At 38.2% G+C, this 72089-nt stretch overlaps 5 protein-coding genes, 1 long non-coding RNA gene, 1 other non-coding gene and 3 pseudogenes across 8 annotated transcripts in view; 4 read left to right on the top strand and 6 right to left on the bottom strand.

Moving 5' to 3' along the window:
* Nucleotides 1–132, bottom strand: part of LOC148934226 (uncharacterized) — a 600-nt gene extending 468 nt beyond the window's left edge. Inside the window, exon 1 of the mRNA XM_089069698.1 lies at nucleotides 1–132. This exon is cut by the window's left edge and continues 468 nt beyond it. Coding sequence (XP_088925824.1) covers nucleotides 1–132 — 132 coding nt within the window.
* Nucleotides 133–200: 68 nt separating this feature from the next.
* Nucleotides 201–1655, bottom strand: LOC148934227 (uncharacterized; annotated as a pseudogene).
* A 12-nt stretch (nucleotides 1656–1667) lies between these two features.
* LOC148934228 (uncharacterized) lies at nucleotides 1668–2108 on the bottom strand. The gene has a single exon (XM_089062247.1). The coding sequence runs from the start codon at nucleotides 2106–2108 to the stop codon at nucleotides 1668–1670; it is 441 nt and encodes a 146-aa protein (XP_088918373.1).
* A 6093-nt stretch (nucleotides 2109–8201) lies between these two features.
* LOC148934229 (lysine histidine transporter 1-like) lies at nucleotides 8202–10527 on the bottom strand. Its single transcript, XM_089063011.1, has 7 exons — nucleotides 10314–10527; nucleotides 9670–10053; nucleotides 9063–9456; nucleotides 8869–8987; nucleotides 8730–8820; nucleotides 8587–8655; nucleotides 8202–8503 (listed from the first exon to the last, which is right to left on the bottom strand). The coding sequence occupies exons 1-7, from the start codon at nucleotides 10484–10486 to the stop codon at nucleotides 8405–8407; spliced, it is 1329 nt and encodes a 442-aa protein (XP_088919137.1). The 5' UTR covers nucleotides 10487–10527; the 3' UTR covers nucleotides 8202–8404.
* Nucleotides 10528–13446: 2919 nt separating this feature from the next.
* LOC125220875 (limonoid 21-O-acetyltransferse-like) lies at nucleotides 13447–23326 on the bottom strand (annotated as a pseudogene).
* Nucleotides 18678–18813, top strand: LOC125185774 (small nucleolar RNA Z247). The gene has a single exon (XR_007170273.1). It is a non-coding gene; the product is annotated as a small nucleolar RNA Z247 (small nucleolar RNA).
* Nucleotides 23327–38639: 15313 nt separating the features above from the next.
* Nucleotides 38640–39747, top strand: LOC148934230 (transcription factor MYB20-like; annotated as a pseudogene). Its single transcript, XR_016130757.1, has 3 exons — nucleotides 38640–38838; nucleotides 39003–39132; nucleotides 39225–39747. The product of XR_016130757.1 is annotated as a transcription factor MYB20-like (transcript).
* Nucleotides 39748–47446: 7699 nt separating this feature from the next.
* Nucleotides 47447–51049, top strand: LOC148934231 (regulator of G protein signaling 1-like). Its single transcript, XM_089067507.1, has 10 exons — nucleotides 47447–47683; nucleotides 48382–48502; nucleotides 48618–48681; nucleotides 48795–48879; nucleotides 49071–49144; nucleotides 49333–49524; nucleotides 49623–49711; nucleotides 49803–50041; nucleotides 50113–50359; nucleotides 50439–51049. Exons 1-10 carry the CDS (start codon nucleotides 47607–47609, stop codon nucleotides 50643–50645), a joined length of 1395 nt encoding a protein of 464 aa, XP_088923633.1. The 5' UTR covers nucleotides 47447–47606; the 3' UTR covers nucleotides 50646–51049.
* Nucleotides 51050–52183: 1134 nt separating this feature from the next.
* LOC148934232 (photosystem II reaction center proteins PsbY, chloroplastic-like) lies at nucleotides 52184–52880 on the bottom strand. The gene has a single exon (XM_089067511.1). It carries the CDS (start codon nucleotides 52806–52808, stop codon nucleotides 52257–52259), a length of 552 nt encoding a protein of 183 aa, XP_088923637.1. The 5' UTR covers nucleotides 52809–52880; the 3' UTR covers nucleotides 52184–52256.
* Nucleotides 52881–56255: 3375 nt separating this feature from the next.
* Nucleotides 56256–56689, top strand: LOC148934233 (uncharacterized). The gene is made up of 2 exons (XR_016134952.1): nucleotides 56256–56370; nucleotides 56451–56689. It is a non-coding gene; the product is annotated as an uncharacterized LOC148934233 (long non-coding RNA).
* The last annotated feature ends 15400 nt before the right edge of the window (nucleotides 56690–72089 follow it).

Consider the following 72089-nt stretch of genomic DNA (forward strand, 5'->3'; position numbering starts at 1 on the left):
ACCCGAACACTTCAAATTATTCAAAAACTCAACTGAATGTATCTCATCAGAACCATTCGAAGTCGAATCTGAGTTTGAAATACTATCAGAGCTCAAATATACTCTACCTTGAGACTGATCCAACGAAGTCATGTACTGGTTAACCTCATCTACGACGTCCAATGTGGGAGCAAGTATAGCACGATCATGCAAACAATTGCTTAACTCTTCAGGATTCATATAAGAGGGATAAATCTTTGAAACAATGGTTTTCAGATGATAACCAACATTAGACAATATAAGATCAGAAAGGAGATCAATAACCACTTCACCATCATTTGGACCACCAATAACTCCATCACCAATAGAAGCAACCCACGAAGAAAATTCCTTCAATTTTGAAGCTTCATCAGAAGATTCAACACTCAACAGTCGCATGTTTTTCGCCAACCTCAAAACTGTACAACTACTCCACAGATATGAGGTGTTGATGGTAGCATTCACAACATCTTGGCGACTACCCTTAGGAACCACAAGCAATATTTGTCGAAAGTCACCTCTAAAAACTACAGTTTTTCCACCAAATGGTTTTTCCAAACTGCCCTCACCGCTTACACGCATAATATCCCTTAAAGTCCTATCAACGGCTTCTATGCAATGTTTATGAATCATAGGAGCTTCATTCCATATAATAAGCTTAGCACGGATGATAAGTTCAGCAAGTGCACTACCAGGTTCTACCACCAGTTAACAATAAAGAGGCTATGCCACTGGATGCCACATTTAACACAATATCACCTTTCGAACGAATCCCAGCTGACAACGACCTCCACATGAAAGTTTTACCAGTACCTCCATATCCATAAACGAAAAACATTCCTCCTTCAGATGAATGCACAGATGACATTATCGTATCATGAACATGAAGTTGCTCATCAGTGAATTTTGAAAGCAAGTCTAAGTGTTCTCTTGCTAAAGTTTCACGATCATAACACAACTCATCCAAAATCAATCTGTTATCAGATGATTCAAAATACTTAGCTTTTGGATAAGGCATACCATGATAATCACGCAAACTTTTTCCAACATTCAACAACAATTTTTCAATATCCGCCAGGCGCCAATGCAAAATTCTGAATTTCATCATCATTCATCACCAAACCTAGAAAAATCAAAGATAGTGATACAATTAGCTATTATTGAAAAATATTATATTTTACAATAAAAATTTATAAACACAACAATTATAACTTACCGGGTTGATTTCTCAACTTCCGTTGGTTATAGAGAACATCATCAGATAAATGTTTCCAACACTTTTGCCAAACAATTTCTGGTCGCGACACAGATTCAGAAGACAACAAACTCACAAATAACAATCTTAAAGAATGAGCTGAAGACCAAAAAGAAGCCTCTACAATTCCATCGATATACTCTTTATCATCATCCAACAAACCCAAAGCGAAGCAAGCATCTCGAAATGTATCATACTGAACACCATTAATATGTCTAATGGCTTCATAACAGGTAGCTCCCTTGACAACATTCAACAAACATCTCAAATAATATAAATCGCCAGAACCAGGAGCAACATAAAATAACCGCCCAATTGAATAATGCTGTTGCCTAGGTTGCCAACGATTCTTCTTCCACACAAACTTGGTTGGAAATTCCATGTAAGTCAAATCTTATCCTTTAGAATATATCTTATTAGCCTCCATCCAAGCCAAGAACTTGCTTTGAAAAATTGTCTTACTATCCAAAACACTATCCAATGTCTCATCTTCATCAAAAACAATGTGTTGCTCATTTGGAAGATGAAAACTCAATCTTTCAACTGAAGGATCCTTATATTGAATCTCAAAACCAAGAATTCTCCAAGCTGCTTCACAAGCCGATACATATCTACAATCGTAATACATCTGCACTTCATCCAAATTTCGTTGAGTTCCATCAACATTAGGTTGGAAAAAAGTTGTCGTCACCCTATCATAACCTTTATTTATGTACTTAAACAAATACTTGATAGACCGCGATTGATTGCACCACTCAACGTTGACATGACCACCATATTTCATTAGGAGAAAACGATTGTGTGGAACAACATATATTATCCAAGGGAACACCATCCCTCACAACAACGTGACCATTATCTCTACGTCTGTAGGATAACCATTATCATCAAACACTGTGGCAGCAACATATTTCTTTGGAAAATATTTCGAGCAACGTCCATCACGCATGCATGGAGATGATTTTCGTACAACGCCACATGGTCCATGCATCATGAGTTCTTTAACGCTCTCAAAATAGTGAGGATCAATTACTGGATCAAGAAGTTCAGCTGATATAATTTCATCAATGCGTCGAGGAGGAGGTTGTTTATCCTCGTTGCTTAAAAAAAGAAGAATATGTGCATGAGGCAATCCACGCTTCTGAAACTCAACAGTATACACAACTGCACCAAAACATTTACACAAAATATATGTCAAAATATAAAATTTAAAAACTACTACCCCCGTCCCCCAAATTTTGACACAGTTTACCATTTCGGTCCGTCCCTGAAAGTTTGACACACTTCACTTTTTACCATTTTTGGTAGTGGACCCCATATTCCACTAACTCATTCCTACTCACATTTTATTATAAAACTAATACTTTAAAAGTAGGACCCACATCCCACCAACTTTTTCAACATTCTTTCCATTACATTTCTTAAAATCCGTGTCGTGTCAAACCGTGTCAAAATTTGGGGGACAGAGATAGTACCAAATTGAGTACCAAAACTTTCCCTACAACACCACCCACAAGAATTTTCACATCTTTGATCTTTATAGCCGACATTTCATTCCCCCAAAACATAAGATATTCCTACACAATCATACAATTGAAGCTCTATTTTATTATTTCAACCATTTTTTTTCTATAGGCCTTGACTTTATAATTGAAAGACGTCTTTTCTATCACGAAGAACTTCTTTTTCTTTACAATTCTTGTGAAGTATGAATTCTCTACACAATACAAATCACCAATTGTCACTAGTAACTCAAACATCATTACAAATCGATTTTAATTATTAGCAAAAACAAAAGAGAATGCTAAAATGATATATAGTCAAGTGGTTAAGAGCCCAATATACTAAAAAGCATCGAACAATGGTATTTTTTCTGGCAAAACACATTTAAGAGATCATTGTACTAATACATTTTGATTCATTAAGTCCTTTTTAGAAATTTATGCAGATTTTATAATGTTGTTATTTAGAGATTAATATTTTTACAGTTGATTCTGCAACTTATCAAGATTCCTTTTTGAATAAATTCAATAGATAGATATAGAGAGCATAAATGGTCTGAATTTTTTTTTTGGTCATATTTCATCATATTATTTTAGTTATCTGCAGATTTCATTAATGTAGTTATGATAGACATTTATTCATATTTCATAAACGTTGTTATATTATGATTAATATTTTTACAGTTGATTCTAAAACTTATCATCATTACTTCATAATATACCTTTTTCAGGTATGCAACAGTATGATGCCATCTCTCTAAACATGGAAGATTTAATATTTATTTTTTTCAGGTTTAATAATGAAATTGATATCTATAAATATACTGATATAAATATTGTATTCATTTGCAGGTACGAATGGATTTAAAAGGAGGAAGCATATTGAAAGTAGAAATATGTTTCCATTTATCACCCTTGCGATAGAAGACCATAATTTAAAGGCGTTAGTGTAAAGGCTGCACAATAAATGCCACATTGGAAACATACTGTAAATATTCTACGCAGTTTTCTAAATGGCGAGACAAAAATAACGACTGCAAATATTCTGTTCAAGTTTACATAATAAAAAAAATATAAATAAAATGGAAAATCATGAGCAGTTTCCCGCCTAAATGCACCCCAGTGGAATTTCTGTGAATATCATGACAACTGCCACTTTAGATAGTTATAGATAAAGTGGATATTTAAAAAGTGAAATAAGATAGTTAATGGTGGACATATGACAAAAAAATGAGATATTTAATGGCGGACGAAATGAGTAATATTAAAAACATGCATAATTTAACAATTGAAATACCATTGAAAAATGAATAGCACAAATTAATTAATAACCATATTGTAACACCTCAATCCCTCCGACGTACACATTTATAATTTATAAATATTATCTCTGTCTCATTTAGAAAAAAACGTTTCCCAAAATAGAAGCAACATTGTTTCTACTTTTTCGTCTCTCTTACTTTACTCTTTCTTAATTTTCTTACAAAACAACAAATATAATAATACACAATATATAACAAATATCATAAACAATTTCATATCCATATGCATATATTAATTACATCACCATCCACATACTATAATTACAAAAATTTCTAATTCAATCCATATAACCATAAACATTAAATATCACCAACAATTCCATATCTCAATCAACAATTCCATATCTCGATGCATATGTCTCTCTATTGAATTTATTATTCTATGACAAATCAAGTCTGAATGCCCGCGATTCCTCTATGACCCGAAGGTCCCTCTGTAATTGGACTCATTGGTCCCTCTGTATTTGACCCGAAGGCACCTCTGTAATTGGACTCATAGGTCCCTCTATGACCCGAAGGTCCCTCTGTAATTGGACTCATAGGTCCCTCTATGACCCGAAGGTCCCTCTATATTTTTTTTTTCAGATCCAGGACAAGACTGTCACAGATCCTCTTTAATCATATGCTTTGAAAAACTCTGATGTCATATGAAAAACATATCTATTACAACTATCATATATCCATATTATATTTCATCATCAATATCAAATAACGTATAAATGTTCCGATATAAATTATGTAATCCAAAATTCACTCTCAACACCAATATTGAAATCGATCATATAATGCATATAAAATTAATAGTGTGATTTATACCTACCTGATTATGTCGGATAATCTAATCGAGCTCTGATTGTGATCTACAATACTCAATCCAATTAAAATGTTTCTTCGAGTAAAACAATCTCTCCCTGATTTTATTTTGTTCTCCTCTTTTTTTTTTATACTTCTAACTAATCTATCTTCTTATACACTCCTTTTCCGCCTCTCTCTTTTTTTTTCACAAAGTATGGCTATCCATTTCAATAACAAGCCAACCGACGTGTGAAAAGGTTTTATTATCTTTATCTCAAATATTTATATGATTGACACTTAGTTCCAAGATTATAATACGTGTTTGTAGCTCCAATATTTACTATGATGACATTGTATGGAAAAATAATATACTATAGTTTAAAATTATCCTTTCATATATTTCTACTGTAATTTCCTCTCCATTAGTAATATATGCTATTCATTTCTATAGAAAATATACATAAATGTTTGACTTATTTCCAAAACAACTTTTGAGTCCTTTTCCTATATATATACACGTATAATAATAAATGAGGAATATATATATTATAGCTTATTTCTTTAGCTAAAATTTTCATATTTAAATACATGCCTTTATAAATCGTATATTTCATGCACATTTTCTCTTCAAGCACACATATTTAAATTATACATGTAATATTTAAAACTAATTTATAATATAGAGACATATTTTGAGTTAGGAATGTCACACATATACTCACTCCGTCCAATATAAGTACGTGCACCTTCCATTTTTGTTCATCTTATAAAAATATGGGCAAATTTTCATTTAAGAAAAGTTATCTCTAACTCATTACGCATATACATCAATTTATTTACAACTTATATCAGTATGGACCATTATTGTAACTCATTTAACACTAAAAATAATAAAAATCATAAAATTATATTTACAAGCTTCATAGTGAGTACACACAACATGAAGTTGTGCACTCATTGCTCATCATCGGTCATTACCGACATATCATTGGCTTTTAGATTGGAGTATTAATGGATTGTCACACAGTGAAGAGCATCTGAAATTAGTAACATATTTAATTAAATAAAAAATAGAGGATATTTTACACAAGAGGACATAATCAATAAAATAACGAGAGAATTCAGAAAAAATGATTAATTTTGCTGACCTTTCAGAATTTTGGATTAAATTCGCTGATCTTTCAGAATATGTGATAACACATGCGAATTTATCAAAATAAGTGATTTTTGTTTATTTAACTTTTTTCTCTTCTTTTTTCCTATTATTTTCCACCTAGCATTTAGAGGTGCACAAACCAAACCGAACCGGCGGTTGATAGCCGGTTCGTAACCTGGAACTGGAACCGGCGCGACGGTTCGAACTGTGGGACGAGTTGGCGGGTTAGACAGTTCGGTTCAAGTTCACGATTTTCAAAAACCAGAACCACCGGTTCAATGGTTCGAATCGACGGTTCAAATTAAATAAAAAAAACTTATTTATTATTTATAAATATTAATTTTTATACTTAAAAATGAATTTTCACATATAAAAAAAATATAAAAAATACAAGAATTTCATAATAGCCCATATTTATTTGTAGGGCCTCTGAATTCTAAGAACCATTCTTGGTTGTTTCTTTTTTATAGAGACATCTTTGAATATTTTATGTTTCACTTTCGATGTAAGACAAAATATATTTAAATATTATTTTTATAACTACATGTTTTCATTCAGCTTTTTCCAATGTGTGATACAAATAATTATTCAATAATATGATTTGTATATAGAAAAATAATTATTTGTATAATAGTTATCGATAGATTTATCCAATTTGTATATTATCAATCCAATTTGTATAATATTTATTCTCTTAATGCGGATTTTATGTAACTCTATTTTACGTGTTAGGTGGAGAGAATAAAGTAGAAAGAGAGAATAAAGTAGAGATAAAAGCTATTTCCATTTTTAGTATTGGATCATCTTGGTTGAGACAAACCAAAAAGGAAAGTGAGTCATATTCGGTGGGACGGAGGGAGTAGATTTTTGCGGTAGTTCTGGAGTGGAGGCTGTTGAAATTTTATTTGTTTTTTCAGAATTTAAGTCTAAAATTGGGGAGGGTAGTTTGGCCATTTGATAAATGTTGGGAGGAAAATAATAAGGAAAAATAAGCGAAAAAATAGAAAAAACAAGAATCCCTTATTATGAAAAATTCGCATGCCTTGATCTCATATTCTGAAATGTCAGTGAATTATATCCCTAATTCTGAAAGGTCAGCGAAATAAATCACCTTTTCTGAAATATCTCTAAAAATATAGCCCGAAATATTCGTATTTTGATATTGAGCTGGGAGATCAATATTAACTTCGATAATGACACATGTTAATATTTATAATTATTTGAGTTAGGAATAGTAAATTGAAGCTTGTTTCAATCAGTAATTACTTCAACAAGTAAGTCCGAGCTCAAACCCCATTGGTCCCTACCTTAGCTCAATTATTTTATAGCTGAAGTAAAATAAAGAAAATATTTTTACATGAAAGGTTCATTTGCAAGAATACAACAGAAGAAAAATAAGGATGATTTGAAAACTTTTGTGATGAAAAGACAGATTTTTTCGTGACCGTACTATTTTGTAATCTTGAATGGTGGATTTGCAGCCCAAAAGATATTCTCCTACAACTATAAAATGTTTTTCTGAAGAACAATCTGCACTCTTGTTTTTTTCTCTTTCTCTATTTCTTATTACCTTCACTTCGATAAGTTTTGTCTACACAAGAGTCATAAGGTATGATCTAGATTAAATTAGACTTTTGTGCGTGGAATTTCCTGTTTCACCAGATTAAATGTGCGAGGACTTACTTAAGGCTAGAAGATGGAAGAGGCATAATCACAGAAGCAACTCTGGTGAACATAAAGGTGCAATGTAGCTCATCTTACTTCCCGGTCAGTTTTTTCTCGGTGGCTTTAGTTGATGAATGTTTTGTTTTTGGTTTTCTTGTTTTGCTTGAAAGATGCACTTCTTAGTCTTCTCTCGGTTGTCTCTTGTTTAGTTTGCTTATTTTGGTTTTGAGGTGTTTTGTTTTCTTGGCTTTGTTGGTTTTGAACTTGGTATCTTTGCTCAACATTCTTAGAGCGATTTGAGTCTTTTCTCTTTTAGTTTAAAAAAAAAACGAACACATGGAGAATGAGCATTCTAGAACTGCTGTTTCCAAGATCATGTGCAATTTAGTTGGAGATATGAAAGACCTTGATTTGATGAATTTGATTAAGAGATGGTACGATATGCTCTTAGTAGTTCGATTATGATATTGAAAGTCGAAGTCAGAATGTGATTCCATCATTGAATACTATTATTCAACTCAGATGAAAGATAACTTGGGAATCATATGAATAATTTGAAGTCATCAACAAAGATACCTGCCCATAACGACACTAATTTAAAATGATAATTGATGTCGAAGAAACTAATAAAAATAATCATCCCAAGAAATAACAGCTTATTTCCAATTTATTGGATTTTGTGATTCAACTATCATTGGTAGAACTTGTATGTTTTAGCAGATAGAATAATGTTCCTCAACCCTCCAATTGGTGCCAAAATCATCAGTATAACTCCAATAACAATGAATATCTATAAATTCAGACCAATCAATCATTAGTGAGTAAGAAATATAATTTGCAAAAATATTGACTTTGCATTTGATTAAAACTCACCCAATTAAGCCACCAGGAGAAGCCAAACTTTGTGGGCTTTTTCAAAACGAGCCATATGATGCAAGGAAGCTAAAAAGAGAGTATAAATGTCAATCATAATATCTCAATTTTAATTCTCAAGATATATGCATACTTTCACTCACAAAGTATGTTGTTGGGGCCAAAGCAAATCCACCAAAGAATCCAAGCAAACCACCAAAGAAAGGGAATGTCATGCCTATGAACATTAAACACCTCCAAAACAATCATTCATAAAATCTTAGTACTATATATTTTTACTACATTGAAGCCTTACCAACAAAGAGCATACGAGTTGTGAAACGTAACACATCCGAAGGCTTAAACTTCATTTGCTTCACCAAGAAAGTCTCCATCATGTCAAAAACTGGCATGGCATATATCTACACATATAAAACATGCATCAAAATTCTTAAAGAAATATGAATAATAAAAATAAAGTGTGAAGGATGGTGCACCTGATAGCCTCCGACAACATGAATGAAAACAAACATATTGGCGGATGCAATGAGCCACGCAGGCTTCTCGAGGGTCATCAAAATGTTGTCGTCGACTTTGTCTCCAAATATATAGTACCCGAAAAACGCAACCGGGAAGTAACATATGAAGACCACGAAATAGGCTACAACGACCCCCTTCCACATGGGCACCTTGGAGGGCTTTTCGGGCGTGGACGGGATGGTCGCCTGAATCTCCAGCACCACGTTGTGGCCAGCGAAGGCGAACGCCATGTCCCCCAACGCATTGAAGAAGTTAAAAGTATTCTCCGATGTGTTCTTCCCCCTCAAACCGTACGATACGTTCTCCGATGCCCCCTTTGCTAGAGACGCCGTCCATGCGATCGTCGAGTACCTGATATTAAGATCACCATAATGATTTTCACATTTAAGCCAAAATTAGTTGCGTACTAAAAATAGAAAGTTACTCTCAGTTTATCTCATATTTTATTCACATTTTCTTTTTGTCTCCTACTTACCCATTTTATCTATTTCTCTCTCATACTTTACCACTTTTGAATTAAAACTTGTGCAGTCCACACTTAAGACTATTCATGGATTAACTTACACTAGGGACATGACGGCGGCTGCAAGGGAGATGCCGGAGATGGAGTTGAAGTTGGGTAGAAATGAGAGGACGAATTGGACAGAGCCAAACATCATGATGAAGTAGGTGAGCCTGATGTTCTTGCAGTCCGGACAAACGGTGTTGTGGAACTTCTGCAATGATTTGCCACCGGTGACCATGTAGATGATGCAAGTGCTAACTTCCACCACTATTTGTTGAGGCAACACAATGTAGAGCCCAAGTTTCTCGCCGAAGGCCGCTTGCCCTAATTCGTGGTACCGGTCCAACCGTTTGCCCGGAATCATCTCATGCATCTCCACCATTTGCCACAGTGTGTACAGAGTTATGACCCATGACATTACCATGACCAAGCTACCCGGTCCCCTAAATATAAATATTTATATATTAGACATACGCATAACCAATAACCAAGGTCATTTTAGAATTTAGATAACACGAATGCCATTTTAATATTGTTCTTAGTTCATATGAATATGAGGTCATTTTAGGATCCTTTTAGTTCATACAATCTTATGTCTATTGTATGAACTAAAAAAATCTAAAAATAACTTCTGTACGATTTAGTTATACATATATCATGACCCTGAGACTAAAACATAAAGAAAGGAGATACTATAATTTACCATCCCATGTTGGACATTGCATAAGGGAGGCTAAGGACGCCGGCACCGACCATAGCGGTCACGTTGTGGAACGTGGAGTACCACCACTTCGCCGTCCGACTAGATGTGATTGGAAGCCACGCATCGATCTTCTCTTCTTCCGTCATCTCTCTTTCGATTTCAGTAGCCACCATTTTCCCTTCTATACTCACAACCTAGGGTTTACTAAGAGTATCATAATAAGTCCTTTATTATGATCTAATATTATATATACACAACGTGAACAAAAAATAAGGATACATGATTTATTTTGATTGGGTACATAACTATTTTCATGGATTTTATTGCACGTCATTATGTTTTGTATTAACTTCAACTATAGATTAGGATCTTATATCCGTATGTTTTTTATTAACAAGATCCTATTTCACGCATCATCACTACATATATATAAATTCGTCGGAATTTCATCAAACGTCAATTTGACATTGTTATTTTCTTTTCATGCATTAGTTTAGGATCTAACTATAATTTCCTTTTAATATATATATTGGTAGATGAAATGAAATTCGAAATCAGACAAAGTTACAAAACAGATGATCAACATACTAAAATTCGCTGTGCTTTTTGCAATTCGGTCGACGATGTCACACGTGCACATTGTTACAATATAGTTAGTGGCGGAACCAGGATTTGGAATAAGCCGGTGCTTATTTTTTAAAAAAAAAACGTCTAAAATATTCAATTTTATGTATAATATCTGAACAAAAGTTGAAACGGAACTATTTTCTCTGTATGAAACCATATCTCAAAAAACTTTAGGACGCTTTTTTGGCATAATTTTTTTAATATTACTATTCATATAAATTATAAAAATTATTTACTCATTTATCCTATAAAAGTATTAATGAAAATTTTGATTTTAAAGATTGCAACGAACATACATACTACCTCCGTCCCTGAAAGTTTGACACAGTTTACCATTTCGGTCCGTCCTGAAAGTTTGATACACTTCACTTTTTACCATTTTTGTAGTGGACCTCATATTCCACTAACTCATTCCTACTCACATTTTATTATAAAACTAATACTTTAAAAGTAGGACCAACATCCCACCAACTTTTTCAACTCACTTTCCATTACATTTCTTAAACTCGTGCCGGATCAAAGTGTATCAATATTTGAGGGACGAAGGTAGTATAATATTGTAGCACTCATTATCAATTAATACTAAAAACAAAGAAAACAAAATCTAACAATACGTATGACAAATACATAAATTTATTATACTACTATTAAATTTATTATATACAACGCATAAAATTTTAAATTAGGTATTAATATAAATTTATAGGCAAATTAATGGGAAAAAAAAGAATAGATGAAAACATTAGAGTTAGAGAATTAGACTGGCTGGTTACTTTTATAATTCAAACTTTTACATGAGAATTAATGAAAATAGTCTGCAACATTAATTCAAACTAGTATCACCCACGTGCGATGCACGAACGGAATATATTTTCATCGTACGATTTTAAAATACTTATTAATTAATTAAAATAAAAAATAATATAACTATATAAGATTAAAAATAGAAAATTATACTATAAATAACAATTCAATAAATATACTCCAGTATTTAAAATGGAACCAAGACCAACACAATTATTTGGACACGAAGAAGAGAATATAAAGTGTTGATACTTTTGAAAAATATGTTTAAAACAATCGTTCATATCTCTCTACTGAAAAATGTAAATCACAATATATACACGTAGTACTCTAACTATTGTAAGAAATTTTGGGATACAATTCTCGAGTCAAGAATGTTATGATTCTTCCTCTCTAAGAACTGTAAGAAATATTGAGATAAAATTCTCGAACCATATATACACGCGGTACTCTAACTATTACAATCAAAAGAAAAAAAAACAAAAATACATGAAATGGAAATTACAATAAAAATTATAAAATAAACTGAACTATAAGTCATGTTGAGAAAACCCCTCTTTCAGCAAGACAAAGTACATTACGGTTAGTGCTCTCGGATTGACGTATTATCTCCAAAGATGAAATCCTCCTAACGTACATAATATCTCAAACCTGCTAGGCACCGATGATTTGATGGAGCTCCAAAAATTGAGTAAAACAATGTTCCTAAAATGTACAATAAAATGTTGGTGGAGAATACTTTAGTTGGTTTGATTCCTCCACAACTCTATGCCTTTTATAGGCATAAAATTAGTCCATGAGAGATCATGAAATTAAAACAATATAATTATAAATTTAAGACAATAGAAGTTACAAAATTTGACTTTTCTTATTCATTTTTGTTTAATAGCCATGTATTAAAAGTTTAATAGTACGTTTCTTATTATGAATACCCGATATTTCTTACAGTTTAATTGAGACATGATTCAAACTAATTAATTGGATGGCGGTGGTAAATTGCACTAATTCTTTAATCCTAATTAATATTGAATTGGTAATGGTAATAAATATGATAATGATAATGGTAATGACAATTAATATTGAAATAGTAAGAAATATACATGATAATGTATTAAAATGTATGTGACGGTTACAATTTTATTGGTAGAATATAAAAAAAACTTCCACTACATTATTTAATCTAAATTTATTTTAAAAAACGTGAGCTCCAATTCCAATATTATTAAATTGATCCCATAACTTATAAATATATTAGAATGAGGACAAAACTTATAAATATTTCAAAAGAACGCCAAAACTCGGCTTTTATATATGTATAGATAGTATTAATAGCGAAGTGACATATTAAATACTAAATGCTAATGGGCTATAGGTCTATTATTATTTTACTAAAAGCCCAATAACAAACACACTGTTCATCTTCTCTCTAGCAAACGGCAGATTCTACAAATCGGTGCAGCGCCCTAGCGCCCCAAAAATCCGGTGATAACAGTGGTCTGGAACCAGCCAAGCCCCCGCTGGCGCGGTGGCTTGGTCTATGCTGGTTCCGAGTACTACTCCATCCCCTTGTTTATCTTCTAAGGTGCCGTTCGATTGTTATAACTTATAATGTGATTATCCATATACGATTAAGTTATGAGATTAATCTAGTTCAAGAGGGGTGGTTATATATGACTCCATTATATATCATATAATTAGTCATCTAAGCTTCGAATTTCTCCATATCTTGTTTTTTCAAATTAACCAACGCCTCTATTCCACCCTCACTCTTGGTATCCATAAAAAGGACCAAATTCTTGAAAGGGAACCCGTCAAACCCGACCCAAACGGGTTTTCCCCACCCGAAATCAACTTCGTATGACGGAAACCCGCATAGGCTCGTGAAGTGGAATCTCACCAGCTCCCTCTTTGTGTGTTGATCAAACATCTTGCTCATGAACTCCAAATCCTTCTCACCATCCTTCAGCCGAGCCACGTAGCCGCTGTCCACGGCTTCCCGCATCTTCCGCAGGAGCTCCACGCCCTCGTCCCCGGCTTCCAGCCTCGCAGTCCACAACCTGACTGTGTTCCCAAAGTGATGCTCCGAAAGAGGTGGGTCGGCCCGGGTGCGTAGGTTCACGGCCTGGAGCACCGCATATATTTTATTCGGGTCATGTTTCATGCCCGTGGCTGAAATGAACTGGGTCCATATAAATGCCGACAGCGCCTCCACCCGGCTCGGTCGGTGGCCGCCACAGGCAGTCAAGTACCTAAGTACCTGTTGGAAAATGAAACAAAAAACTAATTACCAATTGGTTTTAGAGTTGAATTTCTATCATGTTATCTGAGTGAATCATTGACTGTGAATTAGATTTAACTGATTCAACAGTATATCCAGACTGAAACTAAAAAATAATTCACTCAGCGGTATATATGGGCCAGCTCGATAGAGGGCTACTCCAACCCTATAAAAAATCAAACCTTAAAAGGTTTAAGGGAGGGTGTTGGCAAATGAAACAAAAACTTATTACTACATTCATTTGTCATTTCTTGTCACTAGTTTACTTTTTTTCATTCTTCTCGCCAAACTTGTCACACTTACTTTTTACTACTATTGATAATGGACCCCACGTTTCACTAATTTATTTCACTCACATTTAATTAAAAACTAATAGATATATAATGTAACGCCCCACTTTTCGAATCCTAATTTTTGAGCCATAAATTTTTTTTGCATTAAATGCTTTTAATGTCGTGAAGTATGTGAATTAAATGATGCGTGAATTAATTGTATGATTCTTTGTGACCTAATTGCGATTTGGAGTTGAGATTGATTTGAATAGTCAAATCTGTTGATTATATGACGTGGCTGTTGAATAGTCAATATTGTTGAAAATGTGACGTGGAGGTGGAATAGTCAAAATGGTTGAAATTGTGACTTGACTGTGTGAATAATTGATGCGGGGTGAAATATATATTGTGGTGAATTATTTTCCTAAGGATGAGTGAGATTGAATATGTTCATCCATAATTATTCCACCCATTTTATTGGAATTTTCGACCACTATGATTTATTCGAGAGGAATCCTATTTTCTTAGATTTAATTAATTGCTTGGGATATTTATCCAATTAAATCCAAAACCCGATTATTCTTTATTTCTCCATGAGAAAAATCGATCCCCATGTTATTTCCAAGGAGATTTCGAAAATCTCCTATTTATGGAGAGGATGAATTAATTATTATATTATTTGATCCCTTCTATGAATAAATGCAAATATCCTAGCATATCTTACCATATCTAAGGAGATCTTGTCATATCCTATTTTAATTAGGATTTGAATTTAATTCCTTGTGGGAGAGCAAGAAAAAAACGCCACTTCCTTATTTTATTAGGGGAAATTATTATTTTATTCTGCTCTGTGATATCTCTTGCTCCGTGAAAATCTAAATAAATCCTACGCATAATTTAAAGGCAGATATCGCCTATTCCTATTTGATAGTGGGATTTATTATTTTATTTTACTCCGTGATATTTTATTCTATTATGTGAAATACCAAATTAATTCATATGCTAATTAATTAGCATAGAATTTGAAATCCCCTTATTTCTCCCCGTAATTCACGTCAACTTCCCTCCCCCATATCTTTCCAAATCTTTATTTATTTAATTGTGAGATTATATTCTTCAACTCTATAAATAAGAGAGAAAAACCTAACCCTAGCCACTATCATCACACGCCTCCTCCCTCACTCCCACACGCCACTTTTCTCTCTTCCACTCTTCTTCAACTTGTTTTCTATTTTATTCAAGATCTTTTCGTTCTTTGCAAAGAATTGAAGTTGAAACTCAAGAATTGTTGAAGAATCAAGGCTATTAGTTTGTTCTACCGTTCGTTCTATCAAGAAAAGGTATTTTTATATCGATATTTTCTCATCTAACCGATTAATCGGTGTTCTTGAACCCTCATGCATATATATCGAGTGAAAGGGGGGAAAACAGTTGATGAAAGGGAAGCATGTATGTGTGTGTCTGTCGGCGTGTGTATGTGTGTGTGTGTCGATGTGTGTGTATGATGTGTGTTGTGCGAAGAACACTCATGCGTGACCATGTTGTGATGGTAGATCCGACATTCAAGTGTGAATAAATTGATATTATGAGCATGCCGTGATTGTCAATGTTAATATAAAAACCAATCGGTGGAAAAAGGGAAACGTTTGGGGGCATGCATGATTAGTTCGTTGATTGAGACTGATTCGTGATACATATTATCTAAAGGTGATAACTCGCGCCCGAAGCGTGATAGCAAAGGGAAGAAAGTACTTGATATTTGACCAGTCGAGGTGGGCTTTATTTTCCTAAACTCTCTTATATTGAAAAGCATGATTATGGCGTTATAAGGGTGGTTTAAAATGTTATGTCATGTCTGTAATTGTTTTGATGATGTTTGCCTAATGCCTAGTTTGTGAGTTCGCTCCATTAGGCTATAGGGTTATGTTGTTTGATGCCTAGTTTGTGAGTTCGCTCCATCAGGCTATAGGACTATATAAACGAATTTGGGTCTGAGTAGGGCCGCAAACCCTATACACAGTTGGGATCGGGAGCCGTCCTTTCTAGTCGGCCGGTCTCGTGGGCGAATAGTGTGACCACACTTTCGTCGCACTATGGAAATGTTGTGATTGATGGATTGTTGAGAAAGTGGGGGAGATTGTTTTGACTGGCCAGTCTATGAAATTATTTTGTGATACTCGATGATTCTTTTCTAAATGCAAAACTCGAGTTCACTATGGTATGGATGACATATCTATTAAAATGTTTTCGGCATGAGTCCACTGGGTATTTCAAAATACTCAGCCCTGCATGTGTTTTCCCTATGTGCAGGTTGAGCTGGCGACGAGCGGTTGGTGGTGTTGAGCAATTTAATAAAAATACTATGGTTGTCTTGAAACTCCAAGTGTCGTTGTGTCTTCACACATGACTTCACTCTCCTCTTGGATGCTTCCGCTGAAACATGTTTTATTTAACGTTGACTGATCTTGAAACTATATTAATTTCCGTTTAGAACCTAGAGGCATGATATGATTTGGATTTCATTGAACCCTTATCGTTTTGATCATTTATAGATAGTTGTTATCCGTTGGATTTAACTGCCAAAGCATTGCTCTGACATTTCTCGTTGATTAACCATTCATTAAAGACGTTGGTCAAATCCTTTAATGAAACCCTAGACTTCGTCTTTGTTTGTCATTTAAGCCCTTTTTAGGTCGCGATCGCCCGCATTTATTGAACCCTAGAATGGCGGTCGTGACATATAAACTACCCCATTCGTCAAGATGACCATCTTTCCTTTTTTGTTTGTCTCAATCAAGATGATCATTTTCTATTTTGAAATAAACTCGCACGTTTTTTCCTCATTAAAATATTCAACTATTTTTTTCTCTAGTTATTCCACCTAACATACTCTCTCTCTTCTTTTTCTTTTTTTTTTTGAGTGGGATGAAAGGAGTATTACATTTCTTTACATTTTTAAAAACCCGTGATAATAAATGATGGACAAAGCGAGTATACTAATGATCTCACATCATTGCAAAGAGATGGTAACTAAAATCATTATAGTATAAGTCTTAATTACCACTCTTCTAGTCACCAATTGATTTTAGGATGAAATACTATGAATTTCTATCAGTACCTTTCCTGGAGAGCGGCAATTTTCGACGCGGGGAATGTGAAGATTCTAGTCTCGATTTCTTCTTTCAATATTCCCAACGCAGGGTTGTAGCCGGGGATGTCACGTGGTGGGAAATAGGAGGCCGCGTCGAACACCACCGGCAGCGTGCGACCGCCTCTGGCGGCAGCGGACCAGGCGTTGGCGAACATGAAGGTTGATAGCGCATCGCCGATTTTGTGCAGGAACAGGATTCCAACGGCAACGCCGCCGCACCGGAAATAGGTGACTTGTGCCGCCATGCATAAACTTAGGGCTTTTTGAGGGATTGCGAATTTGGAGGTGTTTTTGGGGTCCGGATTGGTGACGATTTGTGAGAGGTTGCAGTTGGCCTCGGCCTTGACGAAGGGGACGCCGACATCGTTGCAGTCAACGTAGGAGTTGCCGACGAGGCAGCCGGCGAGGGGGTAGAATGTGGAGACTGTTGGACGACTTGCTGTCGTGAAGGAGTTGGAAGACGTGCAATGCAGCAAATGAGTTGGCAGTTAGAAAAGTAATGGATGAAAATTGTGAACAGTTAAAATAGTTATGGATGAAGAGTGTGGCAGCAGTTAGAATAGTCATGGAACACGTTCTTGTTTAGCATAGTATATATATGTATTCATGTAATGTAATTGATCATCTTTTGCAAAATATTGAAATCATCCGTATCTTCTCATATCAGAAACTCTTCTATCATTTCCTAGTATTTATGTTCATACTTTAACATGGCTGAATCCGAGAACTCTGGATTTTCCATGAATGCATCCTCACTCTCCTCTTCAAATTTCTCTACACCCATTCTTCCGCATAATCATCCTATTTCAGTCAAGCTATCTGAATCCAACTTTCTTATCTGGAGACAACATGTCCTTGCTACTGTGAGAGGGTATGGCCTTGAACATTTTCTAACGGGAGATTATGATATTCCTCCCAAAGTTGTCACCTCCGCTCAAACAAGCGTCGAGAAGGAAAATCCAGAATACCTATCTTGGCATCGCCAGGACCAGCTGCTCGCGGCATGGATCCAAGGATCGTTGTCTGAAAGCATCATGATCTCTGTGGTCGGTCTCGATACTAGTCGAGATATTTGGAGAGCTTTGAAGACCAGTTTCTCCAGCCAATCAAAGGCCAAATTAATGCAGTACAAGCTGCAACTACAGACATTGAAGAAAGAAAATTTATGTATGAGGGACTACCTCAACAAAGTTAAAACATGTTGTGATTTACTTGGATCTGCTGGTTGTCGCATCCTTGAAGAGGATCAGATCCTACACATTTTAGTTGGGTTTGGTGCAGAGTATGATCCAGTCATGGTGACCATAACTTCCAGATCTGATGGATGGACTATTCAAGATGTGAGTGCTCTCTTACACAGTTTTGAGTCAAGGCTTGAGTCTGCCAAATCTCAATTGTCTGCTAGCTTCGATGGTTCTCAACCATCGGCTCATATTATGCATTCTGGTGCTCCACGAAGGGATGGAAACCAACACAACAGGAACTCCTATAATCCCTCCAGAGCGGAAGGAAGCAGAGGCAATAGAGGCGGTCGTGGAGGTCAAGGAGGACGCACTGGAAATCGGTTGGTATGTCAAGTTTGCCAAAAGCCTGGACACTCGGCTGATCGTTGCTGGCATCGGTTTGAACAAGGTTATGCTTCCCAACCTTCTCAAAGAGCTGCCCATTCAACTCAACAAGAACATGGATACCAACCACATATTCAGCAGAGTGGATTCCATTCCGATCCATCTGCTCACATGGCGTTTGCTCGTGGAAATCCCAGCTTCGTCGCCTCATCTCACTCTCGTCCTTCCAGCCGTCCTATGCCCTCTGAGTGCAACTATCAAGGCTCTCACTCCACAGCTTGGTACCCGGACTCGGGTGCTACCAATCATGTCTCGAGTGATCTCTCAAACTTGAACTCATGCTCAGAATATTTTGGAAGTACAGGTTTGAACCTTGGTGATGGTTATGGTGTTAAGATTTCTCATGTTGGTCACTCCTTTGTCAAATCCTCACCCTCTACACATTCTAGAACTCTGCTAGTTAATAATCTCTTACATGTTCCTCAAATAAAAAAGAATTTGCTTAGTGTGTCTCAGTTTGCAAAGGATAACAATGTTTTCTTTGAGTTTCATCCTGATTTCTGTTATGTGAAGGATCAAATCACCAAGTCCATCATCCTAAAGGGAACCCTTGATCGTGGTCTCTACCATTTCCTCCTCCATACACCTCATCAGTTCGTTCCAAAGTCTCCTCAAATTCCTCCAAGTTCGCCAAGCTGCAGTAGCTCACCTTCGGCTTCCCCAGCTTCTTTAGAGCATGTTCTGCCAGTTGCTTTTTCCTCTTCTAGTTCTAATACTTTTAGCATATATTTATGGCACAAGAGGCTAGGTCATTCTGCTTTTGACATGACTGAGAAAGCTCTCACCCACTGTAATATCCCATTTCATTCAATGAGAAAAAGTGTGCTGTGTCATCCTTGTTGCATTGCAAAAAGTCATAGACTCCCTTACCCCTCTTCCACTTCCTCTTATAATGTTCCTTTACATCTTATACATAGTGACTTGTGGGGACCATCACCAATTATATCAAACAATGGATATTTTTATTATGTGACATTTGTTGATCACTTCACTCGTTTTACTTGGCTTTATTTGCTGAAATCCAAGGCTGAAGTTAGGGTCATTTTTCAAAACTTCAAAGCGTCTGTGGAAAATCAGTTCAGTCACAAAATAAAGATCCTTCAATCTGATTGGGGAAGAGAATATCAAGGTCTCAGTTCATTTCTTCAATCTTCTGGGATTACCCACCGTGTATCATGCCCTTACACTCCACAGCAAAACGGGCTAGCCAAGAGAAAGCACCGTCATATTATTGAGATGGGTTTGGCATTGCTCGCTCAATCTGGTCTTCCACAACGGCATTGGGATGATGCCTTTCTGACTGCAGCTTTTCTCATCAACAGAATCCCATCCAAAGTCCTTCTCAACATCTCTCCATTTGAAAAGCTTCATAATTGCAAGACAAACTACCATGAGCTACGGGTCTTCTGGTGTCTTTCCTACCCTCATATTCGTCCCTACAATAAGCACAAACTCCAATACCGCTCTGAGGCAGCTACTTTTCTGGGTTATAGTGGTGCACACAAGGGCTACAAGGCTCTACTATCTAGTGGTAAGGTTCTCATCACCAGAGATATTATTTTTTATGAAACCTCATTCCCTCATCTCTCTCATTCTTATCCTTCACATCATACGTCTTCAGATCCCCTACCTCCTGCCCCCACACCTCTATCAGTTGCACCTCTGCCACCTACACTACCATCGCCGCGTCCAATGCTCTCTCATGCTCCATCATCTCCTATCCCCACTCCCCCTACAGATTCACCATCTCCATCTTTATCATCTAGTCCAGTTCCGTCTGGTTCAGCTGCTCACTCTCCTGATACAGCTATTCTTTTTCCTACACAAACTGCTCCTGTATTACCATCATCATCATCATCATCTCCTCCTTCTCCCGAACCATCTTCACCTCTTTCTCCCACTCCAAAACATCAGATGGTCACTCGTTCTCGTGCGGGTATCTTTAAACCTAAGGTTTATCTGGTTTTCCCTTCTGCCACAGGTATTCCTCGCTCCATTTCTGATGCTCTTCTCATTCCCATTTGGAAACGTGCTATGTATGAAGAGTTTTTAGCACTCCTTCGTAATCATACCTGGACACTCACTGTTCTACCTCCTGGCCGCAACCTCATTGGTTGCACTTGGGTTTTCAAAATAAAAAAGGATTTTGATGGATCTATTGCTCGCTACAAGGCGCGCCTTGTTGCTCAAGGCTTTTCCCAACAGCCCGGTTTTGACTTCAACGATACCTTCAGCCCTGTTGTGAAGCCAAATACGGCCAGGGTCATCTCAGCATTGCAGTCTCCTCAGGTTGGGGAATCACTCACCTTGACGTCAACAATGCCTTTCTCCATGGCAATCTTGAAGAGGAGATTTATATGAAGCAACCTCCTGGCTTCCATCAAGGTGCTCCTAACCTTGTTTGCAAGCTCAACAAGGCTTTATACGGCCTCAAGTAAGCTTCGCGATCATGGTTCTCCACTGTCTGTATTGTTCTTTCGTCTCTCGGCTTTTCTCAATCCCAGGCGGACACCTCCTTATTCTTTCGAGTCCAGGAGAAGGCGACCATCTATTTGCTTATATACGTTGATGACATTTTGATTACAGGGAATGATCCATCCTCCATTCGACATGTTATCAACAGTCTTAGCTCTCATTTCTTGCTCAAGGACTTAGGGGAAGTGAGGCATTTCCTTGGTATTGAAGTGACTAAGACAGTGGATGGTCTTCACCTCTCTCAAACTAATTATTTGAAGGAACTTCTTGAGAAACTCCAGATGCAGGGAGCTAAGGGGTGTCCTACTCCCATGCTCTCTAACTCTAAGCTATGCAAGACCGAAGGAAATCCAACAGTTGATGGAGAGATCAGCTTTTGTGTTAATAAATTCAGCCAATTCATGTCATGCCCTCTTGATTCACATTGCAAGGCAGTGAAGAGGATTCTTAGGTATCTTGCTGGTACCCTAGACTATGGTCTCCACATCAAGCGAACTAATAACACTCTGACTGCCTTCTCCGACTCGGATTGGGCAGGTGATCTTGATGATAGAAAATCAATTTCAGGTTATGGAGTATACTATGGTTCGAATTTGATATCTTGGTGCTCAAAGAAACAGTCGGTAGTTTCTCGTTCTAGTACGGAAGCTGAGTATCGAAGTCTAGCCCACACCGCTTCGGATGTGACGTGGGTGAAGTCCCTTCTCACTGAGCTAGGCGTTCAATGTTCTGGAGTACCAGTTGTGTTGGTTGACAATTTGAGTACCATAGCATTGGCTTCTAATCTGGTATTGCACGCTAGGACCAAACATATAGAGATCGATATTCATTTTGTTCGCGATATGGTGCAAAGAAAGGAATTGGATCTTCGTCATGTTCCGACTTATGATCAAATAGCTGATATTTTTACAAAACCTCTCAGTTACCAATTCTTCTCGAAGCTGAGGAACAAGCTCGGAGTTTGTCCTCTGTCTTCTCTCGAATTAAGGGGAAGTGTTGGACGACTTGCTGTCGTGAAGGAGTTGGAAGATCAGACGTGCAATGCAGCAAATGAGTTGGCAGTTAGAAAAGTAATGGATGAAGATTGTGAACAGTTAAAATAGTTATGGATGAAGAGTGTGGCAGCAGTTAGAATAGTCATGGAACACATTCTTGTTTAGCATAGTATATATATGTATTCATGTAATGTAATTGATCATCTTTTGCAAAATATTGAAATCATCCGTATCTTCTCATATCAGAAACTCTTCTATCATTTCCTAGTATTTATGTTCATACTTTAACATGGCTGTAACCAAGGCTTGTTTTAAATCCATGAATTCTTTCAGAGAGGGTTTCCGACAAGGATTTTTTGAGGTGGTTTGATTTTTGGGAGTTGGGGATTTTGGGGTTTTATGAGTAGAAGTAGACGAGTTGTGGGAAAATAGGGGGAGCTAATTTATCAAGAAATGAGAGGTGATATTTTGCAAGAGATTTTCCATCGAGATTACCTTTATTTCAATCCCCATTTCTTGAGAACTTTGATCAGTTTTTTGGTCACTCTCTAATATGAATGTTGATAATCTTATGAAATACATCCCACTTTATGTAAACGAATTTCAATATTATATTAGGACTATTATATATGTAATCTCATAATCATATACACTGACCACTTTGTAAAATATAAGAAACGTATATATATACGCCACGCTAATCATGCCAAATAACTGAATATCATGTCTACATTTTACATTCGTGCTAAGCACGACATATTATATACTCCCTTCATCCGCCATTAGGAGTCCCGGTCAGTGGCAGAACTACGTAGGGCCAAGCCCCTGCGCCAGCGAGGGCTTGTCCAGCACCGGAACCCTACCCCGCCTTATACCTCCGTTCTCCGACCGATCTCATCCCCAATCAAGCCCTGCACTTCGACAGTTTAGATTTCAGGGAAACCGCCGCCGCGCTGATTCTGCGAAATTGAATAATTATTGGAGAAGATGAGACTTAATTGGGCTTATAAGTTTTGGGCCATTTATATAATTGTTGGGCTGATTTTAATTTTTAGCTATAGTAAACTAATGATGCCTCTGACTTAAGCAGGTTCAGATTAGAATTTGATGGGCACGTAAATGTTTATAATTTTATCAAATTAAATAATCTCAAGTGCATCAATAGTGTGCAGTCCGTTTTATATAAGTTTTATATGCCCGAATACCTCCTAATTTACTTTGTACTTGGATTAAGATCACTGGTTTGTAGAATTAGAATTAGTAGTGTAAAATTATTTGTATTATACAAGTAGTAGTTAATAAATTTATTAGCATGTGAAACTTGTGAAGGCATATTTGTAAAATAGAATAGGAGATGAATGACTGAATAATATATTAATTGTATATATTGAGAAAAAAAATTTCAAAAAAATCAGAATTAGATTATTTTAGGTGATTTCAAGATATAGCGATTTATCGAAAACAGTTACTCTCTTCGTCCGCCATTAGAAGTCCATGTCCATTTTTATTATAAATAGTATGTATACCTCATTTTCTACTAACTCATTCCACTCACATTTTATTATAAAACTAATACATAAAAATGAGTCTTACATTCTACTACTACATTTTTTTTCATCCACTTTCTTTTAAATTTCTTAAAACCTGTGTAGATCTCAAATAAGACTCCTAATTGCATATGTAAGGAGTATCATCCAGTGTGTCGTAAAAGTTGCACAGACATTACATGTAAAGTTAAACAATTTAATAATATTATTATTATTTTAAAAATTTTAGCCCCGGCTTATTTAATTTCCTGGTTCCGCCATTGGTCCCAGTCACTTTTGCGCACTCATTTTATAAAGATAATAATAAATAGTTAAAGTGGAGAAATGGTAAAGTAAGAGAGAGAATAATGTTGAGAAGAGTCTTCTTAATATTATTCTTTCTCTTACTTTACCATTTCTCCATTTTAACTATTTATTATATCATTTTTACAAAACGAGTGCAAAATTGACTGGGACTCATAATGACGGACGGAGGCAGTATTGTTTTAAAATGTTTATAATATTATTAGCTTAAATTTTTTTTAAAAAAATTTAGTATTATCTATATGTCATTAATAGACACAACATTAACCGTTTAGTTTTGTACTCTCCGTCCTAGTCTAAGTGAGACGTTTCATTTTTTACCTGTTTTGGAAAAATGATACTCCCTCAGTCCCTGAAAATTTGTCATTTATTTTTATTTTCTTTCGTCCCTAAAAATTTGTCACCTTTCATTTTTACTATTTTTGGTAGTGGACCTTATATTCCATTAACTCATTTTCACTCACATTTTACTATAAAACTAATATATAAAAGTAGGACTTACCGCTACTAACTTTTTCAACCCACTTTCTATTATATTTCTTTTATATGTGTCGAGTCAAATGGTGATAAATTATGAGGAACGGAGAAAATAATAAATAGTTAAAATAGAGATAAAATTAAGTAAGAGAGAGAAATTTTGATATCTAATATTAAAAACTATAAATATCTAATAGTGTAACACCTATGCACGACAATCATCTACAATCCAGATTCTGTATGCATTTATATTTTTGTTTGTAATTTGTATACTTTGATACTATTGATAATAATTTAAGAAAATAGAATAAATATACGGATATAATAATAATTGTAGCATGAAAATAAAATTAAAATATAATAAAATACACAACTACTCGCTATGTCTCATTCATGATGTCCACCTTTTTAGTTCATTCATAATAAAATACGGATATAATAATAATGAGTAAATAATTTTTATAATTTATATGAATAGTAATATTGAAAAAATTATGCCAAAAAAGCGTCCTAAAGTTTTTGAGATATGGTTTCATACAGAGAAAATAGTTCCGTTTCAACTTTTGTTCAGATATTATACATAAAATTGAATATTTTAGATGTTTTTTCTTTTTAAAAAATAAACACCGGCTTATTCCAAATCCTGGTTCCGCCACTTAAACCACTGAACACTTATTCATAGTTGCCAATAACCGCCGTATATTATTCTCTCGTTCCCCCTGCCCATATGCCACATGCATACCAAGCACAAATAGAATAACACAAATAAAAAAACTTGTAACTTTTGACATTCTTACGATTTTCTTGGGTCAGTATCATTTATTCTAAATCAAATCAATGATAATTATCCCAAAAACTTATTGACTAAGAAACCGATTATGCATAGAAATTTATAGTTGGTAGCTGTCAATTATTGGAAGCCGTTATTTATATCCACAATGTTTCTAATCAATTCATGATGAATTATGTTTAAATTTATTATGTAGATTCCAGCAAATAATAGTATCTTAAATTATTCTATGCATGGACTTTAACAAATATAATAAAAAATAGAAATGACTGTCAATATAAAAACTTGTTAATTACTATAAACTACTGTTAACCCACATGCGATGTACGAATGAATATTTTTTTATTGTACGATTTAAAATTTTTAATTGATTAATTAAAATAAGAAATAATATAACTATATAATATTTTAAAATATAAAAATATACTATATAATAACAAATCAATAATTATATACTCCTCAATTCATTTTTACACCTAAAGACATAAAATTAAACACATTCAAAATGGAATCAAGGCAAAAACGATTATTTGGACAACAATGAAGAGAGTATATCAAGTGTTGACATTTTTGAAAAATATGTTTAAACCAATCCTTTATATCTCTCTACTAAAAAAATTTAAATCGCACTTTTAACAAAATAATGAATCGATAACTCATAATAATGAATCGATAATTCAATGCCTTTTATAGGCACAATAATAGGATACGAGAGATCATGGAATTAAAACATTATAAATTATAAAATTAAGACATGAAAGTTATAAAAATTGTTTAATGCACAAAATCCTATTTAAATATCTAAATTCATACGAGTTGCTTATAAATATTCAAATTCATTGGCACGTTTTAATTATTTCACTATTTGGACGTTACTTCTTATAAAATATTCAAATTCATGGTTATGTATTAGTTATTTCACTATTTGGACGTTACTGCTTAGAGAAATAAATTCTCATCATTAGAGAAATAAATTCCTCTCACCATAACCATCCAAATATATATGATTATGATTATAATCAATTATCTAATTTAATAGTTTTTTTTATTGCACTTATATCCTTTGCACAAAATAGTTATTCAAAACAATTCAAAACTCGCCTTTTATATATGTACATGAATTTATTAATTCATCATAAGTGATCAAATATTATTTTTTGTGACACCACTTAATATAATTATAGCGCCAGTGACAATGTAAATATACAAAAATAATAAATTGTGTAAAAATAAAGATAAATATTATGTATGTTTCGAGTTAAGGATATTACAATCCCTCCTTCTCCAAGACTTGTATAAGAAATATTGGAATAAAATTCTTAAACCATATACACACGGTACTTGATCTTGCAAAGACCACAAGGTGCCAAGAGGAGCATCCACATCAATCTGCCAAAGTATGACAAAAATAGGATGAGTACAAGTCCAGCAATTCATAGAAAAATGTTGTAAGATGAAAGGGGTAAGAATCTTGGAAGAAGACAGCTCAAGGCTGACCATAAGGACGATTTGGGACTGCCAAGAATCTCACAAAATGGGAATAGAACCATTCTAGACAAGGTCTCATGACCTCATCACAAGCACAAATAGGGAAACTGTTTTGTTCCTCCATCAAGATCAAGGAGGCAGAGGATCAGCCAAGAAGGCAAACCCCATAACTTGCACCAATTTGGTATAAAAAGCCTTCTAGCAAAGCTCAAAAGGGAACCAAAGTTGTAGCCCCAAAGTAGGAGCCTTTGTCTCCAAGTTTCAAGCACAAACAACCAAAAATAGAGCACTATATAAGCAGCCCCATCTACCTTCTCCTCCCCTCATTTTCGACACCACAAATTCACTCAAAATCAAGGAGTGCAGCAAGGAGTGGAGGAGGAGCAAGGAGGAGTTGTGAGGCAGGACATCGATCGCCATCTGAGAGGAATAATCAAGCTAGGTAATCCCAACAACACCCTTTGCATCATATATACCAACCACAACACTTAGCCAAGAACTTAGAGCTCAATAAGATTTTCACAACAATAGCTTAAGCAAGTAACATTGAGAAATCTTAGCTAGAGCACAAGACTTATGATAAATCAATAGTTAGTGTTGCAAGAAAAGCAATCAAATCAAGGGAAGGACCATTCCAGTAGGCCACACACCAAGACTCCATCTTTGAAACTTCTCAATTGAGCTACTGCCGTAGAAAGGGATTCAAGGTCTAAAACTTTCCTCAACATAGCTACTATAGCTACTGCCCCAAAGAATTTAAATATTTAATAGAACAAGTAAAAGGGGTTGGGGAGAGAATTATATGTGTATAATTGGACTTACTCCCAACATAATTAATTGTTGGGCCACTTTAATTAGTTGCTTTGGGCCTAAGTGATTTAAAATTAAATGGAATGGCATATGGAGTTGAATGAATAGTTGGCCGATTATTATTGTAAGCCTCATGATTTTTATTTGTGATGTATTTGGGCCAAGGAATTAAATTGTTGGACTTAGAATTAATTGGAGATAAATTACGTTGGGAGGGAATTAATTTAATATTCGAGTGGAGCTTGAATAATTAAATTCCCGGATGAAGTATTAAAATTTCCGACGATGGAATATATTAAAGTTGGAGATGCGAAGGGCCGACCGGCGTCGCCCCGCGACGCCAGGGCAGCCTTAAGAAAAATTCGAAGAAAAAGGATTTAAGGAAGGGATTTACCAAGAATCCATATCCTATTAAATAAGTGCCAAAATATTAATTTTAGAGGAAATAGAATTTCTCCAAAGTTAGTAAAGAGAATAAATAAATTCCGCAGAGTTGTGAAGCCAAGGTAGGATTAGGAAAAGTCTTATAAGCCGAGACTAAGATATAGGTGCTATCCAATAGGATGCATGCATTCCTTTTTCAAGAAAAATAGTTCAAGTATTAATTAGCGTGCTACGCTATTTATTTTCAAGGGATAAGTTGCTTAAGAGAGAGTGAGGCCAAAGCGAGTAATTGAGTTGAAACATAATCATATTAGGTGGGCTTTTGTTTAATATCCAGCACTATAGTGTGGGTATAAAGCAAATATTTGTGAAAATTATGAAAAATCATCTTTTCTCAAAATGGAACGGTGATATTTTTCAAGTTGTTTTCATGCCATAAAATGTTTGTTTTGAGGCCTATCTGTTGAGGGTTGAAGCCTACGGGTTCTGGCGACGCCAAACCTAGTTTAACGAATTCGGTTCCCAATAGGACCGCAAATCCTGTATGGAATAATGTGCACAGGTGCTAGGAGCCATTCGAGGTTGGCCGGCATGGTGTCCGTTGAAGGTGGCCACCTTCACGGTACACGTTTCTCAGATTAGGCGAGTGTTTCGAAAGAACTTAGACTGATCACTCGGACTTTTAAGATCACAAAAGAATTTAGTACGCTGGGCCTTTTAAGAAAAATCCCTGTGCAATACTGTAGATGGATGACAACTATATACTGTATGTTTTTGCTTTTCGGCATGTGTCCACCTTGTACTCATGTACTCAGCCCTGCATGTATTTATAAATGTGCAGGTTAAACGTCAAGAGGATGGAGAAATGATCGGAGTCGATGCTACTAAATAATCCAGTGGATCTTTTCACGATTCGTGTCTTCATACACGAAGTCGGTTAGTAAGGACTTATTCCGCTGCTCTTTTGTAAAGTGAGAAATCTTAGAGTCTCACCATCGAACTTTTATTCATTGATATGATGTTTGTGCTATTTCTAAGACCATGTAATGGCATGCTTGACTTCTTTTCAATGATATGACTTGGCCTTTGTGCAAATCCTCAAGTTCTTTCCCTTTTTCTCTCCCCGTTTCTTTAATCCCTCTCATTAGTTGCGGTTTACCCGCTTTCGCTATCCTTAGCAAAATGCGGTCGTAATTTGTCCAACTCATGCTTTTGTGAATTTGTAGATGCTATATAGTATAGCATCCATTCACAAAAGTATGAGTCACAATAATTTACGATATACCCATGATAATGTACATTATCGTACATTATCATGGGTATATCGTACATTACTGACCGACAACTCATGCTTTTGTAAATTTGTAGATGCTATGAGATGTCGGACAGTAATGAGATGTCGGACAGTAATGTACGATATGCCCATGATAATGTACAGTATCGTACATTACTTTCCGACTCATACTTTTGTGAATTTGTAGATGTTATACAGTACAACTTCCATCCATAAAAGTATGAGTCGGACAGTAATGTACGATATACCCGTGATAATGTGTACATTATTCAGTCACCTACGCACATTAATGTGTGAGACTCGTATATTAAAATACTATTTTCATACATTAACATCATGTACTAATAGAACATGATGTACAAATATAACTACATCATGTAGCGAAGTCATGTACAATTGTGGTTTACCATTTTTACCCTTTAATGTACGAAAACGATACAATAATGTACTCCCTCCGTCCCAATAAATATGAAACATTTGGTTTCTGGGACAGGATTTTATGCAAGTGTTGTTTTGTGAGTTAATGAAGAGAGAGTAAAGTAAGAGAGTGGGAAAAGTAGAGAGAGTGGTGTTTCCATTTTAAGAAACGTTTCATTTTTAGTGGGACAACCCAAAAAGGAAAACGTTGCATTTCTAATGGGACAGAGGGAGTACTTCATTAGTTTTAATCATAGCCATCAGATTAATAGATCCAAGGATGGAGATTTGTTTTCTGTTTTACAAATATTTAGTGTAATGATATGAATACATCCTTATATCTTTATATATATAGAGAGAAAGTTGTGATCAATGTCGAATTAATCCTTCTTAAAGACCGAACTAGAGACCAAATTAGGATCCTCTATTTTTTTAAATTTTGTGATTAGGATTAATTTACAATTAATTTAATATTTTATTGAATAAATGGCCAACTTGAACATATGGAACATCATCACTTACCCAACTATTTTCATGCTAGTGATGAGTGTAAAATAACGAGGAAATGCATGCATTTGTTGATGAAATTAGAATATTAAATGAAATTAAAAATTTAAAAAATATATTTTGATTAGCTAGCTGTCGTTGCGGCGCTGCATCGCAGTCGTCAGTCGTGCGAGGTGGAGTAGCGGGCTGAACCCGTTTTTCGTGTTGCAATGCAGTCGGGTTCAGGGCGGTCAAATGTCTTAGCAATATACATATACTGAAGTGAAACTACTCAAACCTATACATTGCAATACCAACTGCATTTTGGTGTGCCACAAGAATTATATACTCACTCTATCCTATTAAAAATAAAACAATTTTCTTTTTAGTTATCTTATTAAAAATGAAATATTTTCTAAAATAAAAATAACATTATCTAAATTTCTTTGTTGCTTACTTTATTTTCTCTTTATTAACGCATAGAATAACACTGCATAAACTTTCGTGCCAAAAATCGAATACTTTATTGGGACGGAAGAAGGAGTACTACATTAATATACTTCCTCCGTCCCAACTTAATTGTCACTCTTGGAGCAGGTACGGATATTAAGAAATGTAAAGAAAAGTTGGTTGGAAAAGTGAGTGGAATGTAAGATCCATTTTTTATATTAGCTTTATAATAAAATGTGAATAGAAAAAGTGTTAGCAGGGCAACCCCTCTAACGTCAAATTCACACTCAAGAAACGCGACCGGGACTTATCGAACGCCCAAGAGGTTTGGGTCGGCGACTATTCCGGTGAAAAAGAGGCTGAACGCGAGAGAGATTCTCGTCGGCAGCGTTAAGAGAGGGCTTCTTGATGCACAATTAAATGGGGCAAATGAAATGATTTTGATTGATAACGGAAAATGATGATAGAGTGGCCCTTTTATACTAAGACCCTAGGGTTGGTTCGACCTATCCTATACGTTCGGAAAAGAACCAACAAAGAAAATCCGGACGGGGCTTATAACTCGCCCGACTCAATTACAAAAAATTGTTCCATAATCAAATAACAAAAGCTAAAAAGAAAATAACAAATTAATCTATCTAGCGAATTACTTAGCCACGTAATTCGCAAACTTCTGTGGCGGCTTGATTTGATCCCTCGGCCTCAACGCTCTCGCCGCCGGATTCTTCCCCTGTAGCTGCGGTGGTTCTGCTGTCGGTGTCGCAGCCACCTCATCCTCCGTGGTCTGGTCCGTTTCCACCTCGACAGTAGGCTCCTCATCAGGTGTAATCGGGGTACTCTTATCAACTCCCCCCTAGTTAGCAACCTCCTTGAACTCAAGGGGGAGGTTTGGGAAATGCCTTTTAATCACATCACATGGTTCCCAGGAAGGCGAGTCCGTCCCATCTGACCAACGCACAAGCACGTGCTCCACCGCCTTGCCGTTGTGCCACATTACCTATGAATCCAGAAAGGCAACTGGGTGCACAACTGGCCGTCCTCCTACAAATTCTTACGGCAAGTCCACGTGTGGAATCGAGCTCTCACCCCACGCTACAAACTCGCGTAGCAGGCTGACGTGAAAAACATTGTGGATTCTGCTCCCATCCGGTAACCTAGGTGCTATGCAATGGGTCCTACGCGCTGCACCACTTCAAACAGGCCATAGAAACGCCGTGCCAACTTGGCAGATAGAGGTTTAGCTACCGAGTGTTGGCGGTACGGCTGGAGCTTCAACCACACCAAGTCTCCTACCTCGAACTCCACGTGACGTCTGTGTTTATTAGCCGAATCCTTCATCCTCTGTTGAGCGCATTCCAGGTTGGCTCTCAGTTCACGAAGCAGTGCCCCGCACTGGTGAATCAGGTCTGCCACCTTCGGGGGAGTGGCGGCCGACGGGGGTGACGCCACCAACAAAGGTGGTTCGCGCCCATAGAGCGCTCGGAAAGGTGATGTACCTAGCGCAGCATGATGGAAGCAGTTCAGGGCGAGTTCAGCCCAAGGAAGAAAATTGCACCACTTGGAAGGACGAACCGCTGTGAATGCTCGCAGGTACTGCTCTAAGCCACGATTGCGGACCTCGGTCTGACCATCGGATTGAGGGTGGTAGGCCGTAGAGAAATTGAGTTTGGTCCCGCTCAGGAGGAGCATTTTCTCCCACGTTGCGTTCAGGAATACCGAATCTCTGTCAGAGACCAATGATTTTGGAAATCCGTGATGTCGGACCACCGTATTAATAAAGAGATGTGCCACCCGTAAGGCATCAAACTTTGTAGGCAACGGGGCGAAATGCGCATATTTTGACAGACGATCCACAACCACCATAATCGTTGTGTATCCTCTTGACGAAGGAAGACCAGTGATGAAGTCCATAAAGACATCTTCCCATACTTGCGAAGGCACGGGTAGAGGCTGCAGCAAACCTGCCGGTCGTTGTGTTGAATATTTAGTAGATTGGCACACCGCACAAGAATCAACGAACTTCTTTACATCTTTGCACATGTTTGGCCAATAGAAACCTGCAGATAGGAGGCGGAATGTCCGCTCGTGTCCGGGGTGGCATGCAATTGGTGTGCAGTGGTGCTCAGTTAGTAGGAGTCCCTTAAGCTTAGAATTGGGGCTGAGAAGGACTCTTCCATTAAAATACACGAGACCGTCGACGCACGAAATATGTGCAGGGGTTGTGCCATTGGCGATCTGCAAAACCAGCGCCTGCAAATCCGGTAACTTAGCAGTTTCGTCCTTTAACCGCTCCAGCACCTTAGGGATTGGCTGAGCGATAGAGGCGAACAACGTTGCATCAGCTGGGGACACCTGTCCTTGCAACACACCCGGGTCAGACTCAACGCAGCGTTCCTCCAGTTCGCCGGCAGCGAGGTTCTCGCCGCTCTCGTCTCTACGCGCCAAGGCATCAGCCCCCTGTTCGTGCTCCCTTTCTTACATTCGATACTGAATTTATACCCCATTAATTTCCGTACATAGAGATGCTGAGAGGTCGGCAGTGATTACCGCCTCGGCCTCTTCACTGGAATCTGACCCTGTAAGCTGGTCCTCGCACTCATCTTCGCCCACATACGACAACATTTTCTGCTTACACACATGGCCCGGTTATCCACTTCTCAGGGCATTGGTAACATAGCCCTTTCCGCGAACGATCCGCCTTCTCCGCGTTTGAGACCAAGATTGGTCGAAAGCTGGGCTTGGCAGCATCGGTGGCAGGAAGTTTCGCACCAGCCGAGGAGCTGTTGTTGGCTGCTGGGTATCGCGAATCCCGATTGCCCCATTTACTCCGAGGTTGATGCGACTGCCGTTCGTCGCGTGAGGCTGCCATCCGCAAAGCTAAAGCCATCACTTCGGCCAAGGATGCTAGCTGTTGCAGCTCCACCTTCTCTTGAATAGGTCCTTAAGTCCGGTGATAAAAATTGGAATCAATTCCTCCTCCGATAATCCCTGCACACGATTCAAATAGCGCTCAAACGCATCATGATACTCAGCTATTGTACCTGTCTGCACCAGCTTCGACAGCGCTCCAATGCTATTTCGAAAACTCTGGGGATCAAACCTGTGGCGGACGTCCTCCAAAAACTCAAGCCACGTTACAAACGGATTGTTTGCTCTATAATTAAAAATCTATTCTGCCGCCGGTGGTTGAAAAAGCATCACCACGTAGTGCAGGCGGTCCGAATCTGGCATCTGCAAATGGTTGAAATAATACTCGACCCTAGAAATCCAATTTGAAGCATCTGAACCATCGAAGTGAGGCGCTTTCATGTTGAGATCCCGCGGTCTGTCCACCCTACCCGCGGGATATTGAGCACGGTTGAGCACGGTTTAGGGGTGCATCCCAGCACGTAGGCTGGCGATAACCGTGAAAGCCTCGATCCAACTCCTGTGGGTAGCGACCATTCGGTCTTTCCCAAGCCGATCACTGCCTGGTGTAAGGGCGAGCACGGTGTGGAATAGAGACCGATTGACGATACGGTAAGCGCCCCTCACGGCCTATGTGGTTCGCGAAACTCCCCTCGACGTCGTTGGACGTCCCCACCACGGTCACGCTGGCCGTGGTTGAAAAACCGGGGGGCGTCCCTGTCGGCAGCCATGAAATCGCGCTAGTCGCGATATCTCTCCAAATCGGGATCATCCGAAAAATAGGGCGGTTCCGGTTCAGGGATGACCGGCACCTCCAGATTGTCAACTCGCCTATCCGTCGACTCCAAGTGGAGTTCCAATTTGTCGAATCTCGCCATGATCTTCTCAAACCCAAGGGACAATGGGTCGTAAGTTTGAGTACGCCTACGAGTATTATTTTTGGATTACTCTAGTAAAGGCTAACTCAAGGGACACACGAGTTTATTAAGCTAAGCAATCACATATGGGGATGAAATTAATTAAAGATCAAGTACGCAACAAAGACATTATGGTGAAAAAGATATTATCAGAGAACAAACAAGCAGATTTTTCTTTCACCTTGTGAAATGAATGGTAGTTCGATATATCTAGTATCAATACCTGCTTTGTGTATAAGTGGGAGAGTTTTTGGCAGTGGGTATACTCGAAAGCATGTTTTGAGTATAAGTGGGAGATTGTTAGGTTTGGTATACTGAAAATCATGTTTCGAGTAAGTTTCGCTCGAATAGAATCTTGCTTGTATACGTAAAACTCTATAATCCACTTTTAACCCGATTCAGTATTATTCGAGCAGTTCCGCACGAATAGAATCACTATTATTATTACATTGTGTTTGCTTGTGCATTTATAAGATGTTTTATAAACATTTAAATGTATAAGAAGCAAACAAAGTCTAAGTCTTTTGCATAGTAGACCGGTTGTGGGCGTCGTCCACTTTAAGGTAACACGGTCAGATCTATGCAATGCTTTGCAAAAGAAAAAGAAGAATTTCACAACCTAGATAGGCTTTGGCTACCTATCGTGAAAGGTTGCAATGTCAATCCGCATATTTCTAAGCCTTACTGAAATAAGATGACATTGGTGTGGTATAGCATTGAACGGATCTAACAGCAAGACGTGTCTTTATGCTATCTACTGAAAGACTAGGTCTTGATAAAATACTATTTCTTAATCTACATATGTTAGCATTGAGCATACGGTATTGATTATGCACTACTTTGACTTATCAAATGGTGCGGGTTTTTCGCAACCCAATAATCCTGATATATTGGGTAGTGGTGATTAATATCTAGCGGTGCTAGGATTGCTATTATGTTGAAACATGTGCGAGGTGAGTCTCGTTTGATAATGTCCTCAAGAGGAGCTCGAACAAGGTTTTATTATTCGGAAAACTGGCCAGTTGGAGTTTTATTACTCTATGAATAATAAATAAATGTTTCTTGCGAAGTCCACTCTTGGAATTAATAAGATATTAATTAATTAAGTCCATAGCAGACACTAATTAATTAATGGACATTTATATCTTAAGCGCGGGAAATAAATAATAAACAACAGAAACCCGGATTACTTGTAATTTCGGATTTGGATGGGGAGAGTTCAATATTACTTCTGTAGTGGCTGCTCGTAATATTCCAATATAAGCTTGTATTAAATTGTGGGTTCAATTTAATTAGTAAAAAGCTAATTGGGGGAGCCCATATCCAAAACCTTCCATAGATCCCTGTCTGGGCCCAAAAGGAACTTAATATAAATAGGAGAATAAAGGAGACAGAAATCATAATTTTTATAGCAAAAATTTCGTCCCCTCTATACCTAGAGGAGTTCGAATTTCTGTCCTAATTGGAGAAGGATTCTTCTGTCTTCTTTATTCGAGTCCTAGTATTTTGATAAGATCAGCCCACCCTGATATCGAGATACAGTTCGGGAACCAGAGAGAAGATCCGTGGTCTAGTATTGAAGATCATCATCGTGGAAAAGGCGCGAGCAATCGACGATTCTTTGGAGAATCAAATCGGTAACTCTAAACCGTAGAATTCATGTTTTAGGATTTATTTTCTTTGAGCATGAATTATATGCGTTCTAGCATGCAATTATCTGTTTAACATGTGAATTGATTGATCGCATAATCGGTCAAATAGATCCTACGTCTGATTTATTTGTTTTGTACAAGTCTTCCGCTGTGCAAGGGGCACCAAACCCCATTAGGGGACCCCTGGTATTGCGGCGATTGGCCGCTAGATTGCCACGTGATTGTCCCACCAATAACATCCTGAGCGTTACCCCCGGTGAGGAGACCGGAAGGCGGCAACACTTCATCAGAACCGTCCATATTGAGTACGCAATGAAGGGCACCAGTTGTTAGCAGGGCGACCCCTCTAACATCGAATTCACACTCAAGAAACGCGACCGGGACTTATCGAACGCCCAAGAGGTTTGGGTCGGCGACTATTCCGGTGAAAAAGAGGCTGAACGCGAGAGAGATTCTCGTCGGCAGCGTTAAGAGAGGGTTTCTTGATGCACAATTAAATGGGCCAAATGAAATGATTTTATAATGGCAAATGATGATAGAGTGGCCCTTTTATACTAAGACCCTATGATTGGTTCGACCTATCCTATACGTTCGGGAAAGAACCAACAAAGAAAATCCGGACGGGGCTTATAACTCGCCCGACTCAATTACACGTGAAATAAAAATAGTTCCATAATTAAATAACAAAAGCTGAAAAGAAAATAACAAATTAATCTATCTAGCGAATTACTTAGCCACGTAATTCGCAAACTTCTGCGGCGGCTTGATTTGATCCCTCGGCCTCAACGTTCTCACCGCCGGATTCTTCCCCTGTAGCTGCGGTGGTTCTTCTGTCGGTGTCGCAGTCACCTTATCCTCCGTGGTCTGGTCCGTTTCCACCTCGACAGTAGGCTCCTCATCAGGTGTAATCGGGGGTGCTCTTATCAATAATTTAGTGAAATGTGGAACCTATTTATCATTTATGATAAAAATAAAGTGTGATAATTAAATTAGGGCGGACTGAAATGGAAAAGAATGATAATTAAGTTTGGACGGAGGGAGTATTGATTTCTTTGGTTTTGGAATCGCAATTTTGACTCTCCGACGAATCAAAAGGCATGCATCATTGCAAGTAATTCTATAATAGATAACAAATCAAGGAATGAATTGATTAATTTTTATTAAATCATACGCCCTCCATTTCATAGTAACAGGGACGTTTTTTTTATTTCCGTTCGTTCTATAATAATAGAGTCATTTATCCTTTGAGTAAAAGTCAATACATTTTTTCACACCTACTTTACTCTCTTTTACTTTTTTCTCTCTTCATCTCTCTACCTTTTCCATTTTTCACTTTATTCTCTCTTTACTTAACTCATCTAACACAATTTTTCTTAATCTCCATGCCGAAAAGTTTTGCCTCCATTACTATGGAATGGAGGGAGTAGTATATTTCTAAAAACTAACATTAAAATTATGAATTTCAGTAGCAAAACATAAACTCGACAAATTAAAAAATAGTCCAGACTTATCGATCAATCCACACGAATAAACTTATCGATGCTTTTGAAAAATCAAACCAAATTTATACAATGCCATAATTATATTCAAAATATTAGTAAGTCCAAGTACCATGATTAATCATAATTGCCATCGAACTCGAGGGTGTTTAAAGTCAGGCCACAAGTTTAATTTCAAAATTTAAAGCACAATAATATATTCCAACACAATCACATAAAGATTTGATACACAGAGCATCTACAGAAAACATGTTGCATTAAATTAAGGTTAAAATTCCCCTTGAGCAGAATCAAAAGCTACAATAATTGCAAGAATAAAATTAAAAAATAGGACAAAAAAAGAGTTACTGCCCCCCATGAACGGGGCTGCCTTGTTGTAAAAACTTTAGTTTCTTTCCCACTTTAATTTTATTCAAACATTTAATTGCAATAAACAATAGTGTCAACAACAACCAACTCTTCAATTTTCTAATCTTAAAGTGGCTGAATTCCAATCATTTGACACAAAATCATGTCGGAAATAGTTCTGAAAGCATGAACCTTGATCTTCTTCTCTCTTTTTCTTTGCTCAATCATCAATTGTGCTTTGTTAAAAACTGTTTATTTGTTTTTTTAATTTTTGTATTAGCTGGAAGAATCTTGGTTTCGATATATATAAGCACAATTAAAGTTATGCTTTTTCAGTATTTGTTTGTTAATTTTGCAGCATTCTTTGCATATTTCTCTCTTGCTCTCTCTGGTCATGGGAAGACAACCTTGTTGTGAGAAAGTCGGGCTTAAACGAGGTCCGTGGACGATTGAAGAAGACAATAAGCTCATGAATTTATCCTCAATAACGGGATGCAATGCTGGAGGCTCGTTCCAAAACTTTCAGGTAAAAAAATGATACTATTACCTCTGTTTACAAAAAATAGTCATGTTTTTTTTTTTATCCTTAAAAAAAAATAGTCTATATTTATTTTTAGTAAATTTTTTGTCTATAATGAAATGGGTCTCTTGTTCCGCTAACAACACTTAAACCATTGCATTGTAATGTAGGGTTAATGAGATGTGGAAAAAGCTGCAGATTGAGATGGATAAACTACTTGAGACCCGATCTGAAGAGAGGCGTGTTGACAGAAGCGGAAGAAGATATGATCATCGAGCTTCATTCTCAACTAGGAAATAGGTAAACAACGTCATGTATGTTGCTGTCAAAATGGTTATGGCAAAATCACTTTTTGGTTTTCTTACGAATACTTTATGGTTGTTTTGTCTCAGGTGGTCTAAAATAGCGACACATTTTCCGGGAAGGACGGACAACGAGATCAAAAACTACTGGAACACGAGAATTAAGAAGAAGATGAAGCTCAAGGGGTTGGACCCGGTTACCCACAAGCCGATCCTCTCGAAATCTCACAATTTAGAAACTACTAGCGAAGAAATGCATAATCATCAAAATCTTGGATTTCAAGAAACTGTTTCAATCCCATGTTTGGAAGATCATGATCAGAGGCAACATAATACAAGAGGATCATCGATGTTAAATCAAAGTAGAGAGGAATCTTCTTGCATTAAGAATTTGGACATGGGATTGGGATCTTCATTTGTGCTCCAAAATAAGGAATCTTTGGGGAATTTCACCATGGATTCTTACCATAATTTCATGGATACTCAATACTTCTGGGATTGTTTCACTGGTTTGGGAGATAGTTTCCCATGAGAAAAAGTATAAAAAGGAGAATCATTATTATTGTTGATATTGTTATAATTGATATAATATGTAAAGCTCAATATCTGTTTCCATTGTCCATGCCACTAACTCTTGATTCTTTTTTTTTCTCTTGTGTCACATGAGTCATATGGCAAAAATTTTGATTTTAGGCTCGATTTACAATTTATTTAGATTTTGAGTTGATATGATTTCATAAGGTTTTAACTAAGTTCGTTTCAAAATGGTTCTCATCCTAAACAATTCCTCTTTGTCAACGAAAAATAGTTTAATTTTTTATCATTTTGGGTAATCCGCAAATGTAGTCACATTTCCAAAATTAAAACATTTTCTCATAATTTATCCATTGTTTCTAATTTTTCCTTTTACTTTATCAATTTCTCATTAAAATTCATGTTGTCCAACAATGGACTATTTTACATGGATGGGAAGAGTATTATTGTTTCGTTATTATACATTTAATTGATATAACATACATTATTGATAAATAATTTGACTTAGTTTCATAAGGTTTGAAATACATAATATATTAGAGTGAATTACATGAAATATCCCTAACTTTTACGGTTGTTGCATCGGTAACCCCTAACAAAAAAATATAGCACCACAGGGTCCTAAAAAAATATACAATCACAAACAAGGTGTTTTTAGCCATTTTTAGACGAGAATGCCCAAATGGCTTGAAGGCAATTTTGTCTAATGACCTGCACACCTTGCACACCTACTCTGCACAACTGCACATGATTTGTCAAATCATAAATGATATTGTCTACATTTAAAAATATACAAAATAAATATAGTTATTGATCTGTGCATCAATGTATATAATATGTGATGAGAAGAGAGAGAAACAGAAATGGAAAGAGAGAGAATCATGGAAAGGGAGAAGAAGAGGAAAAGAGCGGCCAAATCGGAGGCTAGGAAGGCCGGCGACAAGATGAAGATCAAATCAAGAGATACGATTGGGGAGGGGGAGGGTTCCGCCGCCACTGAGGCTTCTCCTCCGTCGGCGGAGGAAGAGGTACGTGGAGGAATTCTTCGCCATACTCAGAAGTATGCAAGTCGCCATCAAGTATTTTGAGAACGAAGCTTCTAACAATAATAGTAGAAGTAAAGTCTGGCCATCACAGAAACGTCCGGAGGGCTTATGGAAGTAAGTCTGGGCGTTGGCAGGCTCAAGGTTGAGGCCCAGGCCGGCCACTAGGTTGCCGGTATCGGAATTGGAGTCGCCGAAGTTGAAAACGACCGGATAGTTGAAATCAATGGCGGTGGCTGCTGTAGAGAAGATGAAGATAATGAACAGTTTAATTTTATGTTTGAGGAAATGTTAAATTTGAGTGAAAATTTTTAATGTTAAATATTTATGTTAAATTTTAATGGTCAGCAAAATGTCCTAAATCCAAAAAATTAATTCAAACTAAATTGAAATTTATTACTATTTGCTCATATTCTGGTATTGGATTTTCGAATTCTTTATTTTCTATAATTAGATTTCAAATTTTTATGCAATATAATTTTTTTTGAATTGAATTGATTCGAATTTTAATAAGTAGAATAATAAAGAAAATAAAATATTTTAAAATTTTACATGAAATTACTGTGGCTTCCAATTTATTGAAGCATGTTCAAAGATCCTAGAAGTAATTATTTGTCTTACTACTACTAATTTATCAAAATTATTGATTTATAAATTGAGGGAGAGGAGAGAAGACATGACATTTTAAGTCATATCATTAGTAGTGTGTCAGCCATAGTGCATGTTGCAGGTGTATGCAGGGCGGCGTCAGAGCATGCTGGAGCAATTAGACGAGAATGTCCTTTAAGGGCCTGTGGATGTTATCGTCCGAATAAAACTTGGTTTGTGATTGTATGTTTTGTTAGACCCCTGGGATGCTAATTTTTTTTTTTTGTTAGGGATCACTGGTGCAACAACCGCAAAAGTTAGGGGCATTTCATGCAGTTCACTCAATATATTAAATTACAAAATTTCATTTTTTTATTAATTTTCTCTTCTATATATAAAAAAGATATATTTGGTGATATTCAAAATGATATTATATATAATGGCCATCCCAAAGGAAATTAATTTATATACAAATTATACATTCAAATATTATAAATATTATAAAATTGACCAGAATCTAACTTAATTTTACTTAAAAACTTATTATCTCTTATTATCTTGGGAAAACGATGCTAGACCTAGTTAACCAATTGTTTAAGATTTATTCTAGTTATTGTAATCTACAGTTTACCCCTCACTTTAGGATAAGTGCAATACATAAATTTATACTCCATTGAACTATTTCACCGTAAAATTGAGTCAAATTTTAAAATTTAACTTTTTTAATTGCATAATTGTAATATTGTTAATATTAATAATGGAATTTTTGTTGCTAATATGACTTTAGATCTAAATCTTAGTTTATCCCAATAATTGTCGTATTTAAAGTACTCTTTACAGACTGAATTTCTTCTCACTTAATTTGACTTATATACTACTACTACTTTTGTTAAACTTGTTCTTATAGTTTAATTTCTAGCTAGGTAGCAAAGGACTTGCATATTCTGTTTTCCAGTTTTGACCTTATAATAAAAACTTGTTTGGTAGCTGTATCAAAATTTTACCAATCTAGTACGCCTTATATTAAACTTTTTACTAAATTTAATTTTCCCACGTTTTTAAAGAATCTAGTAGGGTGACAGCGATATATTTACACTTGATATTTATATTTGAAACATTCTCGATTTCTCATTTCTACAAATTTATTGGAACGCGTAAATATGTGCTGGAGATTAAAAATCATACCTCTCCATTAGTAATATAATATCCCATTTCATTACTTTCATAATATAATCAAATATAAACTTTACATATTGTACAAATTTTAAACTATGATTTGGATCGTTAGATTTTAATTGACGATGTGTTAACATTTTCTGTTGACGTTATTTGTCATTGATATCAAATCTTGAAATCTAACGATTCAGATCATATTTCAGAGTTTGTAGAAAAAATGTAATTTGCATTTTATCACTAGAGTTTAGGGTTTAGAATAACTGCAATTAAAAATTCCATTTACTTTTAATTGGAATTAATAAATAAATTTCACATTTTACTAATTTATTACATTTATATTTATTATAAATCTAATACTTTAAAATAAATTCTGCATTTTAAAAATTTTCCACAAATTCCTCCACCTACTTTCCTTTCTAATACAGTGTTAATCTTAAATCCGCATCGAACTATATCTTATAACAGTTTCTTGTCAATTGCATTGGTTTGATTTTTTTTCTGTCTAAATTTTATTGCATCGGATTTTACATCTTCAAAGTTAGACATTACAAAAATATCATGATTGTCATAATTGTTTTATTTAAAATTAGAAGAGAGATCAATATTTTCTTTACTTTAATATTTTTTAGAAGTATTCATGATAGGGAAATATTAGTGGTGTATAATTTTTTATACTTCCACTATTCACTATTTTTAAAATTCTATTTTGACACGAAATTTTAGGACTTTTTGTTTTGTATGTTAGGTGAAAAGATAAAATATAATATTTATATTATTATGAAAGAGAATTTTTTTTAAAAATGAAAATGTAACATATTTAGTAGGACAAACCAAAAAAAAGAGTGACATCTTTATGAGGTGGAGGGAATAGTGTTTTTTTCAATAGAGTGAACTATATAAATGGTACCTGATCTTTCACTTTCGCACATAAATTGTACTTGATCTTTATTTTATATCGTTTTTGGTACCCAGTGACAAAAATAACCCTAGGTACCAAATATGTGATTTTTTTTCATGGAGGATATTTTTGGAAATTTCAATTAAATGGTACTCCCTCCGTCCCACAAAAGATGTCACACTTTCCTTTTTAGTTTGTCCCACAAAAGATGTCACATTTCCTTTTTTGGAAAAAGTTATCTCTCACATGAATATAAAAATTATATATTCTCTCTCCATTTAACACACAAAACAAAACCTCCTAAAATCCCGTGCCGTCCCACAAGTGTGACATCTTTTGTGGGACGGAGGGAGTACCAAATATGTGATTATATTTTCTTCCTTTCTTATTTCTCTTTTTCTTATTTAGTTCCTAATTCTTTCTTTTTTCGCATTTTCTTCTTTCTTTTTAGTATTTTATCTTCCTTTCTTTTTTTCATTTTTCTCCTTAATTTATGTTTCTTCTTCCTTCTTTTTTCTTTTTTCTTCTTTTTCTTCTTTCTTTTTAGTGTTTTATACATACATCTTATTGCATTATATAAATAAAAAATAAAATACCTAATTAAATTAATTATTTAAAGTAGTTAAATTAATTGAATATTTTTTATTAAATTATTTTATACTCATTTTAAGATTGAAACACCTAACTAATAATATTCAACTTTTATATCATTACAGTTCACAATGTTAAATTTTTATTAAGGCTATATTTATTAGTTACTACTACTAATAATAATATAATTAGTTACTACCACTAAGAATATAATTATTATTATTATTATTATTATTATTATTATTTGATTCATAATTTATATAATTATACTACAATTATATATTAATTACTACTAGTTTTTAGTATTATAATAATAATAATATTATAATAATAATAATATTATAATAATAAATATAATTATAACTATAATTATATTTAATTATTAAAATAATAATATTAATATTGATTAATAATAATAGTATAAAGAATTAGGGGAATGAAAGAAGAATTATAATATCACTTTTGGTACTAATTTTATGGATGTCCAAAATACCCTCTATGACATAAATGGAAAAATATATTTGTTTATAGGGCATTTTGGGAAGAAAATTGCATCAGATACCAAAAATGTGATTTATAGGTACCAAAACCAATACAAAATAAAGATCAGGTGTCATTTACGTACGAAAATGAAAGATCAAGTACCATTTATGTAGTTCACTCTTTTCAATAAGCACGCTTCATATTCAAGTAACTTTTCCATTCGAAATAGTAAAGTAATACACACCTTTATTTTTACTTTCCAAAATCAAGCAATTTTTTGAAATTATATGCTACTCTCTCCGTTTTTCATTAATTGACACCAGTTGACTTGACACGAGTTTTTAAAAATATAGTGAAAAAAGCTAATGGAATATGAGCAGGGGTGGTGAAACGGGTTACCCGCGGGTACCCGCACCCGACAAGTCGGGTACCCGTACCCGATTTTAGCTAAATTGGTTGTCCCAATACCCGCCCCGTGATATACCGGGATTACCCGATACCCGTGTCGGGTATCCCGTACCCGGCATTGCGAGTACCCGTACCCATGTTAGAGTTTGTATAATAGAAATCACGTTTCGAGTGATTGAATACTGTAAAACTCTTATTTTATTTTCCAATGAATAAAACAGATTATTTTTGTCATAATGTTGTTATGTTTTACATTTAATGGATGTTAATACATGTTTAAATGTATAAGTTAACTTAACAAAGTCTAAGTCTTTGTTTCAGTAGACCGGTTGTGGGCGTCGTCCACTTTAAGGTAATACGGTCAGTTCTAAACAAAGAAAAATATGAATTTCACAACCTAGATGGAATTAGACTACCCATCGAGAAAGGTTGCAATGTCAGTCCGCATATTTCTAAGCCTTACTGAAATAAGATGACATTGGTGTGGTATTGCACTGAACGGATCTAACAGCAAGACTTGCCTTAGGCTATCTACTGAAAGGCGAGGTCTTGATAAATATTTATTTCTTAATCAATGTAGGTTAGCATTGAGCATACGGTATTGATTATGCACTGCTTTGACTTATCAAATGGTGCGGGTTTTTCGTAACCCAATTATCCTGATATATTGGGCAGTGGTGATCGATATCTAGCGGTGCTAGGATTGCTATTATATTGAATCGTGCACGAGCTGAGTCTCGTTTGATAATGTCCTCAAGAGGAGCGCGAAACGAGGTTTTATTATTCGGAACCTAGCTAGTTGGAGTATGATTACTCTATGAATAATAAATAAGTGTTTCATGCTAAGTCCACTCTTGGAATTAATAAGAAGTTAATTAATTAAGTCAATAGCAGACATTAATTAATTAATGGACATATTAATCTTAAGCACGGGAAATGAAAGATAAACGGAAACCCGGATTACTTATAATTTCGGATTTGGATGGGGAGAGTTCAATATTACTTCTGTAGTGACTGCTCGTAATATTCCAATTATAACTTATATTAAATTGTGGGTTCAATTTAATTAGTAAAAAGTAAATTGGATGAGCCCATATCCAAAACCTTCCATAGATCCCTGTCTGGGCCCAAAAGGAACTTAATATAAATAGGAGAATAAAGGAGACAGAAAAATAATAATTTCTCATTATTGTAATTTTCGAAAATTCCTCTCCCAAGCTGAGGAGATTTTCGAAATCTTCTCCTATTCCAAAAAGGATTTCTTCTGTCTTCTTTATTTAAGTCCTAGTATTCTAGTAAGATCAGCCCACACTGATATTGGAGTACAGTTCGGGAACCAGAGAGAAGATTTGTGGTTTAGTACTCAAAGCATCACGTGGAGAAGTAGCTAGCCATCTTCAATTCTTTGGAGAATTAATTAGGTATTTTTCTGCTCCGTAGAAAAGCATGTTTTAGGTTTTCAATATTCTTAAAGCATGATTAATTCAAGTTATGAGCATGATACATGTGATAATTACGCGAATAGATTTTGTCTAAATAATCTGCTAAATAGATCTGATTATTATGTGATTTATTATGAACGCACGCTTCCGCTGCCAGCACCAACAACCCAACCCGAAATTCGAATAAAAAATTTGAAAACCATAATAATCGTCAATGTTCCCTAATTTACTTAATTAATATTGATGGTAAACTTTGAATAGATTAAGAATAAAAGTGAGGGGACTCTATAGCTAGTTCCGATGAGTTTTCAATTGTATGTTTGTCGGAATATAAAAATGTTTCAAAAGAACTCTTAGAAACATTTCATTTTCTTCACTCATTTTGGAAAAATAATAATATAAATACTCTTCTCTACATTATTATCTCTCTTACTTTATTTTTTCTCCATTCTAACTATTTATTTTTATTTTTTCAAAATGAATGTGTATATGGCTATTATTATTTAACTATTTATTTTTTTCTCTAATTTAACTATTTGAAACGCTTCTATTAATATGGAATGAAGGGAGTATTAAAAATGATATATGGCTCTAATACTAATAACAACGGGTATTAACGGGACTAACGGGTATACCCGTACGGGTAGTGGGTATACCCGCTACCCGCAAAACTCTAAAACACACTACCCGATCCCGGCCCATTTTCCGTTATTGTCGGATATCGGGTACCCGATACCCGGCGGGTAGCGGGTCGAGATGGGAATTATCCATTACCCGCTACCCATTTTGCCACCCCTAAATATGAGTAATACTTTTATAGACTGATAATTTTATAATAAAATGTGAGTGTAATAAATTAGTGAAATGTGGGGTTCATTATCGTGAAATCGTAAGGGTGTTAATTAATGGGGAAGGACAGAGTAAAATAATTCTCTAAGGAGGTGTTTGATTTACAGGATCATATCCCGAATTAAATTAGTAGTGCGTTTGTTTCATGAGATTTAATCTCTCAACTTATTTCTAGATGGATAATCATGGGATAATTAGTCATAACTAACCCCTTATAACTAAAATAGTCTCACAACTCAATCTTAGATTATACTATCCTATTATTATTTTATCTAGAAAATCGAACAAACACATAGACGGTGAAGGGTGGAGGAAGAGTACTATTATCATGAACTAGTTTTAGAAACCCAATTAGATGAAAGTAGAGGTAGAAAAAGGGTCGTGGAATTGGACTTGATTTCTGCGACATTTCTGCAAACAGTTGCCGTGTAGTTCAGAGCAGAACAACTGAAATCTGACAATGGCGATTTGTGCTGTCAGAGGAGGCTGCCCCAGCGACTACGTTGCCATATCAATTGCTATACTCTCTGTTATACTGTAATTCTCGAATATATTTATCTTTGCGCCTTCTTTGAAATGATTGTTTCTTATGTAAAGATGTTTGTTTAGGTGGTTTCAATATTTGCTGCTTTATACCGAGTTATATTAGCTTGGGGCTTTTCTTGTTTGGGTTGATTGGAAGTCGGATTTTGTTGGGATGCCCATCTCTGATCAATTTTAATTGCTTGATTTTGTGGGGGAATTGGAAATTGTGGTTTCTTGTGTAGCCTGAGGATTTGCTACTTAATTTATAGCACATAAGTTGATTTTGTATGCAGAATACTGTTATGATTAAATGTTTTTAGTGTTGAATGCTAACGAGCTTGGATGGGATTATATGAATAAGGAGTTCAAATCATAAAATAAACTACTCTTAGGGATTTCATAGTTGTTAGGTGTTGAATTTGGGTGAAAATGTGTTGGTTGAAAAATGTGTTGTAAATTTGTGTTAGTGTTCAGGATTGCAGTAAGAAGGAAAGAGTGTGCTAATGAAATTGAATTTTTTAAACAATGTTGGTGGAAACTGCCTTGTATAGCAGTAGAGGAAGGAAAGCCAAGTCCAGATAGGGAGTTCCGTTTCTAATTAACCACGTTTCTTGAGAACAACGTGGAATATGTGTGTGGCAGTAATGACGTGATCAATGGTTACGTATATACAAGACTATTGAGATGAAAAAATGGCTTTTCTGTTACAGGCTTCTCGTAAAGGCTGGTGTCCCCTATCTTATTCACAAGATCCCGAGACCTAAAGGCAGTGGCTTTTGGCTTGTAGCAATACAAGTTATTGCCAGCTTCAACCTTCTATTGTCGATTGTGGTATTTTTTTCTCTTTGGATAAGTAACTCTTTTCCCTGATTCAAGTTTTTAATGTTTCAAGATGTACTTTTCGTTTCTCCTATATCTTTGTTTGTGTTGAATGTGGTCCGTACAGATGGCCTTTGGTTATTTGAGGTACAGAAGGAAGCACTGGTGGAGTTCTTGCTATATATGGGCTGGTAATTTTACTACAGCATGACTCTGTGCATCTTCTTGTAACATGTTGTCTATTCATTGCCATTTTGGCATTGGTCATGCATTAGTTTATACCTAATTGTTCGTCTGCTCCCAGTTTGGGTTGAAGGTCCATTAGGATTTGGCTTGCTGTTGAGCTGCCGTGTTGCACAAGCATTTCAACTGTATAACTTATTCGTTAAGTAAGTAAAATTTCTCTGTTTGTTGGAATATAATGATGCATTTGTGAAAAGTAAAATGAGTAGAGATCCATCTACGTTATTTTATAAGGTCTTGAATTAGTTACACCATTGCTTCACCATCACGAAACTCGTAAAATATATTTGTTTGGGATCTTAATAATTTTATTCTCTCGATGCTCATGACCTCTCAGGAGACGTTTACCACCCATCCGGTCATTTATATTTCTTCCACTGGTTCTCTTGCCCTGGATTGTGGGTTCAGCAAGTAAGTGTCGTGCAGTTACTTTCTTTTGTTTACATTTACTCTACGTGTTCTTTCCCAAACAATGTTAAGGTTCTTGAAAAGCAATTAGATGAATCTACTCATCCCGTCGTAATTATCTGAGTGTATTCCTCTTGGTGCATTGGCGTTGTAACATTTTTGTGTAATAAATGGAGAACTGTGTATTGCAGTTGTTCACGTGAACAAGCCTCTGAACCCCCGCTGCCACATGAAAACACTGTGGATCATCCCTGTTATTTCCATTCATGCTCTGTATATTGCTGCTTTGGTTGGATTCACTGCAGCAGTTCAGCATATCGAGTTTAGATTCCACGAACTCAAGGACCTCTGGCGAGGAATTCTTGTCTCAGCTTGTTGCATTGGTATATAATTTTCTTCTTATACCTTCTACACTAAAAATTGACTTTCCTCTTAACTGAAATCAACAGTTCACTTATTTTGTCTGCTGTTTTGTTCATAGGAGTATGGATCGTAGCTTACACTCTGAACGAGATTCACGAAGATAAAGCATTGGTCCAAATCATTTCAAGATCCGTATTACTAATCATGGTAAGCCTAGCCAGTTTGTTTAGACAATTAAGATCTTGCTTCAATTCCATTTCTTGATTTTCATTTTCCATAATCGTGCACTTTTTTGCAGACAAGTTTCCTTCTACTGGCGTTCTTCTCTATGTCAATATCACAACCACTTGCCTCACTTTTGAGCTCGACAAAAAAGGACAAACAGGATTACTCCATGATGAGCCGAGCCCTCGGCATTCCTGACAGCGGGCTATTAGTACAAGAGGAATCAATACAGTCGATAGATCCTAATGAACCTTTTGATAAGCTTCTCATGGACAGAAGATTCCGTCAGTCGTTTATTGAATTTGCAGATAGGTCCGTTGCAGATAACTCCTCTTTTTCCATTTCATCTTTACATATTCATTCGTGTGATGATATTTATGCAGCTGTTTGGCGGGGGAAAGTGTCCATTTCTACGAGGAGCTGCTGCAGCTCGACAAAATCCCAGTTGAGGATCACGTCAGAAGAATCTATATGGCACGCCATATTATTGACACATACATCACTCCTGGCTCGACGATGGAGGTGAACATATCTCATCGTTGTAGGCAAGACATCCTATCTACTCCTGATTTGGCACATCCGGACCTCTTCAAAAACGCGTTGAACGAGCTGATTCAGTTGATGAAAATGGTTAGTCTGTTTCCTTGAACCTTACATTGTCTTACACTACAGCTCTCTTATGGGCCCTAATACGAGGCATTTCTTGAAGAACTTGGCGAATGATTATTGGTCTTCTACGTTCTTTATGAAATTGAAAGAAGAGGCGATGATGAAAACAGCTGACTATGATCTAGAACAGAGCAGTTGGAGCTACTCACACCGGCTAAGCTCTGTCCATTGCACTGATGACCCTTTCCACCAAGAACACAGTCCAAGCAAGTTGAGTTCGAGTAGCCGTGAACTAGAGCTGCAGTGACCATCTGCATCCCCAAATCAGAGCAATACAAGAACACTTTCTAGGCCTGGAACGGGATTGGCCTCTTTCGGTGAATAGCAGCTAACACGATGTGGCAGACATTGGAGACGGTGCGCTTCTGCAGCCGTATTGGAGATGTATCTTCTACTTCTTCTCCCTTACTTGATCATCTGATAAATTTTGAGCATAATTTTTAGCAGCGTTTTGTTGGAGATTAATATTTTTGTATTTTTAAGAGTTTTATAGAAGGAAGAGAAATAGGTTAGTGTTGGAAGATTTCTAGGTCTAAACCTACATTGTGTAACCTTATGTAAATAGCTAAACCTATATAAGGAAATGTAACTTTACTGTCGCACTTCGCCCGTCACGAATTATTATAATAATACTCCCTCCGTCCACCAAAATTTGTCTCATTTTTCCATTTCCGTCTGTCCCCCAAAATTTGTCCCATTTCACTTTTACCATTTTTGGTAGTGGACCCCATATTCCATTAATTCATTTCTACTCATATTTTATTATAAAACTAATGTATAAAAGTAGGACCCACAATCCACTAACTTTTTCAACTTACTTTCCATTACATTTCTTAAAACCCGTGCCCGATCAAACCGGGATGAATTTTCGTGGACGGAGGGAGTATCTACTAGTATTATTATTTTTATTACTATTCCACAAGCATTTGATGCAAACAATTATCTCTGCAATGAAAAATTCATTTGTGCTTCAATTCTAATTTCCACCATTTCTCGGTTTGTTCCATAGTTACCTGCACCAATAATAATTAATCACCGTAATTGCTTTTAACTTCAAACATGCATCAAACTTATTATGAATCATTAGGTTTGATGCTTAATAAGAATTGGTGTAAACATAAATAATAAACACAACTAAACAATTAATGATGGGAGTATCACTATTCTACTAATATTATTTTCATAATTTTTTCTCTATGTTTGAAAATAGGGAAAAAGTAGTGTCAATCTTTCACTTACGAATAGTAGTAGAGATTTTTTTTAGTAGCAGTAGTAGAAATTTCCTTTGTTAGTAAAGTCAATACATTTCTTCTCACTTAATTTATTGTCACTTATTTTATTGGCTCTTCATCTCTTTGCAGTTTCCATTTCCTACTTTATTCATTTACTTAACCCACTTAACACAATTTTTTAAAATCGCGTGTCAAAAAAAGCGCCTCTACTACCGCATAACGGAAGGAGTAGCTATTTAATTCTAAATTGTTCAAACCATCAATTAGTTAGACCAAATTCAAACTCGTCAAATTCGATTATCTCAGTCACAAAACTATGATGAACCTCCTAATACAAAATATAGTAACTTTAAAATTCTGAATTGGTTAATCCATCAATTAGTTTGATCGAATTTTAAAAATAAGATGTGATTTTAACTCGTCAAATTCAGTCATTTGCCAAAAATGCAAAAAAAAAAAAAAAAAAAAAAACCCAACAACGTCGTGCACAACATTTCACAAACTATTATGTTACATGTAAACACTAAGAAAGCAATAAAAATCAAGAAAATGGTTTAAGAAAGAGTTTGTATTAATAGAATGGTACATTTCCATGCAAATGAAACAAAAAAAAAGATTTGAAATATTTAATCCGATCTCATCCTGTTAATCTGGTTCAAAGCCGGCTGCAAGATGTTGTACAGCACCCACCCAATCGCCGGCGCCACCACAAACAGCAGGAGCTGCCCCCTGTTGTCGGCCGCCGCCTCAGCCGCCGCTGCCGCCTCCTGCGGGTGGAGGAGTCCCGCCGCCGCGAGGCCACCTCCGAGCCCCGCGATGATGGCCTTGGTGTTCCTCATCTTGTTGATCTGGTTGAGCGCCGGCTGCAGGATGTTGTAGAGCACCCACAGGATGGCCGGGATGAGCGGGATCAGGAGGGCGAGGCCTCGGTTGTCGCCCTCCGCGATATCCGCCAGCTGCTGGGCCGCGAATGCGGGCTCGGCAGCGGATAGGGCCGCGAAGACGGCGCCCGCGATGGCGGGGGCCGTGAGGGGGGCGGCGGCGGCGGGGGTGAGGAATTTTGGGAGGGAGAGGAGGGGCTTTGTGGCCTTGGCGGTGGCGACGGTGGTGGTGGGGGTTTTGGGGGTGAAGCATTTGGGGTTGAGGAGTGCCATGGATGTGGCCATTGTGGCTGCCATTGCTGAGAGATGTGTGTGTGTGTGTGTGTGTGTTTTGGAGGTGAATTATGGGAGAGTGAAGAGAAATATTTGGAAACCAATGGAAGTGGAGGTATTTGGATTGTTTTCTTATCCTAAGGGTGTGAATTGTGAGATATGGACCTCATGTTGGTTGCCCCACCTTTGATTTTCTTATCACAAACTTTCTTCTCATATTTTTTTGTCATGATTTGGTAATTTGTGATGCTATTCTTTTTATTGTGATATTGAGTGGAATAAGATCATCTTATGTACTTCCTCTCGTCTCCAGTCATGTGTCCCAGTTTCTAATTTAGTTCATCCTTTATTAATTGTCTCACTTCATTTTTTACTACTTTTGGTCATGTATATTGCATTCCACTAGCTCAGTACACTCATTTGTCATTAACTTTTTCAATCCACTTTCTTTATTTTTTTACATTTTGTAAAATCAGTACCTATCAAAGTGAGACAGAGATGGGGAATAGAATTCAACGTTTTGTACATGATGCTCCCTTTTCCAATTTGAATATAGCCCTTGATTCTAAACATGAATGTTACAAGAAAAAACTTTGTAGTACTAGTACTCAAATATGAGTAGATAAAAGACTAACTTTTGTTGATGATATACTCTCTCTGTCCATCATTAGGAGTCCTATTTAAGGGCGATACGGGTTTTAGAAAATATTAAGAAAAGCGGGTTGAAAAAAAAATAATAGAATAAGAGTCTCACTTGTATATATTAGTTTTAAATAAAATGTGAGTGGAATGAGTTAGTGGAGGGTGAGACCCTATTACCATTTATGATAAAAGTGAACCGGAATGTCACGACCACAACTCCCTAGTGCTAGTGAGCGTAGCTATTTCGTGACTAAACAAATCTCAAACATCAAGGGACAACAAAAAAAAAAAAAAAAAAAGATGAAATCACTCAAATCAAAAGTATCAAAGGCATATGGGTACATAATCAAAACGTGATCAGAGTATCAAGACTAAGTTCAAAGCTTGCTAGTACATAATTCTAAGTTTTGCAGCGGAAGAGTCCAAGACAAAATAGCACGTATGAAGACATGCTACTTTGGGTTACCTAACTACTTATTTAATATGCTTGTCCCAACACCTTCGCCTGCTCGTCCACGTTCAACCTGCACATTTGAAAAAAATAACATGCAGGGCTGAGTATTTGATATACTCAGTGGGCACATTGCCAAAAATGGTTCTATCTTTAATTGTCAATGCCACAGTTGAGTGATCACGGGGTTTTACTTAAAAGACCCGAGTCACTAAAATACTTTTCCTTTAGTAAAGATTTTGATTGCGCAATCACGTAACATAGATATACCATATCTGAACCTTGTGTGAACCGGGAATGTGGCCACATTCCACGACGGTCACTGGACCGGCCAACCCCTTTTGTTAGCTCACGGTCCCCTTATGTGTACACTAGTCCGAGTAGGGTTTGCGGCCCTACTGGGACCCGAATTCGATTTAACTTGAGTTGGCATAGCCAAGCAGATAGGTAATCATAAAACAAAACATGGCATGACAACATACTTGAGCAAAGAATCACATTTTCATACTAAAAATACGTTTTAAAAGAATGCCCACCTCAAAAGCTAAAGCTCCTTCCGGAATTTCCTTAACTCGGTCTTAGATGACGTTCGAAGACGTCCCTTTAGGAAATAAAAGATACTTAATTAGATTTTTGAGATATCCATTAAGCTTAGACATGAATGCATCCTAAGTGCGATGATCATTTTATTCTTCCTTTAAATTTTCTAGAAGAGTCCTAGAATTTTTGAATATTAATTAAATCAGTAGATTTAATTAAATTAGTAAAATTATTCACTTAACTAGAGGGTGCTACCTCCCATGCCATTTATTTAAACATACTAAAAAATTTGGCTCGAGGTCTAAATACTCGTTAGCGTATCGTAATTTCTTAAAATTAATCATTTGAGCACTCTTGCTAATTTCCGGAAAAATTAGACTTATCTTCGTAGAATTAATTTGCGAACTATTAATTAATCCATAACATATAAAGGCCCATGATTTAAGTAAATTCTTGGTCCATACTTTAATTAAATTAGTGGCCCAAGACATTAATCAATTTGCTAAGGCCCAAAACATAAGAAAAAAAAAGTGGCCCAATACTCCTTTCCTTAATCCATCGGTCTCTCTCTCTCCTTCATTCAAAAATCCCCAAATCAAAAACACACACACACACACACTGAAAACCCTAGGCGGAAGGATAGAGAAGCAGCGGCGCCTTCCCCTCACGCCCGCTGTTGCTCCGGTTGGCACCTCCTCCGCGTCGCCGGCGGCGCACGGCGCCTCCTACCTCGTCTCCGATGCCCGACGAGTAGACCTGCCGCCACTCGTCGCCATCCGCCACTCTCATCCTCGGCGATAAATTCGGAACTCCGTCGGTGGGGGCTCCCGCGTTTCTCCCTCTCCGTCGAGTTCGGAGAAATCCTCGGCTGCCCGACGAGCAGGGCTGCCGCCTGCTGCGTCGCTCGGCGCCGGCTCCAGCCAACTCCGCCTTTTCCCTCTTCTCCGGCGATTCGCCGCTGCCGTCTTCACCTCAGGGGCTTAGGCTCGCCGTGGAGTTCCAGCCACGGTTGCTGCCTTCGTCACGTGGTCAGCCCCTGCTGCCCATACGAAAACGGCAGCCACCGTCCTTCGCCGAGTCTCTCTCGAACCGCCACGGTAGTCTCTGCAACGACTCCGAACAGCCCCGACTCACCCCGAAGATAAGTTCTCTACTCCAAGCTATGCTCTTCTCTGTATATTTTTTTTTTCAAATAACAGCCGAGGGGGGGGGGGTGTGTTCGATTTGCTTTGTGCTTTATTGAGTTGATTTTGGAGGGACACTAGCTCCCTGAAACGAAATTTTACATGTGTGTGCTACTGATTTTGAGCATAAAGGCAGCCTATTGTACTCTTGTTCCATTTGTGTTAAAGCTCTAAGAATGCTACTACTGTTATGAGATTCCTATAACCATGGTTCTATGTTCTTGAGCTAGCATGATGTTCTAAACAAGGGCAGAGGGTGTGCTTGTGTTATATTGGTTGTGGTCCTTAATTTGTGGTGCCTCTATATGATGACATGAAAAACTGGATTGGGAGAAAGGGGGTGGAGGTGTTTACCTCTCGGTATCATGGCTGCTTCGAGAAAATCTGCCTTTGGTCTCGGTTTTCCTCCCTCTCGAGCTGGCTACTGCTTGTTCTTGGTTTTCACTAGAGTTTTGCTGAATTTTGTGATGTGTAGGAGGGTGTTCAAAGGTGGTGTGGGTGGGCTTTTTATAGGCTGAATTCTTGAGGTACTATGGGGGATTAATTGGGGTTGTTACACTATTTTGTTCCCATCCTACAGAGGATCTCCTTTGACTATGATTCTGCAGTAGGATATACTTGAGAGATAGCTTTATTTGAGTACTTAGTACATGGATATTAATTCATACTTGTTTGTTGTGGCTGGTGAGAAACAGGTGCTGCATTGGCGTGACATATTGCAGGCTGGACTGCCCTTTTTGGGTAAGTCTTTGGTCTCCCAACTAAAGAGGTGTTGTCTCCTTCCTTATGGTAGGAGTTCCCTTAGTTTTCTTTTGTTCTATAGCAGCTAACGCTAGTTTCTACTTGTAGGTTGGGAGGAGACTGGCCGCCGAGCTGCTGCCCGGGGCGGATCGATGCTTCGGGCTCCACGGCTGATCGGCTACAGCCGTGAACTCTCGGCCCGGAGGAAGAGGCCCGATGCCATTTGTTCCATGCACATTTTACCTTTCCCTTTCTTCCTTTCCTTTATTGGAAGCCTTGTTCTAAGTATTGTAGTATTTTGAAAATTAGTTGTTCGTTTATTGTATAAGAATTGCTATTCGAAAAATTTGTGATATTTTACAATATACATTTGCTTGTTTTAGTTCATTCAATTATTTCTTTACCCTTTTGTTGCGCGAACTAGCAACATTAACCATCAAAAGAAAAGGAGTAACGAGTTCCGAATGACACCCGAGTTAAGGGTGTGAAAAATTCTCTAGTTCGACCTTAATCAACAATGGAAAGGATAAATAAAGAAGCGGGTATTACATTCTACCCTCCTTAACGAAAATTTCGTCCCGAAATTTGCTTATGTCACTTAAACAGTCCTGGGTACTTTTCCTTCATTTTGTCTTCCAATTCCCACGTAGCTTCCTCGTGACCATGATGCTTCCATAAAACTTTCACTGTTACAACGGACTTATTCCTCAATTCCTTGACCTTCCTATCCAAGATTGCCTCTGGCTTCTCTTCATAGCTTAAGTCTGGTTCCAAAACCATCTCCTCTTGGTGGATTATATGTTTTGGGTCGAACACATATTTCCTCAATTGAGATACGTGAAAAACATTGTGCACGTTCCCGAAACTCGGTGGGAGTGCCAATCTGTACGCCACAGGACCCACTTCTTCTAAAATTTCGTAGGGTCCGATGAAACGTGGTCTTAGCTTGCCCTTGACGCCAAATCTTGTAATCCCTTTAGACGGAGATACTTTTAGAAAAACTTTGTCTCCCGCCTTGAACTGCAGGTCGGTTCGGCGGGCATCCGCGTAAGACTTCTGCCTGTCTTGAGCTTCCCTGATTCTCTCACGGATCTGGCGGACGATCTCTATCATCTCCTCTACTGAATCCGGTCCCAGCGTCTTTCTCTCACCGACCTCATCCCAATAAAGCGGTGATCTACACTTCTTCCCATACAGTGCTTCATATGGGGCCATGTTTATAGTCGCCTGATAACTGTTATTGTAAGCAAACTCTATAAGTGGCAACACTGGCTCCCAATTTCCTCCTCGGTCGAGCACTACGGCTCTTAACATGTCTTCCAAGGTCTGGATTGTTCTCTCAGACTGCCCATCAGTCTGCGGATGAAATGCCGTACTGAAGTTCAACCTGGTGCCTAGTTCTTGCTGTAGGCTTATCCAAAATCTAGAAGTAAATTTTGGATCCCTGTCTGATGTGATCGTCACCGGTATTCCGTGTAAGCGTATGATCTCTTGCACATAGATCTGAGCTAGCTTGTCCGATCCGTAAGTGATACGAACCGGTACAAAGTGGGCGCTTTTGGTGAGGCGATCTATAATCACCCAAATAGCAGTATTCCCTCGTTGTGACTTTGGCAATCCTGTCACGAAGTCCATTGCAATGTGCTCCCATTTCCACTCGGGAATTTCCAGGGGTTGCAATTTCCCATAGGGTCGTTGATGTAGAGCCTTCACTTGTTGACATGCCAGGCACCTTTCTACAAACGACGCTATGCTCCTCTTCATGCCATCCCACCAAAAATGCTTCTTCATATCTCGATACATTTTCGTACCTCCTGGGTGGGCGGTGTAGGGTGTCTCATGCGCTTCGCTCATGATCTCATTTCTGAGAGCCTCGTCATTAGGCACGCATAATCTCCCTTCAAAAGTGAGGGCGTTATCCGCTTCTTCGCGGTAACTCACCTCTTTTCCTGTCCTCACCTTAAGTCGAATTTTCTCTAATGCTTCATCACTCCTTTGAGCTTCAACAATTCTGGCCCTTAAGTCTGGTTCAATCACTAGAGTGGCGATCCTACTTTCCACCGTCTCTGGTGCTCTCACTACCTCCAATCGCATCTTAGCGAATTCCCGTATGAGTTCCTCATTTTGTGTAAGGAAAGTGGCCACTTGGGGGATGGTCTTCCTGCTCAAGGCATCTGCCACTACATTAGCCTTGCCTGGGTGGTAATTTATGCCACAGTCATAATCCTTGACCAATTCGAGCCATCTGCGTTGTCGCATGTTCAAATCTTTCTGCTCAAAGAAGTACTTAAGGCTCTTGTGGTCCGTGAAGATCTCACATCGAACTCCGTAGAGGTGATGTCTCCAAATCTTCAAGGCATGTACTACTGCTGCTAGTTCCAGATCATGAGTGGGGTAATTCAGCTCGTGTGGCCTAAGTTGGCGTGACGCGTATGCAATCACCTTGCCATTTTGCATCAATACGCATCCAAGTCCGACCTTTGAAGCATCGGTGTACACTACATAGCCTGCTTCTGGTGCTGGCACGGCTAGGACTGGTGCGGTGGTCAACTTTTCTTTTAATAGTTGGAAGCTTGCTTCGCACTCCGGCGTCCAATTGACCTTAGCCCCTTTTTTGAGCTGTTGAGTCAATGGTCTGGCTATTTTAGAAAATCCTTCAATGAACCTCCGATAATATCCAGCCAAACCTAGGAAACTTCGAATCTCACTAGGTGTTGTTGGTGACTGCCAACGTTGTACTGCTTCCACTTTTGCAGGGTCTACTCGGATCCCATCTGCCGTTACTATGTGACCGAGGAAATTCACCTCGTTGAGCCAGAACTCACACTTGCTAAACTTAGCATAGAGCTTCTCGGCTCTCAACGTCTCTAAGGTGGTTCTCAGATGTTCCTCGTGTTCCTTCTCGTTTTTCGAGTAAATGAGTACATCATCTATAAAGACTAGGACGAACTTGTCCAAGTATGGATGGAACACGCGGTTCATTAAGTCCATGAACACTGCCGGGGCATTTGTGAGCCCGAAAGGCATCACTGTGAATTCGTAATGGCCGTATCTGGTGCGGAATGCTGTCTTGGGTACATCGTCATGTCGGACCTTCAGTTGGTGATAGCCTGATCTCAAGTCCATTTTTGAGAATACACCGGCCCCTCGAAGTTGGTCAAAAAGGTCATCAATCCTCGGTAGAGGATACTTGTTCTTGAGCGTCAGTTTGTTCAACTCTCGGTAGTCGATACACATTCTCAATGTTCCGTCCTTCTTCTTCACGAAGAGCACTGGTGCGCCCCATGGTGACACACTAGGTCGGATGAAACCAAGGTCTAATAATTCCTGTAGCTGTATTTTGAGTTCTTCTAACTCTTTAGGCGCCATTCTGTATGGTGCCTTCGATACTGGGGCCGATCCTGGTTCGAGATCAATTGTGAATTCTAATTGCCTGTCTGGCGGCAATCCAGGTAGTGCGTCTGGGAAGACATCTGGGAATTCTCGTACCACTGCTACATCTTCAATCTTACGGTCTTCTTTCTCTTCTCCATTCAGGTAAACGAGGTATACAGGGTATCCTTTCCTTATCATAGTGGTTGCTTGTAGTGCAGAAATTATGGACTTTCGTCGCTTCATGGAGATTCCGTGGAAGATGGTGGGTTCCTTCCCTGGGTATTGCAGGGAGATCTGCCTTTCCTTACAGAGAATGGTAGCGTAGTTTGCAGCCAGCCAATCCATTCCCAATATGATGTCCACACTCCACATCAACATCACATGCAAATTGTGAGCCACTAACTTAAGGTTTCCCATAGTGAATTCTACGTTTGAGCAAGTTCGTGTGATGTCTATAAGGCCTCCTACGGGTGAGGACACCCTCATCTTATGTTTTACTTCATCAGTAGGCAGTTCTAAGGTATCCACACAAGGTGCTGATATGAACGAGTGTGATGCACCAGTATCAAACAAAATGGCAATAGGTATGTTGAGGAGAGTTCCCATACCTGCCAGATTGCCCTGCTCTTGGTTCCCTGGCTCCGTCTTAGGCTGCCTCTGTCTCAGTGCAAAAGCTCTGGCCTGAGTGGGAAGCCTCTGCCGTAACTGCCGCTGGTGTTGTGGAGCTTGGGGTAGGGCCGCTTTTCCTTTCGGCTCAGCTTGAAGTGCCCGTAGTTGTGGACGTTGCCCTTGATAGTTCTGTCTCCCTCTGCCTCCAGCGTTCCTATCCGGGCATTCTCTGGAGAAATGTCCACCCTTGCCACAGTAGAAGCACCTATCAGTCCCAGCTTTGCACTCCCCATGATGATTCTTCGAGCACTTAGCACAGGGAGGGGCTCTAGGTCGGTACTCCATCATCTGATTTGGAGCAGTTTGCCTTCCACCATTCTGCGGTGGCTTCAGAGCAAGTTGTGGTCTCTTAATTTCATTTGGAGCACGATCTCCATCCCACCTCCTTTTCTCTCGGAAGTTTTGCTGTTGTTGGGATGGTGCTGCGGCAACAAGTACAGTTGACTTCTCTTTGGGCATGGCTGCCTCGATGTCCAAGGCTCGACTCAATGATTCGGGGTACGACAACCCTCCAAGGCTTGCCAAGGCCATCTTTATTTCGTACCTCAGACCGGCACAAAACTTCTCAGCCATCTTCTCATCAGTATCGACTTGGTCAGGCGCATAGCGAGACATGTCGCAGAACATTCTGTCATACTCAGTAACGGACATCCGCCCTTGTTTCAGATTATAAAATTCCACTTCCTTAGCCTTACGGTAACTCTTCGGGATGTACTTGTCATACATTCCAGTTTTGAACTCATCCCAAGTCATCTGAGCCAGTTGTTCCGGGGTTAAAATTTTCTTTCGTGCCTCCCACCAGAAATCAGCTGATCCTGTCAGTTGGAAGGTCACACAAGTCAAACGTTCCTAATCGTTGCAGTTCAGGAAGTTGAAGATACGTTCCATGGCGCGTATCCAGTTTTCAGCCACAACTGGGTCCCCTAAACCATTGAAAACCGGAGGGTTTTGTCTCAGAAAAAGTTCCTCTACTCGCCGCTCCTGTGGAGGTGGAGGCGGCGGAGGAGGTGGTGGGTGTTAGAGTTTGTATACTAGAAATCACGTTTCGAGTGATTGAATACTGTAAAACTCTTATTTTATTTTCCAATGAATAAAACAGATTATTTTTGTCATAATGTTGTTATGTTTTACATTTAATGGATGTTAATGCATGTTTAAATGTATAAGTTAACTTAACAAAGTCTAAGTCTTTGTTTTAGTAGACCGGTTGTGGGCGTCGTCCACTTTAAGGTAATACGGTCAGTTCTAAACAAAGAAAAATATGAATTTCACAACCTAGATGGAATTAGACTACCCATCGAGAAAGGTTGCAATGTCAGTCCGTATATTTCTAAGCCTTACTGAAATAAGATGACATTGGTGTGGTATAGCACTGAACGGATCTAACAGCAAGACTTGCCTTGGGCTATCTACTGAAAGGCGAGGTCTTGATAAATATTTATTTCTTAATCAATGTAGGTTAGCATTGAGCATACGGTATTGATTATGCATTGCTTTGACTTATCAAATGGTGCGGGTTTTTCGTAGCCCAATTATCCTGATATATTGGGCAGTGGTGATCGATATCTAGCGGTGCTAGGATTGCTATTATATTGAATCGTGCACGAGGTGAGTCTCGTTTGATAATGTCCTCAAGAGGAGCGCGAAACTAAGTTTTATTATTCGGAACCTAGCTAGTTGGAGTATGATTACTCTATGAATAATAAATGAGTGTTTCATGCTAAGTCCACTCTTGGAATTAATAAGAAGTTAATTAATTAAGTCAATAGCAGACATTAATTAATTAATGGACATATTAATCTTAAGCACGGGAAATGAAAGATAAACGGAAACCCGGATTACTTATAATTTCGGATTTGGATGGGGAGAGTTCAATATTACTTCTGTAGTGGCTGCTCGTAATATTCCAATTATAACTTATATTAAATTGTGGGTTCAATTTAATTAGTAAAAAGTAAATTGGATGAGCCCATATCCAAAGCCTTCCATAGATCCCTGTCTGGGCCCAAAAGGAACTTAATATAAATAGGAGAATAAAGGAGACAGAAAATACACAATATCTCATATTGCAATTTTCGAAAATTTCGATCTCTCCCAGCTGTAGGAGATTTCGAATTTGAGTCCTATTCCAAAAAGGATTTCTTCTGTCTTCTTTATTTAAGTCCTAGTATTCTAGTAAGATCAGCCCACACTGATATTAGAGTACAGTTCGGGAACCAGAGAGAAGATTTGTGGTCTAGTACTTAAAGCTACACGTGGAGAAGTCGCTAGCCATCTTCAATTCTTTGGAGAATTAATTAGGTATTATTCTACTCCGTAGAAAAGCATGTTTTAGGTTTTCAATATTCTTAAAGCATGATTAATTCAAGTTATGAGCATGATACATGTGATAATTACGCGAATAGATTTTGTCTAAATAATCTGCTAAATAGATCTGATTATTATGTGATTTATTTACATGCTCTTCCGCTGCGTGCACCAACAATTGGTATCAGAGCCAGTCTTTGGCTCTGATTATTTGGATTTAAATTTCGCGAAATTCATGTATGCATGTCTTGATTGATTACGAAGCATGTTCTTGTGTTTTTATTTTTTATGTTTATGCATGTTGAACTCAAGAACATTCGAATCATAGAACTTGAATTATTCGAACGAACTAGATGTGCGATTCGTCGGCGCTTGCGCCGGGACGAATTGCGCTATGATCGATCGAAGAGGGTTGCCAATCGAGTGGGAGCCGAGGGCGACGGGCATGGGGCGACGCGCCGGCGAGCAAGGGCTCGCGCGCGCCACCGGCCAAGCCCGCCAAACCCTAGCCGGCCCCGATCAAACGCGATGCGACGCGACAGGAGCCGAGGACGTGCGATCACGCGGCGACGCGCATGCGAGCAGGGGCTCGCGCGCGCCGCCGATCGAGACCGCGAGCCCAGGCGGCACCAGACGCGTCGGACGGAGGAAGCCTGGCACGGTGGCTCGTCCGAGAACCACCGAGGCGCCGGTCTTCTTCGCAAAACCCTAACCCTAACCCTAATACCGAAACCCTAGCCGACCCAGCCCTAGCGAGGCGCAACCGAGAGCAGCCGCCGGCTGCTGGTGCGCGCGAGCTCGTCGGGCAGTGGGAGATCGCCGGGAGGTCGTGGCTCTGGCTGCGCCTTCTGGCTCGACGACGACGGAGGGTGAAATCTCGGCGGTTGTCCGCCGGGAGGAAGAAGGGAGAAGGAAGAGCGCGCCGTAAGGCGCGGGTTTTCCGGCGGTCGTCGGGGGGCGAACACGCCGTCCCGGCGAGAATCTCCGGGGATATCTTCGTATCTTCGTTGTGTAGATTCGTGCCAACCTCGAATCTCTAGAAATTGACGAAAGATTATTTTAATGATTATTTAATTGTTTAATTAATAGATATCATTAAAAATAATATTATTTAATGAAATAAAACATTTTGGGAAGATTTCCCTAGATTTTAGGAATATTTGGATTATTTTCTATATCTATGAATATTTTATATCCTAGATGATATAGATAAGAATAATTTAATAGTTTCCTAATTATAATATATATCTAGAATCTATTATAAGATATGATATATATAAGAATACATTAAATAATATAATTGATATTCTTCCTAATCTTGAACTTGGAAATTATATGAATTTGATTTTTCATGTCTAATTAAGATTATAAATAATGTATTTTATTTTAGATATATCTTATAGTAAGACATGAATGAGAATTAAATTCTAGATTAATAGTTTCTATATTAAGATATTAAAGATTATAAAAGATTTAATTATCCAGTAAATTAAATACCAACAGAATTTAATTAGTCTTAATCTGCCTTAAGGCTAAAGGATAATTAATTAAAACCATAACCCAAATATCTAAGCGATAATTATGAACTAATGGTTTATATATGGTCTCCATCGGTTGGACTGCCAAATTTTGTGAAGCTGATTTTCTAATATTATCGCCACCTACAGAGTAGGGACAATAATCCTACGAAAACAGTAAGTTCATAAGGGCGGACTTCTCAAATAATGAATAGAGTGAACTAGAAAGTGATTCCTAATATTATCGCCACCTACAGAGTAGGGACAATAATCCTAAGGAATTGCGAGTTTCAGGGTTCAATCGGAATTTATGAGATAGCTTGATTTTGTTATCAACACATGAACATTGTTATGGGAGTGTGTTGTAGAAATAAAATACTGTAATGCTAAACCAGGTGGTCGTGCTTAGGAAGCATTTGACATGTCAACCTCCAGAGGAGGAAGCTATTGATATGTCGGTGTTGTGACCAGTAAATTGTCGAAATTTTAATGCGTATTAACCTCCTGAGGAGGATACAATTTATTAATTTTGCGGTTGTAAGATTTTGAAAAGTTTTATGGTTAATCTACTCAATTTCCTTACATAAGTTTATGACAAATAGTAAAATCTTCTGTTTGCAGTGCAATAAAATTCGTCAAGATGTCTTTTAATCCTCTTTCTGCCATTCTCAAAGAAAACAAACTCGAAGGCCAAAATTACATCGAATGGAAACAAAACTTGGATATCGTTCTCACAGCAGAAGAGTACAAGTTCGTACTCACTACTCCACGCCCAGCTGTCCCGGCTGCTAGTGCCAGCCAAGCATTGCGAGATGCGCATAGACGGTGGCATAAGGCGAATGAGATGGCTAAGTGCTACATGTTGGCTTCTATGTCATCAGTACTCAAGCATCAGCATTCTGCCATGGAAACTGCCGCCGAGATCATGACAAATCTCGCAAATCTTTTTGGTACTCAGAATCGAACGGCTAAGTCTCAAGCCTTTCGGAGTATCATGACGAAGTCTATGAAGGAAGGCTCGTCTGTGAGGCAACACGTCCTCGAGATGATGAGTCACCTCAACCAGATTGAGGTATTGGGAGGGACGATCGATCCCGAGTCCCAGGTTACTATAATCCTTCAGAGTCTTCCCCCTAGCTTCCAGCAGTTCAAGCTCAACTTTGAGATGAACAAACGGAATTATACTTTAGCAGAGTTGCTGACTGAACTTCAGTCGGCGGAGGACCTTATGGTTCAAGCTAAAGTAGCTATGATGAGTATCGCGCCTAATTCCTCTGGCTCTAAGGCTAGAAGAGGAAAGAAAAAGGCACCGAACCAAGTAGCAGTCAACAATGCTAAGGAAAAAAAAAAAAAAAGAAACAGCGGGGTGACAAGAAGCAAACTGGAAAATGCTTCAAGTGTGGAGAGAAAGGTCATTGGAAGCCAGATTGTCCTAAAAAGGGCAAGGCTACAGGTATGCACCATGCTCTAGTAGTCGAGTCATGTTTGGCTTTGACATCTACTCATACTTGGGTTATTGATACTGGAGCAACTGATCATATATGTTTTGATCCTGACTTGATGCAGGTGACAAGACGGCTACATGATCGTGAGATAGAGGTCCAGCTGGGCGACGCTACGAAAGTGGCGGCCGTTGCAGTGGGAGACGTTTATTTACGTTTTTCTAGTGATAGATTTTTGATTTTGAAGAATGTTTTGTTGATACCCTCTTTTAGAAGAAATTTAATTTCAGTTTCTAAATTGTCTTATGATGGATATTCGATTTCTTTTAATGACAATTGCGTTATTAAGAAAGATGGTTCTTATATCTGTCGCGGTATCATGGAAAACAATCTGTACACGATCACTTCTACACAATTTAATCAACGTAAATCAGAACTCAATGCTACATCGAAAATTTCTAAGAAAAGAAAAGAACCTTCAACTTCAATGAATGAAACGTACTTATGGCACCTTAGACTTGGTCATGCCAACGAAAGAAGGATTCATGCGATGGTTGATCAAGATCTTATTAAAGGTCTTGAGAAGGAACCGTTTTCGAAGTGTGAGTCCTGTCTCGAAGGCAAGATGACTAAGAGATCTTTTAGATCAAAGGGGAATAGGGCCAAAGAAGTACTTGAGCTCATTCATACTGATGTGTGTGGACCAATGTCAACCGAGGCAAGGGCCGGTTTTCGATATTTCGTCACCTTTACAGATGACTACTCGAAAATCGGATACATCTATTTGATGCGCTACAAGTCTGAAACTTTTGACAAGTTCAAGGAGTTTAAGGCTAAAGTAGAGACGCAACATGGTAAGAGTATCAAATGCCTGCGATCTGATCGCGGAGGCGAATACCTAAGTGCCGAGTTTTTGGACTATTTATCGGTAGCTGGGATTGAATCCCAAACGACTGCGCCGGGCACACCCCAGCAGAATGGCGTGGCTGAAAGAAGGAATAGGACCTTATTAAATATGGTCAGATCGATGATGAGTTATGCACGGTTACCTGTTTCGTTTTGGGGTCATGCTTTGCTTTCTGCAAACTATCTCTTAGACGTCTTACCTTCTAAATCTGTTCCTACTACCCCATATGAGTTGTGGAATGGGCGTAAGCCCAATCTAGAACATCTCAGAGTATGGGGGTGTCCGGCTCATGTATTGGAAAAGGATCCAACTAAGCTGGAATCTAGGACTGAGGTTTGCGTGTTTATAGGATACCCTAGAGGAACGAAAGCTTATGAATTCTATAGTCTCAGAGATCAGAAAGTGATTGTGAGCACTCATGCCACATTCTTAGAGGAAGACTATGTAATGAATCATAAGTCCAGCAGTGAGATGGCTCTAGAAGAGCTAACTCAAGTTTCAACTTCCATTAACCAAGAACAATTACCAAGTGTAACAACAATTCCAGAAACTTCAACTAATACTCCAGATATTGTAGTGCCGCGCCGCAGTGGGAGGGTCTCTCATGAGCCCGATAGATACATTGGTTTGGGTGAGTGTATGGATCACTCCTCGGACAGCAATGTACTGGATCCCTGGAATTTTGCAGAGGCGCAGGCTGATGTCGATCATTGCGAATGGGTGAAAGCAATGGATTCGGAACTACAATCTATGTTAGACAAAGACGTCTACGATTTGTCTGTCCTACCCGAAGGCTGTACTGCCATTGGGAGCAAGTGGATATACAAACGTAAACGTGGACCCGATGGACGAGTTAAAGTCTTCAAGGCAAGACTAGTGGCTAAGGGGTATACCCAAAAGGAAGGTATCGATTACGATGAGACCTTCTCCCCAGTGGCCATGCTCAAATCGATCCGTATACTTTTGTCTATAGCAGCTTACATGGATTGGGAAGTATGGCAGATGGACGTTAAGACTGCGTTTCTAAACGGGAGTCTTGAGGAGACCATCTACATGGAACAACCCGAAGGCTATGTAGTGAAGGGCAAGGAACACATGGTTTGGAAGCTTAAGAAGGCCATTTATGGTCTCAAGCAAGCATCTAGATCATGGAACCAGTGTTTCGATCAAACTGTTCAAAAGTTTGGATTCGAAAAATGCCCTAATGAAAGCTGCGTGTATAAGAAGGTTGAAAAAGGAAATGTTGTGTTCTTAGTTTTGTATGTAGATGACATTCTTCTAATTGGAAACAATAAAAAGATGTTGTCATCAGTGCGAACTTGGTTGTCCAGCCAGTTCGAGATGAAAGATATGGGTGATGCGGGACACATTCTCGGTATCAAGGTTCTTAGGAACCGAGGTAAGAAAATGTTGTGCTTATCCCAAGAATCTTACATCGAAACGGTACTTAGACGCTTTAGCATGCAAGATGCCAAGAAAGGTTTCCTACCTTTTAGACATGGCATCCAGTTGTCTCAAGAGATGTGTCCTAAGACAGCATCTGAGATAGCAGAGATGAGAAGAATACCATATGCCTCGGCAGTTGGTAGTCTCATGTATGCTATGCTTTGTACTAGACCCGATATCTGCTTTGCTGTTGGCATGGTAGCAAGATATCAATCAAATCCCGGCCAAGGACATTGGACTGCCGTAAAGAACATACTCAAGTACCTTAATCGGACTAAGGACTATGTTCTAGTTTACAATGCAGCCGAGCTCTGTCCTTTAGGATATACAGATTCAGACTTTCAGGCTGATCTGGATTCGAGAAAATCAACTTCCGGATATGTGTTTACCTTAGGAGGTGGAGCTATAGTTTGGAAGAGTGTAAAGCAGAAATGCATTGCAGACTCTACCATGGAAGCCGAGTATGTAGCCGCTTCGGAGGCTGCAAAGGAGGCTGTATGGCTTAAGAACTTCCTTCTGGACTTAGGTGTGGTTACGAATATGCCCAAGCGCATCACCGTTTATTGTGATAACTCTGGTGCTGTGGCAAATTCGAGGGAACCACGGGCTCATAAGGCGAGCAAGCACATAGAGAGGAAGTATCATATCATTCGAGATATAGTGCAGAGAGGAGACATACAAGTGGTCAAGATTGAGTCAGAAAACAACCTGGCAGATCCTTTCACGAAGGCGTTAGCGGTAAAGCCGTATGAAAGCCATGTTGAAGGAATGGGAGTTCGACTAATTCAAGACCTCAATCCGCTTTCAGTATAAGTGGGAGATTTAGACGTTAGCACATTTTGTATACTCGAAAGTGTTTTGAGTATAAGTGGGAGATTGTTAGAGTTTGTATACTAGAAATCACGTTTCGAGTGATTGAATACTGTAAAACTCTTATTTTATTTTCCAATGAATAAAACAGATTATTTTTGTCATAATGTTGTTATGTTTTACATTTAATGGATGTTAATGCATGTTTAAATGTATAAGTTAACTTAACAAAGTCTAAGTCTTTGTTTTAGTAGACCGGTTGTGGGCGTCGTCCACTTTAAGGTAATACGGTCAGTTCTAAACAAAGAAAAATATGAATTTCACAACCTAGATGGAATTAGACTACCCATCGAGAAAGGTTGCAATGTCAGTCCGTATATTTCTAAGCCTTACTGAAATAAGATGACATTGGTGTGGTATAGCACTGAACGGATCTAACAGCAAGACTTGCCTTGGGCTATCTACTGAAAGGCGAGGTCTTGATAAATATTTATTTCTTAATCAATGTAGGTTAGCATTGAGCATACGGTATTGATTATGCATTGCTTTGACTTATCAAATGGTGCGGGTTTTTCGTAGCCCAATTATCCTGATATATTGGGCAGTGGTGATCGATATCTAGCGGTGCTAGGATTGCTATTATATTGAATCGTGCACGAGGTGAGTCTCGTTTGATAATGTCCTCAAGAGGAGCGCGAAACTAAGTTTTATTATTCGGAACCTAGCTAGTTGGAGTATGATTACTCTATGAATAATAAATGAGTGTTTCATGCTAAGTCCACTCTTGGAATTAATAAGAAGTTAATTAATTAAGTCAATAGCAGACATTAATTAATTAATGGACATATTAATCTTAAGCACGGGAAATGAAAGATAAACGGAAACCCGGATTACTTATAATTTCGGATTTGGATGGGGAGAGTTCAATATTACTTCTGTAGTGGCTGCTCGTAATATTCCAATTATAACTTATATTAAATTGTGGGTTCAATTTAATTAGTAAAAAGTAAATTGGATGAGCCCATATCCAAAGCCTTCCATAGATCCCTGTCTGGGCCCAAAAGGAACTTAATATAAATAGGAGAATAAAGGAGACAGAAAATACACAATATCTCATATTGCAATTTTCGAAAATTTCGATCTCTCCCAGCTGTAGGAGATTTCGAATTTGAGTCCTATTCCAAAAAGGATTTCTTCTGTCTTCTTTATTTAAGTCCTAGTATTCTAGTAAGATCAGCCCACACTGATATTAGAGTACAGTTCGGGAACCAGAGAGAAGATTTGTGGTCTAGTACTTAAAGCTACACGTGGAGAAGTCGCTAGCCATCTTCAATTCTTTGGAGAATTAATTAGGTATTATTCTACTCCGTAGAAAAGCATGTTTTAGGTTTTCAATATTCTTAAAGCATGATTAATTCAAGTTATGAGCATGATACATGTGATAATTACGCGAATAGATTTTGTCTAAATAATCTGCTAAATAGATCTGATTATTATGTGATTTATTTACATGCTCTTCCGCTGCGTGCACCAACAGTGGGGTCATCCCTCTTCCCGCTCCATTTCCTCGGGGTACATTTTGTGGCACCTCGCCATTCCTTCTGGGCCGTCCGGCACGTCTCCTTGGCGGCATTCTGATCTAAGGATAACAGGGTTAAAAGAATTTATAATCATCGAATGTCATAATCTTATGCATTGGATTCATTAAATACACCATTTTCTTGAATACAAGGAGCAATAATACCAAGGGCAAGTAACGTAGCCAAGAAACATCACATGTCATAATCAATGAAAATTGCCTCTAGCGAGGACTTAAAATCTGATACATGTGAGGGCAATAAGGAAAATAAGAAAGCTCCTAAAAAGGTTCGATACATGGAAAGAGAAGACATGGTGCTAAGCTACTACGATAAACACGCCTGAGGCCTGCCCAAACAGTCCTACTCAGAGTCGCTGCTGATCCACATCGGGTCGCCATGACTAGTCCCCTGACGGGATGTCTCGATCGGAGGCACCGGCTCCTCGGGGTGCTCCGGCACTGCCACAGGCTCTGATGGCCCCGGGGCTGCCACTGGTGCAAAGGGAATATCGGTCCCGGCGGCCAACTCCCTGCGCATACGCCAAATGCGATGATACAGCTCGCTGAAAGAAGTCAAATCTATCGGTTGGTGGGACAACCGTAGTGTCTCCGGGTGGGGCTCCACCGGGGGTGGAGGTATCTCTGGTGGTGGTCCGGCTGGTGGTGGGGGAATGAACCCCAACCCCAAATCAGCGAGGCCGCCAATCTGTGGCTCCTCCTCAGCGGAACCATCCTCCTGCATCTCGCCCCACTCCAAAACCTCCTCGGGCTCCTCATCCGAGTCCTCTCCCTCGGAGTCCTCCTCACTGACCTCATCGTCGTCTACGCCCTCCTCCTCTGAGTTCTTGTCGTCATCCTCATCCGCCGCGCTGCTCCCCATAGACCCGGTCTTATCACTCGAGTCGGGCGTAACCTCTACTCGGCCCCTCTCGCGGGCGGGAGCTCGAGACGACTGCCCCTCCTCGAATACTCCGCCTGTACCCCGCATGAGGGCCAAGGGTGGCAACCTGCGGAATCCCTCGCTCTCGGGCGCCTGCGTCCCTGGTGGGGGCCCATCACCGAAGTGGAAGCACCCTGCTGAGACCGCGCTCAGGAAACCGGGCATATCCCCAATAGGCTCATACGTGGGAGGCGGGGACGACGTGTACAACTCGGCAGTGGCCGTCATCCAACTCTGCCACTCCTCAGGAAACAGACCGACGAGCCTCATGATACCCTCGTAGGGCTTCACCCCATGACAGTTGGCCTCCTCCCATAACTTCGCGTAATGTGCCACGAATTCCGCCAACGTATCCCCATGGCAGCGGCGGTAGGACCGGAAATAGCGAACCACTGCCTCGGAATTCGCACCAGCTCGGAGCGGCCTACGATGGGTGTAGCGCTGTCGTGCCATCTGTACGAAAGAATGGGCTCTCAAAACGCGAAAAGAGAGAATAAGGTATAGAAGTAATATGCATAGTGAAATATATATAGTACTAGCCGTCGTATCGATAAACCGTTAGGGTTTTCCCCGATAGGGTAGATCGTATTAGTATTTGTTTTGAGTGACACGTGGGCCCTCATAATTTTGGACGTCCTTCCTCTTTTTAAACGTAAAGGTCGTAATACAGTACGCCGCAGTTCGCATTTAAAGTTCTATTTTCAAGACAAGTTAGGGGTTCGCCCTATCTTGCATCTTTCCGTTGATTTCATCGC

The sequence above is a fragment of the Salvia hispanica genome, chromosome 1 (genome assembly GCF_029641045.1).
Source record: "Salvia hispanica isolate PSC_SH4W2 chromosome 1, Shi_PSC_v1, whole genome shotgun sequence".
NCBI classification, from domain to species: Eukaryota; Viridiplantae; Streptophyta; class Magnoliopsida; order Lamiales; family Lamiaceae; genus Salvia; species Salvia hispanica.

What these genes read in the sequence shown, in the direction of transcription:
- LOC148934228 (XM_089062247.1), bottom strand. Translation starts at nt 2,108, where the DNA reads ATGGTGTTCCCTTGGATAATATATGTTGTTCCACACAATCGTTTTCTC.
- LOC148934229 (XM_089063011.1), bottom strand. Translation starts at nt 10,486, where the DNA reads ATGGTGGCTACTGAAATCGAAAGAGAGATGACGGAAGAAGAGAAGATC. An exon ending in ATGTTGTCGGAGGCTATCAG is followed by an intron (nt 8,988 to 9,062) that starts GTGCACCATCCT and finishes TTATATGTGTAG; the next exon opens with ATATATGCCATGCCAGTTTT. An exon ending in TGGCCCCAACAACATACTTT is followed by an intron (nt 8,656 to 8,729) that starts GTGAGTGAAAGT and finishes CTCTCTTTTTAG; the next exon opens with CTTCCTTGCATCATATGGCT.
- LOC148934231 (XM_089067507.1), top strand. Translation starts at nt 47,607, where the DNA reads ATGGCGATTTGTGCTGTCAGAGGAGGCTGCCCCAGCGACTACGTTGCC. An exon ending in TTCTTGCTATATATGGGCTG is followed by an intron (nt 48,682 to 48,794) that starts GTAATTTTACTA and finishes GTCTGCTCCCAG; the next exon opens with TTTGGGTTGAAGGTCCATTA. An exon ending in CTGTATAACTTATTCGTTAA is followed by an intron (nt 48,880 to 49,070) that starts GTAAGTAAAATT and finishes ATGACCTCTCAG; the next exon opens with GAGACGTTTACCACCCATCC.
- LOC148934232 (XM_089067511.1), bottom strand. Translation starts at nt 52,808, where the DNA reads ATGGCAGCCACAATGGCCACATCCATGGCACTCCTCAACCCCAAATGC.